Raw genomic sequence first — 62,539 nt, forward strand, 5'->3', positions numbered from 1 at the left:
AACTTTATTAACAGTCCATTGGACTTGTGGCAATTGGGTAATTCAAAGTGCGCAGAGCTCAATCAAAGGCCCACTCAACATTTGCTTGGGACCGTCCAACAAGCTGAAGATTGGATTAATGGCATTAATCAGGTTATTGAGTTATTTTATTTGCATCTAATAAGTACTATTCAGCAACCAAAAAAAAAAAGCATTATGTTGAAATAATGGGATGCAAAAAGAACAAAACAATTGTCAATGATAGTGTCAAACTTCCGCATATAATATGATATCATTTTCTACTTTTGTAGATCCTCCCTCTACTTAATTTCTTTACCAAGAAAAGAAGCTCAGCTAACAGATATTAGGTTTCAAATCAGTGGTGGATTTAGGAATTTTCATTTTAGGGGTCAACGTGTAAAATGTTAAAAAAATTTATATATAAAATAGACCCATCGAAATGAAACGATAATACTCTAATTCATAGTTAATAGATAAAACCATACAAGATACCCATGTTCATTATCAAAGAGAGCTGCATCAACTTCAAAAAAAAGACACACATTGCAATACACTAGAAATATCTCTAAGAATGTGATAATAAACCAAAAAATTAGCGCAATCCTCTTCACCTCCTAAGGAGTCTCGTCCTATTCGACATAAGAACTGGCATACATTAGCGCAATCCTACTCATTTTAGGGCATTTACGTTATTTTTTAGGAATGTCATCGTTTTGATTTTGGGCTTTATCTGCATTTCTTTTGGGTTCTAGCTTCAAACTTTGGACCCTTATTAGTATCTTAGGGGGAGCTTATTCAAGTAAATATTTCTTCAATACATAAGAGTTAGGTTATTCTTGTAAAACTCTTTGTAGATTGAACATCTAAGGCTTTTTATCTAGATTAACCTTAGGTCCCTTCATGCATTTATATCATACATGAAAAATTATTTTGTGTAAAAATATTGGCTAAGTATGAAAAATGGTTTTTCAAATAATCATTTTCTCAAGATAATTTTTGGCGGCTTTTATTCTTTACACATCAAATAAGAAAACTTGATTTTATGGGATTTTAGTATGAAGTATGTATTGACTTAATGAGCCATCATTTTTAGTCTAAATAGTATTTTGCACTAAAACTAGTTTTTCATATTTTGATTTGGTGGGAATTTGATTTTCTAGTATTTTTATTTGAATCCAAATGGGGGGTACTTTCTTATTTACATTGTAAAATTAAGTAAATGGAGTAATATAAAAATAAATGAAAGTAAAAGGACAAAGACATTTACTTAAATGTTGAAAGTGGAAGTAAAGTAATATGCCTGTTGTGCTGTGCCCTTTGGAGCATTCCATCAAGCAATTTATGGACAATTTGAAGGAGTCAACATCTTCGCCTCCAATGGTGGATTCCGGGCTTACAGGGGTCAATTGACCCCTCTTACCCCTTTGTGGATCCGCCCTTATTTCGAATAGAATATTATGAGAGTTGAAAAAAAAAAAAAAACTTTAAGAATATATTGACATTGAGAACACAAACATATATGCTCCTTTAGCTTTCATCTTACTCCAGTTCATAAGGTATTATCTTGTCTTAAAGGATATACTTGAGTTCTGGGGCATATCCTGCTGCAGCTTTCTAATATCATGACTTTTTCTGCCAAAATTATATAACCCTAAGAGCATTTCCACCTTTATGGGCAAGGGCAAGGCAATGGCTGTCACTATTCACGTAAATAGTGACAGCCCTTGCAATTTTGTTTCCACCTTTATGGGCAAGGGCAATGGCAATTACTATTTACTTTAATTTATTTTCTATTTATTTTTTATATTTAAATGATTAATTTTGATAAGATTTTTGGTTGCCATGTGTCACTATTTATTATAAAATTCTCATCTCAAATTTTAGATAAGATTTTTGAATAAAATTTTAGGATAAGATTTTTGGTTGTCACGTGTCCATATTTATTATAAAATTCACATCTCAAATTTCAGATAAAATTTTCGGATAAGATTTTCGTTTGCCACGTGTCCATATTTATTATAAAATTCACATCTCACTCATCATACAATTGAAATACTCCTGGTCCTCATAGTCCGACATAATCGTGTACAAGAACGACTCAATCATTGGCGTAGGCGGCTCCATCATATCAAGACATGGGAGAGTATTTTCCTTCGAAAGACGTAATAGTGTCATTATTTCCGACATAGAACACACTACGGGAACCGACTGTGGGCATTGTTCACTGGAGGAGAGTCATGTGTAATGGTTTTTATTTTTTTTGTTTTGCCTTGAATAATCTATTAAAAAATGAAATTAAAAATGCAAGAAAATATCAAACAAAATGACATTAAATTGAATAAAACAAAAATTAAATTTTTTTTACCTTGTCACCAAGATTTTGACCACTTCGAATGTTTGTCCACAAGCCTCTGGCTTCGATGGAAGAGGCCATTTGTATTTTTACACAAATGAAATTTAGTAGTAGAAAATTTGGTGTGGAAAGTGAAAAATATTGGAAGGAGAAGAATTTGTATGAAGATTTGGGGTGGAAAGTGAATAATATTGGTATGTATTTATGAAAATTTTTCCTTAATTTCTTGATATTTTTTACAAAAAAATTTCAATTTTTTTAGCCAAAAAATGGGTAGTTGTTGGATTGGATGAGATTTTCAGATCGGAGCCTTCAAGAGAAGCCACGTGGCTTGTAGCCGTTGGTTTCTGGCAGCGCTGATGCAATATTGGTGTCAAGCGCTGACGTCAGCTGCCCAAAGGCAATAGGACAAGCTAGATCTCCCCGTGGGCTTGCCCGAGCTCGTGAGTCCCACGCCTTGCCCAAGCTAGATCTTCCGCGCTGGAGCTTCCTTCTGGGCCTAGACCCCCTCTTGCCTAGGCTAAACCCTTGCGGTGGAATAGCTCTAAAAACTCATACATGTTGAGGAGTCAAAACTTCCTAGCTAATAGATTTGTCCTGAAATTAAATGCAACTCTCAAAATAAAGGTTTTAGGGTAATCGTCTGAATTCCCAAGAGTGTGATCTTGGTGATGATAATATAATTTTACGGACAATAAAAATAAAAGAATCAGTATGTTGCTGCAAATAAATAATAGAACTATATATATATATATGTGTGTGTGTATCCATCACATGAGTTTAATTCGTGAATACAGCCTCGAGTTTTTTCTCGAACAAAATCAACTTTTCTTAGGTCGATTTGGCTGGTCCTGAAAGCAATGAAGGTGACATTACCAAGTAGAAGAAAAAGATAGATTGAGAACATGCTCTGAATCTTCCTTCTTATATATTTAGAATGTTTTCCATATTTTCTTTTCAAGATTTTCAATAATGACTGGCTTATATTGTTTCACGTCCTAGCAAGCTAGTAAAACTGCATGTTTGTTAAACCACAGTGACTCATTTGTTGATGTAATTAAGCAAGAACCCGAGTCAACAACGAATTAGAGAATTAATTTCTCATTTATGGTACTGATTAGCACTGAGAAGCTGATTAATTACAGTCACATTCTTTTAAAATCATCTTCATGAGGAAGTCTGTACAGCTAAAGTTTTTTTTACCATGAAAAAGTGGGACGGGATTTATGAATAAAGTTGTACTTTTCAACACACAAACGAAAGCATTGTTCCTTAGGATCCTTAGTGTTATAAAAAATAATAGTTTTCCTCTTTCCGTAAAGCCAAATACAAAATATTTATATTATAAATAACATATAAACAAATTGGAAAGTTTTGAAGGTATAATGAAATTGAAGAAAACAAATAAATAGGTAAGTAAAAGGAAAATAAATAATAAATAAGAAGGTGAGTTTGGTACGGTGAAACACGTCAAAGACGCTGTCCTAAAGCCTTTGTAGCCTCCCTACGTGCAGGTACTGACGGTCTACAAGACTCCAAGATACGACCCCTTATACAAAAACTCAAGATCCGCTATGAGCACATTCACAGACAGATATAGGTATCCAAGTCACATAACCATTGCCCAAAATAATAATAATATAAAGTAGAGAATATATGTAAAAGTAGACAAGGAGAGAATTAGAATGTGTATGTGATATTCTGATAATGTATTGTGTGTTATTGTGTGTTATTGTGTGTATATCAAATGTGAAGGAGGAGTGGCCTTTTATAGGCATCCAAAAACATGCAACCTTCACCAACCATAAAAGTTCACCAACCAAAAAATTAAGGCATTCACCAACCAGAAATAAAACCTAAATATTAAATATTTATAACCCCCACAATAAATAAAATAAAACAGCCAAAATAATTAAATAAATAAAATGGTTAAATTTTTAAAACCTTTTAAAATTCCAACAATCCCCCACAAGGTTTTCAAAATTTTACCATGACAAAAAAACAGTGAAAAATATATAATATATATATGGGCAATATAATAATATGTAATAGGTGTAGGTGCCTTCCGGGCTTGAACCTTCACTTAGTGATGATAGTCTCCATTTGAGGAACCTGAGTGTACACAGTATTGAACTCGGCACCTTTGATCAAACTTCAACATATCCCACACATAGTATTAGTTGAGACTTGGATGCGGGGTAGCGCTATTTATGGCCATGCGCTAATCTTGATTCTCATGAGAGTTACTAGAGAATAGCCCAATTCTCATAGTCGCGGCCTCACGACGTCTCTCACTTAGGTGAGTTCTCCAAGAGTACATGTGACCTGCACCCTGTGGGAGTTTGCCCGCCTCGAAACTCATTCAGGGATAAATCCCTTCCTAACGTCACATAAAATAGCACTTTTGCCTTAGGGATGAGCAGAAGAATATCTCAAGGATATCTCCATAGTTTTATGAGTGCTATATGAGTCACGCAATATGGATTGTTTCTACCACATTGAACTTCCTTCATGGGATCTCCAATCACAGAAGTTGGGTTACCTCCCTAGGTGACTCCCTTATGGGCTTAAGCACATCCCCCTCGACATTTTGCATTAATAGCCTCCTCCACGAGGCATGCATATCAAAACTAGCCTTCACAAGGCATATATAATGTAGGTCATGTCTTTGTTCTCCATTTTAGCGTGCTTTAAACCTGCATGTTATTAAAATATTTCCTACACAATCTTGCACACAAATAATTAATGGATTTCACCTCAGTATAATTGGAAATTAAATACGCATTGGTATACAGTTAAGTATAATGGAAATACATCATACATTAAATCTTCTGATCAAGAGTACCTCTCAAGTCCATGAAACTTTGAGTACCCCTGCTACCACTTATGAACAACAATATAACAATTAATTCATTAAATAAATTTAACTATAAACACTGAGTATTTCAGGATACCCTTACTCCCTTTTGTGCACTCCAAATGGTTGAAATCATGATCACATATCCAAGTTGAAATTGTATCTTGTCGATTCTCAATATGAACCTATAAGACAATAAGAAGTCTCTACCAAAATTTTATGCCAAAATCATCATTAGTTGCAAATATTTTTGTATCAAATTGAAGATAAATTAGTCTCATAATAAACTTGCATAATGAAACAAATTTCATACAGACACAGTATGTTTGCCAATAAAATATAAAAAGTATTATGTCACTAAATGAATCTTTCCCATGAGAGCATAAAGAAATTGAAAATACACAAAAATATGGGAAAGAGAGAAGGAAATGAATCTAATATTTTCCAGTATAAAAGCAAAAATTGCTTAATGTTACTAACAAATTAAATTACATTACTAAAGTTCCCATTTAGGAAAATTCAACTTCCACAAATTGGTCCACACGTTTTAAAATAAAAATATTAATAATTATCGAAACACAAATAACATAAGCATTGAGCGTTAATTAAAATAGAATAAATCTGAATAAAGGAGATATGAAAACTTATATAATAAATGTACAAAATAACTTCAGTTTTAAAGAGGTAATCAAATCACTCAAAAACTGGAATATTAAATTTTAAAAAATAAGTATTGATATTAATTTTGTATTTGAAATACCCACAAAAATTCCAACAAATACCCACATAGTTAAGGAAAAACTCAACCCCCACAAATTAGGGAATTCTCAAAATATATGAAGATTGTACCAAAATTTATTTAATTTTAAATTCATAAGATATGTACTCACAATCATCTTGATAGTCATTGTAAATACAACAAAACCATCCAAAGCCTCAAAAGAAAAAAATGCCTCAAAAATTTAGGGTTTGAAAGCCTTACACCAAAACTCAAAATTAATGCCACTTATAGTGATATAATTTATTATTTCATTTCAGTTTTCTCAAGAGGATTCCACAATGTACACTTCATGGCAATTAACTCAATGTGGCAGCTGTCAAGACTTTATAATCAAAAGAACATTAGTTCACTCAATATATTTGTATCAAGATTAACTCAAGTAACTAATATGAAGGATTGCACAATCGAAATATATAGGCGTTGGAAACTTTAAAAAGAATCCAAGGCATTAAAACAAAGATGTAATTAAATTGCATAAATGATTAGAACATTAAAGGCAATAATCACCTAACAATATCAACAATTTTACTGCCAAAATAAAAGCTCTAAATGTCATGAAATTGACATTAAAGTTTTGAAACTAAAGCTGCATAAATTAAAAAAAGAAATAAAATCTCGTAATTGAATGTGAAATGCAAAAGCTTCCAAAAGAAGTTAAGAGCAATTAACTAATTCTGGAATCAAAAGGAGCTAACGTCCAAGGTGTTAAAGTGATACATTTATCTTGCAAAAAAAAACTGTAAGTTTTTCTCCCAAATTCAAAGCAATGACAGCCATCAAAATAAAGAATAATTAGGCTCAATAAAACTTGCAATAATATCACATAAACTCTCTGCACGTTTTCCCAAAAATTAATAGATATAAATGAAAATAAGAATTAATATAAAAATTGAATACACAGATAGGCCAAATCTAAAACTGACGCAATATTAGATTTTGAATTCAGAATTAAACTAAAAAAAACTGTTTGCACCTTTTTTCTTTCAAGAATTTGAAACCAAAGTAAGTAGTATACTACACAGATTTGCAAGGATGCAACAATTGAATATTCAAATCAAATTTATCTTCATAAAAGAAAACTTAATTGTCTGTTGACCAATAATGCTTTATTCCTTCATAATGCATTAAACCACATAAAGATAGTGTATAAAAACCCAACATTAAAACAGTAATTTCAAACACTAAACTTTAGTGCTAAGAATATATTATAATTGCTTCTCACGTTGGTATGAAGGACTTCCAAAAGTAAGAACAATAAAATGATATTAAGTCCAACAAAAAAAATAAGGGACCGTTATATAAAAGAAGATTGATGGCAACCAAAATGAATGAAGGCAATGTAAAAAGGCCCAACACAATAAAATCAAATATATATACTTGTTCTAAATATATATATATATATTTGCTTTGAAATTTCAATTAAAAGGAAAAATAGACCAAAGATTTTGAAACACTTCAACGTTTCGGTTTTAAACACTTCAACCATTCAATATTGGATGTTTCAACGTAAATTGATTAATGAGTAATAATAAAGTAATCCGTAATGAAACAATAGAAGCTATTTAAAACAAACAGTAGCTTAGAAAAACATAGCTCACTTCAATATATATATTTTCCATTATTTCAATGGTCATTAATTAGCTTTTGAATGCTATTAACAATTTTAAGATTCTGAAATATATTTTAAAAACAATTGTGCTGTAGAAAACGGACACACCACATAAAATAATAATACGTTGAGCTATAATAATAATACCACATAAATTAGTCGGTAGGTTTTATTTTCAAACACTAGCAGTAATTTCCCAAACGTTAGCAACAAATTATAAACATATAAATGTACCAACAATATTTAAAGCAGTTGAAATTGTATAGACAATATGAAAGCTTCAAACTATATATACCCAAAATAAATCGTAATTTTCATTTTGAAAATCCAATACAAATGCAAAAGCTTCAGTCAAAGAGTTAAAAGATATTAAAGCTAGGAATACGGGAAGAAAACAACTTTAACTTACAAAGGCTTTAGATTGTTATAAAAAATAATAGTTTTCCTCTTTCCGTAAAGCCAAATACAAAATATTTATATTATAAATAACATATAAACAAATTGGAAAGTTTTGAAGGTATAATAAAATTGAAGAAAACAAATAAATAGGTAAGTAAAAGGAAAATAAATAATAAGTAAGAAGGTGAGTTTGGTACGGTGAAGCACGTCAAAGACGCTGTCCTAAAGCCTTTGTAGCCTCCCTATGTGCAGGTACTAACGGTCTACAAGACTCCAAGATACGACCCCTTGTACACAAACTCAAGATCCGCTATGAGCACATTCACAGACAGATATAGGTATCCAAGTCACATAACCATTGCCCAAAATAATAATAATATAAAGTAGAGAATATATGTAAAAGTAGACAAGGAGAGAATTAGAATGTGTATGTGATATTCTGATAATGTATTGTGTGTTATTGTGTGTATTGTGTGTATATGTGTGTTTCTGTGTGTTTCTCAAATGTGAAGGAGGAGTGGCCTTTTATAGGCATCCAAAAACATGTAACCTTCACCAACCATAAAAGTCCACCAACCATAAAATTAAGGCATTCACCAACCAGAAATAAAACCTAAATATTAAATATTTATAACCCCCATAATAAATAAAATAAAACAGCCAAAATAATTAAATAAATAAAATGGTTAAATTTTTAAAACCTTTTAAAATTCCAACAATATCTTCATCAAAATATTTTCTGCTGGCAGATCAAGGCAAGAGCTGGATAGAAATATATAAATTTAAAAAAGAAAAAAGAAAAAGAGCCATCAGTTAATCACCAATCCATGCAAAATCATTTAAAAAGGGAAAAATTGAGAATTCATTCAGCTAAGATTTCATAGAATTTGAAAAAGTCATTTTGTGTGCTCTTATATTTTAAAGTTTGATTTCAAGAACTAATCCAACTTCAACTTTCACCATCATTACAGTGGCGGTTTTTGTCATATGTGATCCCTGAACTTTTTTGAAGTCCTCAATTCCTATGGTTTTTCATCTTTTGGTCTACACATCAATTTGGTCCTTCTAGTCAAATTCTGACAAAACTTACCAACTTAAAAGAGTATTTCATCAAAATATAAGTCATCTTAGTTCTCAAACTCACATTTTTTTTTTTTATCAACAAGACCATCTTCTCTCTATTTAGGATTTTACGTTTGAATTACATATAATTTGGAGAGCAAATAGCCTTGTTGAGCAAAATAAGTAACATTTACCTTTTCTTTTCATTAGTGAACATGTTATATTTGACGAAAATAACACTTTAAAGTGTGTCACGTGCCATTAGGTGACCAATTTTAGCGAATATGCGACCAATTTTAATGAATATTTTGACGGAATGTAACTATATGGATCAAATTAATGAGTGGAACAAAAAATTACGGACCCATTGATTGATTTAGAAGTTTAAAGACTCACATATAAAAACTTATGAAAAGTTCAGAGATCACTTGGGATAAAACCCTTTTATAAAGACCCATATAAAAAATTATGAAAAGTTCAGAGATCACTTGGGATAAAACCCCTTTATGCATGCATCTTGCATTCGAACAACTAACTCTTAAGGACAAAATTCAGACTTCAATAACCAGGAAATGGAGATTATTTCAGGATAATGTGGTATATAAATCACAGTAATGTCACTTCTTTTTCATTGAATTATAAAGAAAAAAAAGAACACACAAACAAAAGAAAAATGGAAACAATACAGATCAATAGCATAATTCAGGCACTCTTCACAGTAGATCAAAGCATCTTCATAGCGTCTGTCACCATCATCACACGTTTGACAAACAGTCATCTGCAACAACTCAGAGTTAACGTTAGCATGTTTCTCCCCTGTTTGTAGATTAGTAGTGTTTGTGCAAATAATCTCACGGGAGAATATTCGCTTCTGGATCCTTCAACCTTCGATCTTCCTTCTCTCTCTTCCTCGATTCCTGTAAAAAAGATTGGAGTAAATAGACCACACCCGGGGGTGTTGGCCAAAGGCCCTCCGATGCCTAAGTTAGTTCGAGTGTTTGTAGGAAAACAATAGCTAAGCAAAGGGTACGGAGTTATATGTAGGGTGTAAACTGGGTGGCTAGAGCCGTGTGGAGAAAATATGGAGAGTGGAGAAGGAGAGAGAGCTTTGAATGATGAATGAGGTTGTCTATTTATAGGAGCCTCGGGGCTAGGGTTTCGTAGGGATCAAGTCGGACTTGATAATATCCGAATTGATTATATTATCTCTTAAGAATATAATATCTGAATTAAATGATATTATCTCTTAAGAAGATAATATCTGAATTAAATGATATTATCTTCTCTTTATTAGGATAATATCTTAATTAATGATATTATCTCTTTAAATAAAGATAATATCATATTAATTAAGATATTTATCCCAATTAATTAATTAGCCAGATAAACTGGTTTAATTAATTAATTTAAGAGATAATCTTCTTTTCCACGTGGCGTGCCCTGATTGGAGACGAAAATATATGCTCCCACAAATGCCCCCCAGCTTCTGCGTGGCGCTTGTGTGGCAGGTAGGAGATGAAATTATTTTTTTCGGACTCTCCACCTGTGTTTGGGCTTTCTTCTATGAGTTGGACTCCTTTTGCAGATCGAATTCCCAATTGGTGTAGGCTTCTGACTATTGTTGGAGTTGGATTCCTAGTAGGAATGAGCTTGCGATTCCTTCTTGACCTGGGTTGTCCAACTTGTATAAATACAGGGCTACTCTTCACTTTGTGTCACATCGCAAACTTAACTTCTCTACTTTCTAGCTTGAGAAAGATCTTGGAGAATTTGTACTGCTTGTCGAAGAGAGGAGTTGCTGTGCATCCTAAGATATATTTTCTTTGTCTTCTCTTTTTCGCGGTGAGGACCAGCTGGGTGGGACTAGGCTGGTTGATGTTGTGACTGGCGGCGGTGGCCGCTGGTTGCTGTTGAGCGAGTATCGAAAAAAAGTTGGTGCTATGCCCCCTGCCCAAGGTGTTGAGGGATGGAAGCAGAATGGTCCAGTCTATGTTGATCTACTGGGTGGGTAGGAGGAGTGTTCTGCCGGACCCCCTAAAGAAGGAAGGCTGATGTCAAGTCTTCAATAAATGAAGTTGCGACTTCGCGTGCGAAGGATGTGTCACCATTAAGGAAGAAGCCAAGGATCCCTTCTATTGAGAAGAGTTAGGTAGAAGCTGTTCCCCCGTCGTCAGCTAGGGTTAAACATCTCGTTGGTGCAGATAGCAATCAGATTGGCGATATGCGCAATATTTGGGATGTTCCACTCAAGCTTCCTGCAGACAAGCTTGGAGACCGTGATCTGCTCCGTAAAGTAGTCCGTGCGAGATCTAGTTCACCTGCTGTGAGGCAATGAGATGCAGATATTCTTCTTCGAAGTTCGGTCGTCTACACCAGTTAAAGGATGAAGGTCGAACTGGGAGGTCTTCTCATCTACCCAACCATCATGATCCAGTAGTTGAGTCATGAGCAGTCAAGCATGGAGTAGATTCAGCGTCGTTGGCTCATTTGGAGGTGAGGATGGCGGCGGCCCAGAAGACGAGAGAGTCATCTGTTCGGGTCGAGGGCTCTTCTGCAACGTCAGCGGCTAATCCCAAGGTGGACAAGTCCATCCCTGCAGGGGATGCAGGCATGCCTGATTTGCTCAAGACGAACTTTCTGTCAAGTCCATCCACTTGTGCTGAGCTGGTTGATTAAATCCGTCAGGTTGGCGATCTTGGTCTTTTCTCAATTCTTTCCTTGGAAAAACAAAGGGAAGCAACGTTTCACCTGCTTCAAAAAAGAGGTGGTGGAAGATGTTGCGAATCAAGTAGGTAGAGCTGCTAAGAGCGTGGCTGGTTAGGCGGATGCGAAAGAGACTGCAGATCAAGGATTTCCTGCTGGCGTCTCGGAGTAGATGAAGACTCATTTATTTCTTTTCAGCTTTTGTAGTCTGCTCTCTGTTTAGAATAATTGGTCTTGTTTGACCATCTTCTTTTTGTTGAACTTGGCCGGTTGATCACTTTGCTATGGAAATTTCAGTGGTTGTTTTTTTTTTTTAATAACTTTAATTCGCATAGCGTCTTGTGAAATGCTTGAGTGTTTCTGAGTTGTGTCATGTTTAGCCTACGTCTGGAGACGTGTCAATGAGAGTGGCCAGTTTGGCCTACATCCAGAGACGTGTCGATGAGTGTGACCCGTTTGGCCTACGTCTGGGGATGTGTCGATGATAGTGGCCTGTTTGACCTACATCTGGAGACGTGTCGATGAGTGTGGCCCGTTTGGCCTACGTCTGGAGACGTGTCGATGAGTATAACCCGTTTGGCCTACATCCGGAGACGTGTCAATGAGTGTGGCCCGTTTGGCCTACGTCCAGAGATGTGTCGATGAGTGTGGCCCGTTTGGCCTACGTCTGGAGACGTGTCGATGAGTATAACCCGTTTGGCCTACATCCGGAGACGTGTCAATGAGTGTGGCCCGTTTGGCCTACGTCCAGAGATGTGTCGATGAGTGTGGCCCGTTTGGCCTACGTCTGGAGACGTGTCGATGAGTATAACCCGTTTGGCCTACATCCGGAGACGTGTCAATGAGTGTGGCCCGTTTGGCCTACGTCCAGAGATGTGTCGATGAGTGTGGCCCGTTTGGCCTACGTCTGGAGACGTGTCGATGAGTATAACCCGTTTGGCCTACATCCGGAGACGTGTCAATGAGTGTGGCCCGTTTGGCCTACGTCCAGAGATGTGTCGATGAGTGTGGCCCGTTTGGCCTACGTCTGGAGACGTGTCGATGAGTATAACCCGTTTGGCCTACATCCGGAGACGTGTCAATGAGTGTGGCCCGTTTGGCCTACGTCCAGAGATGTGTCGATGAGTGTGGCCCGTTTGGCCTACGTCTGGAGACGTGTCGATGAGTATAACCCGTTTGGCCTACGTCCGCCTACGTCCGGAGACGTGTCATGAGTGTGACCCGTTTGGCCTATGTCAAGAGACGTGTCGATGAGTGTAGCATGTTTGGCCTACACTCGAAAACGTGTCAATAAGTGTGACCCGTTTAGCCTACGTCCAGAGACGTGTCGTTGAGTGTGGCCCGTTTGGCCAACGTCCGGAGACATGTCGGTGAGTGTGGCCTATTTGGCCTACGCCCGGAGACGTGTTGATTGCTTTTGTGAACACTCCATTGGAAAGATAAGCTTGAACTTGTATTGATGTCTGTGTGACTACATTGCTTTATTAAGCAAAAAAGATGAGTCTGCATGACTAACATCAAAAGTAACTTGTCTTCAATGGAGGTGAGGGAGCTTGGGTGCCTGCTTAGAACCCAGCTGATAGGTGAAAAGTTTCATGGATAGTCCCCTTGGAGTTGATGGGCATTCCATTGCCTTGGAACTTCCTTCCATTGAAAGATGATGAAAGGTTTGTCTTCCATAACTTGGTAGCTAGTGACGGCTTGGAAGACGAAAGTCGCGTGCTTTTCTCTTCTGGCCCCTGGTGGTCAGCCCGGGCTCTTAGAGTGAGCTAGGATCGTGTTGATCCATATGGCTTTTTTCGTGGAGGCTCATTGTTAGTTGCGTCACAATCCTTGATTTGTTGAATGGCCCCCCTTGAGATGAATTCTGTGCAATGGCCGTCTCTGACTAGATCTTCGAGGTACCTTTTCCAGGCGAAGCAGTCGTTTGTATAATGACCATACCCTTCATGGAATGTGCAGTATCTACTGGTATCCTTTTTTGTTAGGTTTCCCTTTAAAGGTGATGGTTTTTTCAACCAAGGCATGTCATTTACTTGAGCTAGGATCTGGTGTATCGGGATAGTGAACTTGGTGTACTGCTCTATTGCTGGAGCACCTTCCTGAGGCTGTGATCTGCGCTTGCCGTTCTCTTTGCTTGCCTGCTTAGCTGCTTGATCAGCCTTCTTCGCGGCAATCTGGTCATCGTCCCATAGTGCGTAGCGCTCTGCTGTAGCAAAGACTTCTATCAATGTTTGGCAGGGAGAGATGGTCAGCTCGCGATACAGCTCACATTCAATTGGCAACCCTCTCTTGAAGGCGGAGGATGCAATTTGGTCATCACATCCTACAATGTTTGCCCTCTCTGCTTTGAACCTCTTGATGTAGTCTCGGAGGGATTCATCGGACTTCTTTTGCACGTTGAACAGATGGTCAGGGTTCTTCTTGATCGTCCGATAAGAAGTGTACTCTTTGGTGAAGACATAAGCAAGCTCCATGAAGCTGCTGATCGATCCGGATGGCAGGGTGTGGAACCAGTCCTGAGCTGCTCCTCTTAAAGTCATTGCAAAGACCTTGCACATTAGCGCATCTTCAGTTTTGTGTAGGATCATAAGGCTCTTGAAAATCTTCAGATGGCTTTCGGGATCGGAATCCCCTTTGAAGCATGTAAAAGAGGGAGTTGAGAATCGTTTCGGAGGAGCAGCCTGCTCAATTTTGACGGTGAAAGGTGAGGAGTTTGCTCGGTCTACCTCAATGCGTAGTGCATCTTCGAAATTTCCGCCAATCTTTAAGTCTCGAAGTCGGTTATTCACAAGCTTCTCAACGTCTTCTGCACGCATGGCTAGTCGGTCACGTTGATGATCTTCGCGATTTAGACGATGTTGATTGACTTCCTCATTGGCTTGCGAGGGTCGACCTTCTCGGTTGTGCTGTCTAGGCGGAGTGTTGGTGGACTGCGCTTGTGAGGGATTTCCAGTAGTTTGGGGACGAGAATTGGTTCTTCGAGAGCGAGTAGCAGAGCGCCTTTCTTCACGGTCCTCATTGTGATGATTGTCGAGTTGACCTCCCTGGGGGCCTATCCTTTCGTGAATGTTTCTCTGCGAGCGAGCAGCAGAGCGTCTTTCTTCTCGATCCTCGTCTCGATGGCCATCAAGTTGACCTCCCTGGGAGCCTAGCCTTTCATGAACGTTTTCCTGCTGGCCCAGGCTAGCGTGGATGTCAGGTCTTGGGCCTATCCTGTCGCGCACGTTGGTCCTTAAATTCAATCTGGAAGGAAAACTTCGTCTGCTCTGAGTGTGGCTTGCGGATGCTTGCGACATGTCCGCGAGCTGATCTCGTTGTTGCGCATTTCCTTGTCCGGTTACTCCTACTCGACCTGCTTGGTTCCCGTCGAACTGCCTATCGGCGCGTTCGTGTATCCTTCTCTCTTCGCCCTGTTGTCCAAGGCCAAGGTTTTGAGCCAAGTTTATTTGGTTGAGGAGTTGCCTCATCAAATTGTTTTGGTCGTCCATTCTCTGAGTTAGCTGGTCAACTCTCAGATTAAGGTCTACTTGACTTCGTGGATCGGGAGGAGAGAAATGTGTGGAGCCCAATTGCACACAGGCTAGGGTTTCATTGGATGTGTACGTGGGAGCATGCATCGAGCGTGGAGGCAATGGAGGGAATGGTTGAAGTTGCTCCAAGATTGGGGCAAAGTCGGCGGTGGTAGTGAGCCCAACTAGATGTGAGGTTCCACCATGCTCAACGGTGGTGCTATGAAGGTGGCTAGGTCCGGCCATGGGGCCTTGAGATGGTACGACGGCGGCGGAGGCCGGTGCGGTGGTCCTCACTGCGAGTCCGGCAGGTGGCACGGTGGTTTCAGTCACACAGGGTGGCTGCTGAGGGTTCATGGCGGCGAGAGGGGGTGGGGCCGCCATGTCGATCGTGGGATCGTGGGAGGAGTAGCTTTGGGCCGTCACGGATTGAGCCATAGCGGCGGTTTTGCTCCTCGTGCGCTTGCTTCCAACCATGGTTGTTTGGAAGGCTTCGGTGGATTGGAAAATAGGAGGAACAGATTCCTTGAGCACGCGTTGAGTATAACTCGTGCTCTCAATGAAAGCACCAAATGTTTGTGCAAATAATCTCACGGGAGAATATTCGCTTCTAGATCCTTCAACCTTTGATCTTCCTTCTCTCTCTTCCTCGATTCCTGTAAAAAAGATTGGAGTAAATAGACCACACCCGGGGGGTGTTGGCCAAAGGCCCTCCGATGCCTAAGTTAGTTTGAGTGTTTGTAGGAAAACAATAGCTAAGCAAAGGGTACGGAGTTGTATGTAGGGTGTAAACCGGGTGGCCGGAGCCGTGTGTGGTGGCTGGAGCCGTGTGGAGAAAATATGGAGAGTGGAGAGGGAGAGAGAGCTTCGGGTATTTTTCTCGGGTATAAGGAGTAGGTTTTCTGAAGTACCTTGAATGATGAATGAAGTCGTCTATTTATAGGAGCCTCAGGGCTAGGGTTTCGTAGGGATCGAGTCGGCTTTGATAATATCCGAATTAAATATATTATCTCTTAAGAAGAGAATATCTGAATTAAATGATATTATCTTCTCTTTATTAGGATAATATCTTAATTAATGATATTATCTCTTTAAATAAAGATAATATCATATTAATTAATATATTTATCCCAATTAATTAAAAATTAGCCGATAAATTTGGTTTAATTAATTAATTTAAAGAATAATCTTCTTTTCCATGTGGCGTGCCACGATTGGAGGCAAAATATATGCTCCCATAAGTAGCACAAAATAACAAAACAAACAATCACACACCACAAACCCAATATATACTCAACTCAATAATTGGATGCATAGAAGCAACCAAAAAAAAGAGACTTAAAAGTTTACCAGTAAAAAAGACTACTAGTGTGGTGGTTTGGAGTAATTGTTCCCCCAAGAAAGGCCCTGGGTTCGAGTCCTAGCATATGTGTAGTGTGTGTGAGTTTAGTATGTTATCGCAATTCTCAATATGAAAGTTCTTAAAAAAAAAAAAAAAGAAGTTATAAAACTAGAATAATCGGAGTATGAGAAGTACCACTGTAATATTGGGATGGAATTATATTTCTCTTTGTGGTGTTTACACTGACAGAATTTCTCCTTAGATAGACTTCACTCTTTCTCTTCTCTCTAACTCTCACTCTATTCTCTTCTCTCATTCGTGTGTGTTTACAAGCAAATATAATGCCTATTTATAGGCAAAGCAAATGGCTTTTAAGGGAGACATAATGATTTCTCCCCAACATCATTATTCCATCTTTTGACTAATACCCTCTAGTTTTATCTCCATCTTTTGACTCATACCCTCTAGCTTTATCTATGTGGGCTTCACTTCTTTATAACCAAAAAAAGGTTTACAATAATGTGAGAACATGAAAAGGAAGAAGATTGGATGAATCAGTAAACAGAAGAGAAGATCCTATTAAATAAGGTACAGAGCAAACACACAGCACATGACATTGACTTATTAGGAACCCAGTCTCAAGTTACACAACCAAATCTATCGCTTTCACAATAAAAAGCAAAATTCTTCTGACCACAAAACTAAAAGGAGGAGACCAATGCAACAAAATGCAACAGGTAAAAGGGTCCCCAGAACACCCACCACTTCACTCTCAAAAACTCTACTTCAAAAAGCAATCTTTCTGACCAAAAAGTCCATAATCACTCCCTCAAACTCTCAACAGGCTTAAAAAAAAATCATCAAGACAGTTACTACTAACATAACGAAGGACCATTCAAGTAAATCAAAACTTTTCAAAAGCAAAGTATGAAATTTAATTGGAAAATGTAGCCAAAATTCAAATTGGTAGTGGGCGAAGAAACATACCATAGTTTGCAAGTAGCTCAAAACTCCAACATGGAAGTTGAAACCCTAAAATTTTCTGTGAAATAAACTGAACTGAGAGAATGTAGAGTGGGAGACAAGGAGGAGCCAAGAACATTAGGATTTTGCAGAGGTCATCTTTCTTTTTGGTCATAAGAGGTCATCTTCTAGTGCTTGCACAATCACTCAAGAAATCCAAATTTGTCAAAAAATCTGGGGTTTTGTCGAATCAAGAGTGGAAAATAGAAATATTATTTTGTGGGAGAGGGAAAATCTAGAACCAAGTACTGGTGAAAACATGTCAAAATAAGGCATACCACACGTCTTATCTAAGTCACATACACTGACAAGCTTGAACATTTCATAGAAAATCTCCCAAGGAGGTCATGTTATGCTTATGGCATGTTCATTTTTATCTCCATAAAACTTCCATTTTGATTTTGATTTTGAAAAACAATACGGTAGGGAGATACGATTTAAAAAGTTCGAATTGAAAAATGCGTTGAAAAGTAATATGAAGTTATAATCAGGTGAAAAAAATTTGGATAGTTGTGGAAAAATGAAAGTGAATTGATGGTCTAATTGTCATGTTCCCCTTGAATTCTAAAAGGACATATTGACACTATATTTTTTGATTGATAGAAACAAGAAGATCTTAGCTGAGAAAAAACAAGCAAATGACCGTTCTTTTTCTCATAATCATTGTAGGACTTATGATTTGGAGCCAAATTACAATTTATGAATGGTTTCATATTTGGGGCTCTTTTCTTTTTTGTTTTTCAATTGTCAATAATATGCAGCAATTTACTTTACCGACTTTAATCTGCAGATCATTAGTGCTGCTAATTTGGTTAATCTTTAAGTGTAAAACCCAGGACATGCTAATGCCACCCAACAAATTTCTTCACACACCCATAGTGCCCCTAGACCAACACTTTTTTAACACAGTCAGGCCTTGGACTCAATTTGGGTATTTCCTGATCAATCAAATGGGTTTCTTTTCCCTCTCCCTCTCTCCCCTGTCTGCAACGCGTTAAACTTCAAGTATCAAGATTGGGTCAAGCATCCACAGAAATTCAGATACAAAGAAGGGAGGAAAATCTTGTTTCCTTTTTCTTTTCCGAGAAAGTTGCTATGTTCCCGTTTGGTTTACAGTAATGCATTCATCTCATCCTTTTCTCATCTGGGTCCTTTTCGTTCTCTTCGTTAACCACATATGCCCTTCAATTTCTGTCCCATTCTCGCCTGCAACAAACAATGTCACGCTCTCAGGTGACGCTTACATCAACAACAATGCCATTAGCCTCACTCACTCACTCACCACCTGCCCCTCTTCTTCTTCTTCTTCTTCTACTACTTCTGGGATTGGAAGAGCCTTTTATGCCTACCCAATTCGGTTTCTTGATTCTAAAACCAATGCCACTGCTTCTTTCTTGTGCCGCTTCTCTTTCTCAATCACACAAAGTTCCCAATTGTGTTCTTGTGGAGATGGCATTGCCTTTGTTATCACCCCTGATGTGGATTCTCTCAGTTCCTCTAGAGGGTACATGGGCCTTCCAGAGCCAACGTCAGCTTCAAAAGAATCATTCTTTGCTGTGGAATTTGATACCAGATTTGACCCTATGGTTGGTGACATCAATGGGAACCATATTGGCATTGATGTAAACACAGTTGTTTCTGTAGCTTCTGTTGACGTTGTTTCAAAAGGAATTGATTTGATAAGTGGGAGAGAGATTACTGCTTGGATTGAGTACAGAGATGCAATCAAGATGATCCGGGTTTGGGTCGGGTATTCGTCAACGAGGCCTCCAACTCCTCTCCTTGTTGCTCAGATTGATCTCTCCAAGCAATTCAAGGAGTTCATGCGTGTTGGGTTTTCTGCTTCTAATGGGCAGGGCTCTTCAATTCACGTTGTTGACAGGTGGAAATTCAAGACTTTTGGGTCTCTTCCACCTGGGATTCCTATGAATGCTGTTGAAGAAGGGGACTGTTTCATGTGCTCTTCACCAGAAGATTCAAGTATCAACAGCGGCCTTGTTGATCTTTCTCATGAAAGAAAAACAAAGATGGTGGAGATGGCTCTTGGGTTGGGAGGTTTAGCTGCATTTCTCTTCTCTATATTTGCATTTCTTTTTGTTATTTGTTTTATGTGTGTGAAGAGGAGAAAGGTCATTGCCAGAAGGAGCAGAGAAGGCCAAACTTGTAGAGTTGAGGCAAAAAGAGTTCCAACAAGTTTGTCACTTGCAGAGATAAGATCAGCTACAAGGGGATTTAACCGAAACAGAGTTGTTGGGGAAGGGGCATCAGCTAAGGTTTATAAAGGGTCTCTGCCATCTGGTGGAGAAGTGGCAGTCAAGAGGTTTGAGAGGGCTGATAAGATTGGTTATCTGCGGAGTCCTTTTACTACTGAGTTTGCAACTATGGTGGGTTGTTTGCGACACAAGAATCTGGTTCAGCTTCATGGATGGTGCTGTGAGGGTAATGAGTTAGTCCTGGTATATGAGCTCATGCCAAATGGAAGCCTTAACAAAATTCTCCACAAAAGCTTCAATTCCTCTGTTGTTCTATCCTGGAAGCAAAGACTTAATATAGTTCTTGGAGTTGCTTCTGCTCTTGCATACCTTCACGAGGAGTGTGAGAGGCAAATAATACATAGAGATGTTAAGACTTGCAACATAATGCTTGATGCAGATTTTAATGCTAAACTTGGGGATTTTGGTCTAGCAGAAGTGTACGAACATAGTTCCATTGCAAGAGACGCAACTATACCAGCTGGGACAATGGGATATCTTGCTCCTGAATATGTTTATTCAGGTGTTCCAACTGTTAAAACTGATGTTTATAGCTTTGGTGTGGTGGTGTTAGAGGTGGCAACAGGGAGAAAGCCGGTGGAGGATGATGGAACAGTGGTTGTTGATTGGGTTTGGGGCATGTGGGAAAATGGGAAACTGATTGAAGCTGCTGATCGGAGATTGATGGGGAAGTTCAATATGGTAGAGATGGAAAGAACGCTGATGACTGGACTTGCTTGTGTGCACCCAAACCATGTGAGGAGGCCAACAATGAAGGAAGCAGCGAGGATTCTTAAAGGTGAAGCGCCACTTCCTGTGTTGCCAGCAAGCAAACCAAGAGTGAACCTTTTGCCTGTTTTTCCTGATGATTCTGAAGAAATCCCAAATTTTTGTGGTCTTCGGCCCAGTCTTGAACTCGAGGATGTACAATATTTGACCCCCAAGAGCCACTTTGGCAAGGATTAGTAGCTCATAATAGATTGAGTAACCTCAGATTTGAGAGAGAATTTCAGTGCAGTTTGTAACAGACTAGCTAGGACCGTCTTGTTGATTGGGGGCCTGAAAATCCTTTAGTTGCAGTAGTTTGTAGATTTTGTAGTCATAATTTGTCCTAACATAGTTCTTAGGTTGGCCAGTTTATTAAAAGAATCATTAGAATGTTTTGATGTCAAATAGAAATGAAATACTCTCTGTTTTCCGTGACAGCTTCCTTCTCTGATTTCTAAAACACCACCAATCAATCCTAAAGCAGCTAAAGAGGATTGACATGTTCTCAAATTCTGTTTTGCAGAGAAAATATTGCTATTTCTGGACTATAACGAGCTTCCGTTGCTTATAAAACTGACTGAAACAAATTAAATCCGCCACAGTATTACATTGCTGATCAGGAACTTGTGGTTGGTTCATTCTTATAAATATCCAGCAGTGCAGACGCTGAGGTTCATTACCATGAGAACCTCTTCCAGTGCTAATGAGAACACAGGACCCAAAGCATCGATGACATCAACATTTGACAATGTCGTTGGTCTCTTCAGAAGTGATCAGAGATTCACACAACAATCAAAATGCAACAGTCTGAGGCGAAGCTTTAATTTTGCCAGTTCTTCCCAAGCCGATAATGCCTACTGTTTTTCCAGAGAATTGAAATGAGATTAAGAAAGGAAAACCATTACAAAAGATACCACATAAGAAGTAAGCAATGAAAGTAAGCTGATTTTGTCTAATATCTTGCTAAAAGAAGTCATAGTTTGTTTCCAATTTGGTCTTATATCTATATAAATAAATTCTTACCATATTGTTCATGAGCACATGAGCAATGTCGTCACGAAGCCACAATCGACTGCATCAACCAGGATCTTTAGACTCTTAACAAACAATTGTGCATGTCATTTTTGTATCAAGTCATGCATCCACATATCTGATAAGGATTCTAAATAGTTCAGAGAGTTTTCACTCTTAGCTGTTGAGAAGCCTTAAATCTATAGAGAAGCATTATCAGATATAGATCCATGACTTGGTACAAGAAATGGTATGTTTCCATTAGTCTTTCCTACTCCACCCATCCCTCATATACCTATGAAGAAAGAGAATGTCACCCCTGAAACTCAAAAACACATGCAGGGGCAGCATGCAGTGCATGGTAATAAACAGAGCAATACAGCAAGCAGCAAACTCTCAATCCTCCATCACAGCGAACCAAGAACACACAGAGAAGCAAGCAAAGAATGAAGCACAGCTGGAGAACACCTCATCACTGTTGTAGAAGAACTAGAGAAAAGGGCCAGTTGCATCATTCACCTACACTTCACAGCATCTCCATATTCCTTGCAACAAACTTATTCTAGATTGCTTCTACTCAAATTTAGTGTATATATATAGCTCTAGACCACTGTACACACCATACAATCAATAATTTTTCTTTGCAATTAGTGTTGTTCGTTTTCTCTCTTCTTTATTAAAATTAATTTACATGTAGCCTCCACTCCTCCTCCCAATGCTTCCTCTCCACCCCCTATATATTCTATATTTTTCTACTCAATGCAGATTATGAAAATTGGATTACACTAGACTGTACCTGCAAAATATATATGGCTCCATGATGCCTTGTTGCTTCAATTATGTTAGGGCTGGGCATTTATACCGAAAACCTGACCAAACCGACTGAACCGGATCAGTTCTGGTGGGTTGGTCTGGTTTTCTAATTGATACCATTGAAATTAGTGAGAAAACTGGCTACATTGGTAAATTTTTCCAACCCGAACTGGACCACTACTATGTAATTGCCTAATAATGCAGAAATTTGGTGCGCTGATGGGAATAAAACCTTGGTCTGTATTGTCCGATGTGGGACTATATCAACTTGTTTTGTGTCTTTTTACATCAATTATTTATGTATTTACAAGTCCCTCACGTGGATGAGTTATCCTTATTTCCTTTTCCCACCAAAACTCACCGGTTTGCATTGCAACCCTTGTTTTGTATGGATGCGTAGATTAAAACAAAAGAATCGGTAAAGATACGGCTCATCAAGGAAGGATTCACTTTTATTTATCAAAGCCACAAAACATACTGACACTTAACTTCAAGGAAACTTCCTTCATGGGATGCTCTCTTTATTTACCTATTCTCTTCTCGCCAAAAGCAAAAGAAAGTACAATTTAGTCTTGCTTGATTCTTTTGCAGCGTGGTTCAATACTGTCGTCAAAGCTACCACTTCCACCACTCGGACCTGCCTCGTCACAACCATATTCTTGCACTGTTCGCTTCAGCATTTTCAGGGTTCAGTTCAGTTTTCTTCTTCCAAATCTTGCTCGTACACCAAGCGAGCCCTGCACTTGTTCACATTATTCAAGCATGTCAGAAATATGTTCAAATTTCTAGATGTGCCGTAATACATTTCGAATGAAAACTGTTCCCAACAGTAGTCACGAGGCAAATAAAATACCAGAATGTGTGGTGACAGAATATGGCCTATCTTCTCAAAAGTCCAACACGGACGGGATGAACATTGAATTCTGAAACAATCAAAGTCATCAAGGAATGTTGAATTTCCCAAGTTTTCCTGATGATCTGCAAAAGCAACACAAAAAGCAATCCCCAGCCAGCTGGTGCATGATTCTGGAGGTAGCTCCACATTTAGTGAATGTCCCTCACTTTGAACATTGAACCACTCTGGAATTTCACTTGTAGGGAATACAATATACTTATCGTACAAATCTGGATACATTCCCTGCATCAAAAGAACCATTACATATTATGCAAGGGGTTTGTAGGTTAAGTGGTTAAAAATATTTCCCTTGCACCTGAGATTCTAGGTTCAATTCCCTTCCCCACCTCCCCCAATATCATTTAGAGCAACTCCAACCATTTGCCCTTAGCCATGGCAAGGGTGGAGCTAGGGCAAGCACTATTCACGTGAATAGTGGTTGCCCTTGTAAATAGTAAATCGTGTCTCCACCCGTTGCCCTTAGCCATGGCAATTACTATTCATTTTTTTGTTTTTTCCTCCTATTTTTTAATGAAAATAATTAATTTGGGTAATATTTTCAGATAAGATTTTCGGATTCCTACGTGTCAAGACTATTCATAATCAGATAAAATTTTCGGATAAGATATTTGGATTCAAATTTCGGATTAATTTCAAAGTTCAAATTTCAGATAAATTTTTGGGTTCAAATTTCGAATGAATTTCAAAATTCAAATTTAAGATAAATTTGGGTTCAAATTTCGGATGAATTTCAAAATTCAAAATTCAGATAAATTTGGGTTCAAATTTCAGATAAATTTGGGTTCAAATTTCGGATGAATTTCAAAATTTGAATTTCATACAAATTAGGGTTCAAATTTCGGATGAATTTCAAATTTCAGATAAGATTTTCATCCAATAAAATCAAGCCATGTGGCATGTCTATCTTGCCAAATTTTTCTATAAAACCAGAGTCTCAGCTCATACCTTTCACACCACATCTTTCTATATTTTCATTTTTGAGAGTTTATAATTCATACTTCATTCATTCTGAATGGAAGAATTTAGAAGATGCTTGGAGAGACAAGAGAGAGAAAGAAGAGAGAGAAACCGTAGAGCAGATGAAGTCAATGAGTTGCAGAGACAAGTCGATGAGCAAGTTCTCATAGCAGTGGCTTTGGAAGAAGAAGAGAACCAAGGTCGCCGCCATAGTTCACAAGCCGGCCGCCGCCGGAATGTGGAAAGACATAGGCATTCTCGGGGTAAGAATCTTTTGGAAGATTATTTTATCCCAACTTCTTTGTACTCTGATGTTGATTTTCGAAGGCGATTTAGAATGCAACCTCATTTGTTCAATAAAGTCATGCATGATATTTGCAATTATGATGCATACTTTGTTCAAAAGTGTGATGCTGCTGGGGTTTTGGGGCTTCTTCCGGAGCAAAAGCTTACAGCTGTTATACGAATGTTGGCGTATGGAGCATCTGCTGATCAGGTGGATGAGATTGCCCGGATGGGGAAGTCCACTACGTTGGAGGCTTTGGTAAGATTTTGTCAAGCTGTTGAAACTCTGTACACTAGGGACTACCTGCGTAGACCTACTCCCAGGGACCTCCAACGGCTTCTACAAAAAGCCGAAGCTCGAGGATTCCCTGGAATGATTGGTAGCATCGACTGCATGCATTGGCAATGGAAGAATTGCCCAACTGCCTGGCAAGGTGATTATGGAAATCGAAAAGGCCAAAAAAGTATCATTCCCACTTCTATAGTTGTCCATCGCTTTTGCTAGGGCATTTCTCCATTTTCCCAACTCTTTATTGAGAATTTTCCACCTATTGGATAATGCCATCTCCGTACGAGTAGACCCCGGCATGAATTTTTTTCCACATATGAAAAAATTTCATTTCATTGCCGGACACGGGACAATGACAAATTTGGAGCCAAGCCTCACGCAAAGAAACATCTTCCATTGTGCTCCAAGCCCCTCCGGTTTCGATAGAAGAAGCCATAAAAATATGAAATCAAAATGCTAGATGAAAAAGAGGAAAATGTTGTGTAAAAAGAGTGAATATTAGTAGAAGTATAATGAAATGTAAGAGTATTGGTGTTGAAAGTGAAGGGTATTGATAGATATTTATAGAAAAAAATTATCATAATTTTTTAGAATTTTTTTTCATATTTTTTTCCCCCAAAAAAGCCTCAGCCGTTGGATTAATTTGGAAAAGCAGATCGGAAGGCTGGGGAAGCGACACGTGGCAGCGTACCGTTGGCGTTGACGTCGCGTTGACGTCAGCGCGCGTTGGTTTTAATTTTTTTACCGTTGCGCTCTCGCTGACGTCAGCGTGACGCGAGGCTGACGTCAGCAACACGCGAGTTGGACCTGGGGCTGGTTTCGCCTTCGGGCTGGCCCGAGTTGGTGGGTCCCACACCACCCCCGGGCTTGGGCTGCACGCTGGAGCGAGATTTTTTTTTTTCCTGCCCTTTGCCTCGAGCTTGCCTCGGGCTGGGCTCGAACGGTGGAATAGCTCTTATGCCATTATTATTTTCACAGAGAGAGAGAGAGTGTGTGTGTGTGTACCTTAGTGGCCAATTTCATTATTGTTGAAATTATTCTAGCACTCCAGCCTTCATCTTCAACCAATCTAAAGCAATTAACGGCACTGAAAGTAAAATCATACAAATTGGCTAATCTGCTGCTCTACTTTCACTAGTAAAAAAAACCCCTTGCGCGACCAAATTTTGCGCGACGAAAAATTATTCGTCGCGCAAAGCCACTTTGCGCGACGAAACTTGAAACTTCGTCTCTTAAAGTCTTGCGCGACCAAATTTTGCGCGACGAAAAATAATTCACTTTGCGCGACAAACTTTTGCGCGACGACAATACATCGTCGCTCAAAGTCTTGCGCGACCAAATTTTGCACGACGAAAAATAATTCGTCGCCCAAAGTCACTTTGCGCGACAAACTTTTGCGCGACGACAATACATCGTCTCTCAAAGTCTTGAGCGACCAAATTTTGCGCGACGAAAAATAATTCGTCGCCCAAAGTCACTTCGCGCGACAAACTTTTGCACGACGACAATACATCGTCGCTCAAAGTCTTGCGTGACCAATTTTGCGCGAAGAAAAAAAATTCGTCGCTCACCCGAAGTGACTTTGGGCGACGAAAAATAATTCGTCACTCAAAGTGACTTTGCGCGACGAAAAGTAAACTTCGTCGCGCAAAGTCCTTATAAAAATAAATAAAATAAAAAAATATTTTTAAAAATTTTTTCCATGACGTAATCCAAACATTTTGTCACCTAAACCAATTTATTTTTTTTTTTTATTTTGTATGCATAACACTTAAGAAATTAAACGGTATATATATTTATTAAGTAACTTTAAATTTATTATTTTAGATCGGATCGGAGTTTTATTAGAAAAATATATTCTTGTTGTTCGGATTGGGTTTTTGTTAGAAAATATATATTTTAAATTGACAATCGAATTATTTCATTGTATTCATATCGGGTCAAGGAGTGTAGTAGTAAAAAATCATCAAAATCGGATTTAAAATAACTGTTAAATCTTGATTTTTCATTATAACCGTCGAAAAGTTTTATCCCCTTACTTGATCTCTGAATGTTTATTTTTTCCGATTTCTGGCTATATGATCTCGAAGTATAAACAAACAAGTTTGATGGTTGGATCGTTGAAACTAGTTTTTTGAATGCATATGCCATCAAAACAATATATTCACTAACAATTAAGAGTTTATTTATACTTTTGTTAAATATAACATAAGATTTTGTGGTATCCACTAGTGTAAATATTTTAAATTGAAGATCAAATTCAGTCATTGTATTAATATAGGGTCAAGGAGTGTAGCTGTAAAAAATCATCAAAATCGGAGTTAAAATAACCATTAAATCTTGATTTTTCATTTATAACCATCGAAAAGTTTTGTCCCGCTACTTGATCAATGAATGTTTATTTTTTCCGATTTTTGGCGTATATGATCTCGAAGTATAAACAAACAAGTTTGACGGTTGGATCGTTGAAACTAGTTTCATAGAATGTGTATGCCATCAAAATAATATATTCACTAACAATTAAGAGTTTATTTATATTTTCGTTAAATATAACATAAGATTTTGTGGTATCCACTAGTGTAAATATTTTAAATTGAAGATTAAATTCAGTCATTGTATTCATATAGGGTCAAGGAGTGTAGCTGTAAAAAAATCATCAAAATCGGAGTTAAAATAACCATTAAATCATGATTTTTCATTTATAACCGTCGAAGAGTTTTGTCCCGTTACTTGATCTATGAATGTTTATTTTTTTCGATTTTTGGCGTATATGATCTCGAAGTATAAAAAAAACAAGTTTGACGGTTGGATCGTTGAAACTAGTTTCGTAGAATGCATATGCCATCAAAACAATATATTCACTAACAATTAAGAGTTTATTTATACTTTTGTTAAATATAACATAAGATTTTGTGGTATCCACTAGTGCAAATGTTTTAAATTGAAGATCAAATTCAGTCATTATATTCATATAGGGTCAAGGAGTGTAGCTGTAAAAAAATCATCAAAATCGGAGTTAAAATAACCGTTAAATCATGATTTTTCATTTATAACTATCGAAAAGTTTTGTCCCGTTACTAGATCTCTGAATGTTTGTTTTTTGTGATTTTTGGGGTATATGATCTTGAAGTATATACAAACAAGTCTTATGGTTAGATCGTTGAAGTGTGTGTGTGTGTGTGTGTGTGTGTGTGTGTGTATATATTTTTATTTATTAAGTAGCTTTAAATTTATTTATTTTGTACATATAACACTTAAGAAATTGAATAGTATATACATTTATTAAGTAGCTTTCACCTTAATTATATTTTAAATCATAAAATAAAATATTTTTATTTTTTATTATTCATAACAATTATTTTTATAAATATTGTGGTACGAACCAATTTTTCGTCTCTCAAAAGTTTGCGCGACCAACAGTTCGTCGTGCAAAACTCAAAAAATTTGGGCGAGTACCAAAAATGGGACACGGGTTTTTAAAATTAAAAAAAAAAAACTTTAGACTTTGCGCGACCAATATTTTTTGTCGCGCAAAAATTTGGGCGGGTACCAAAAATGGGACACGGGAATTTTTTTTATATAATTGTTTTAGACTTTGCGCTACCAATATGTATTTTTCCTCGGGCAAAAATTTTAAGATTTTGGCGGGGACCAAAAATGGGATGCGGGAATTTTTTTTTTTAAAAATAATTTTTTAGACTTTGCGCGACCAATATTACTATATTCGTCGCGCAAAACTTTGCGAGACCAATATGTTTCGTCGCGCAAAACTTTGAGCGACCAATATATATTTTTCGTCGCGCAAAAATTTATGCAGGTACCAAAAATGGGATGCGGGATTTTTTTTATATAATTGTTTTAGACTTTGCGCGACCAATATGTTTTTTTCGTCGCACAAAAATTTAAAAATTTTGGCGGGTACCAAAAATGTGATGCGGGAATTTTTTTTTTTTAAAAATAATTTTTTTAGACTTTGCGCGACCTATATGTATTTTTCGTCGCGCAATAATTTGGGACGCGGGAATTTTTTTATATAATTGTTTTAGACTTTGCGCGACCAATATGTGTTTTTCGTCGCACCAAAATTTAAAAATTTTGGCGGGTACCAAAAATGGGATGCGGGAATTTTTTTTTCAAAAAATAATTTTTAGACTTTGCGCGACCAATATTTCTATATTCGTCGCGCAAAACTTTGCGAGATTAATATGTTTCATCGCGCAAAACTTTGCGAGACCAATATGTTTCGTCGCGCAAAACTTTGCGAGACCAATATGTTTCGTCGCGCAAAACTTTGCGTGACCAGCCGTATCTTCGTCGCGCAAAGTGATACGGTTTTTAAAAACCGAAATAACTCCTCCACCATTTTCTCAATTTCTTTCTCTACTCTTACCTCTCCTCTTTCTTTCCCTCTCCCCAAATCCCACCCTTTCTCTCACACTCACTCCTCTCACTTAATCTCTCATCTCTCTCTTCACTATCTCTCACTCACTCTCTCATCTATCTTTTCACTATCTCTTACTCTCTCATCTCTCTATCACTATCTTATCTAATTCTCTCACACTCACTTCTCCCTCTCATTCTCACTCACTCTCAATCTTGCCAAAAGGTATATTCTCTCCAAATTTTAAATTTTTTTCATTAATATGTGTTTTTGGAGTTAGTTTTGAGTTTGTGTGGGGTTTGGGGTTGAGTAAAGGGGAGAGATTGAAGTTTGGGTTGGATTTGTGGTATAACAATTTTAGGGGAGATTATACATTCTTTTTTTTTGTTGTTGTTGTTATTTGACCATATTTGTTTTTTTTTGTAGGTAATCATTGAGACTTTGATGGCTAAAGTTGAGGATTAGGAAGCTATCAAAACATATTATCCACCACTACCACCACAATATGCTTGTTTTAGGATTTTATTATTGTACTTTGTTAATTCATGTGTACATTTTGAATATTATATATATATATAAATATTTATTGGATAATTTGATCACTATTTTTCATATGTAATTTTATTTTGAATATGTCAATTTAAATTAAAGTAATTAAGAAAAATCTTACAATTAAATTAAATTTAAAAAGTAAAAATTTGAAAAAATTACTATAATTAAATTAATATCAATTTAAATTAAAGTGATTTAAAAAAAAATCATACAATTAAATTATATTTAAAAAGTAAAAATTTTGAATAAATTAATATTAAAGAAATAATAATAAAAAGTAAAAATTAGTTTATTTTAATTAAAAAAATTTAAAACACAAAAAAATATTTAGTCGCGCAAATATTTGCGCGACGTTATTGTTCGTCGCGCAAAACTCTAAAAATGTGGGCGGGTACCAAAAATGGAACGCGGGAATTTTTATTTTTTAAATTTTTTTGAGACTTTGCACGACCAATGTTTTTTGTCGCGCAAAACTTTGCGAGACGAATATTTTTCGTCGCGCAAACCTTTGCACGACCAATATGTTTCGTCGCGCAAAGTTTTGCGGGACCAATATTTTTTCGTCGCGCAAAGTTACTTTGAGCGACCAATATTTTTTCGTCGCGCAAAGTTGGTCGCGCAAAGTCTTTCTTCACGATCTTTGCGCGACGGATTCTGCGCGACGAAGTTTTTGTCGCGTAAAAATTTGTGCGACTACAATGTATTTTGCGCGACGAAATTATCTTCGTCGCGCAAAGTGTAAAATGTAGTAGTGTTTGATGGATATGGCAACCTCTTTAAGCTAGTACAATCATTTACATTTACGTGTAATTCGTTATTTGATGGAAGATCTGGCATGTAGTTGAAGCCTTTTGCACCTCTCCAAATTAAAACACCAAAGCTGAGAAAGGCATCTAATGCTAGCAGGAAGGCTCACAAAATTGTTTCCTCTAAGATATAACTCTCGTAAAGAGGACAAGCAACCGATATCATCGGGGATATCCCCTTCACTTAGATCACAATCACTTAGATCCAATTCCAATAATGAGCATAAAAAATTAAGAGAAGACAACACCAAGCCCCAAGGCTGAGGGCAAGGCTCAGGACTCTTTCTAATTCCAAATAAGCCAGCAAGGCCCGACCAGCGCCTTGGTTTAGCAATTGACCCACGTAAAGATAGTAACTTGAGGTTTTTCATCATAACAAGCGGCTCTTTTAAAACAGTTCCCGCCAAGTCAAGATACTCTAAAGCCTCCATCTCCCCCGGGAGTTTGTCAAGTTTTGAGCATCCGGATATGCAGAGCGTATCAAGAGACTTCAAATTACAAATCGCACTCGGAAGACCCAAGAGACTTTTGCAGTCACATAGATCCAGTACAATGAGGCCAACCAGACATTCAATTGATGAAGGTATTTCCTCAATAACAGTTCCATCTAAAAAAAGCATTGACAATTTTGTCATTTGTCTTGCAAACTGTGGAATCTTTTTCACTTTTGAGCAGCCACGAAAACTAAAATATTCAAGAGAATCCATTTTTACCTCACTTGGGAGATTCTTAATACTTTTACAATTACTGAAGTCCAAAGTTCTAAGCCTTTTGAGGACTGCAATGGATGGGTGGATCTCACCTGTGAAATCTGGGGTACTGGTTAATTTGTCAGTGTAACTAACATCCATATATTTCAGGTTGGGGAAGTCCTGTATAAAATACATAGAAAATGGTAGGATAATAATTATCTTCGAGATGTTAGACTGCTCTGTATTTTTACAGATTGTAAAGTTTTGGGAAGAAGAGAGAGATCACAGAGAGTGTGTGTGAGAGAGAATGTTGCTCATACTGATAACTTCTAGATTGATGCCTTCGTATTACACTCTACATGTATGTAAGTGTGACTGAGAGAAGAATCTAATTCTCTAACAGATTTATAAAAGTTATTCAATCCTAGCCTTTGATTCTATCATCCTATGAGATGATCCCATTTGTCATGATTTGAAGCTTAGATCCTAGACTAGCTAAGAGACCACTTGGACTATGATCCAATGGCTCAAATTACATTAAAACAGAAAAGAAAAGAAAATAAAGCTTATAGACTGAATCATAGGCAGACTATGTAACTTCTGCTCCAAGGCATTCAGCTCAAAGGGTTTATACATCAACACGAGAAACTTCAACTTTATTCAAAAAAATTAAAAAAAGTTTGATAAAGGGATATATTAAATAATCTTACCTTTGTTCCGCCCCAAAGCCGAACAAGTTTTCCATGATGTAGACTAAGCTCAGTAAGTGAATTCAGTTGAAAACTTGGTGGGAGAAACTTGCAAGGATACCAACTCCAATGGATACTTCTTAAGGAATGTGGGAGAAAGTTTGGGCATGATGAAAAGATCAAATTATCAAATTCGATAAACCTTAGTCCATGCATATTAGAGAAGGCTTCACAATTCCAGTTCACCTCTTCTAATTTGAGCAAACGCAAGACTATGGCTTCAATTGCTCCCGTTCCCTAATAATTAAGAACTTAAGAAAAATTAGAGAATTTCAGATTCAAGTCTAATATCGTATTAAAAGAAATAATATTTTATTCCGGACGTAGTATTTCAGATTTCTACATAATTTCTTACCGTATTATTCCTGAACATGAGAAATGTCATTGTGAAGCCACAACCGACTGCGTTCACCAGGCTCTTTAGACTCTTGACCAACAATTTCCCATGCCATTTCTTGCATCCAGTCATGCATCTCCACGATGTCGATTGAAAAAGGATCACAAAATTTCTCAATAGTTAACATAGATTTCTCAACAAGAACATGTATGCCCTTACGACTGGAAATGTTGCGGGTATGGTCCAGTATTTGAATTACTTGCTCCTTGCCCTTCCCCTTATGAAAGCATGCAACATCAAGAAAAATCATTTTCTCCATCTTGTTTAGTCCATCATAACTTATTTTAAGAGGAATAAATATTTTTGAATCTAGGCATTTCTCTATTTGATCTAGAGTGCACTAATCCATACATCTTGACCTTCGTTATACAATGAACATCCTAAAACTTTAAGGGCTAATGGAAGGCCTTTGGCATAATTTAAGAAACGCTTAGACAGTTCCAGAAAACCTTCCTCAGGTTGATCTTTCCTAAAGGCATTCAGACTGAAGAGCTCAAGAGATTCATCATCATCACTCAATCCCTCAACTTTATGATATGTCTATACCATGCTCAACTAGCAAACGTTCATTTCTGGTTGTAATGATGATTCTACTCCCCATACCAAACCAGTCTTTCTTTCCAACCAATATTTGCAGCTGGTCTAATTGATCCACATCATCAAGAATGAGCAGAACCTTTTTGTTGTGTAAGCATTTCTTAGTGAAAAAGGTTCCCCACAATTCATCCCAAACTTGTTTAATCTCTTCCTTCAAGATTGGGAAAAGAAGTTGTTTTTGCAGGTCAACTAGAGTACGATGTTTTGCATAAACCTCTCTAACATTAGCAAGAAAACTGCAGACTTCAAAATGATGGGAAATTCCCTCAAAAACTAGTTTAGCAATGGTTGTCTTCCCAATTCCACCCATTCCTGTTATCCCTATAAAGCGAACATCATCTGCATCAGTTGCTAGTAGTACACCCAGTTGCTCAAGGCCAGAATTCATTCCGACTAACTTATCTGGATAATTTGACAAGGTGAGTGAAGGATGCACTTTCCTCCACACACATTTGACGATGTCCTCAATAAGCTCTCTTTCACACCTACAAGGATGGAGAGTAAAATAACCACCAGGCATATATATAAATAACAAGGTTAGGTAAAGTATATAGCTAGTTAAGGCATGGGAAAGTTGTTCATGGATACTTACTTAAAATTCTTTGAATCCCACCCACAAAGATTGGCCACTTTTGTTAAATCAGCTTTCCACTACTCCACCTTCTTTTTAGTAATTAATTTTTCTTTATGCTCAGTGAAGGCTTCTGCAAAACTCCCGGTTTGATTTCGTACTTGAGAGGGATCCACACCATAAAAGATTGGCAAAATTGTGTCCCTGGCTTCCATGCATTCCACAACTTTTGTAAGCTCATCCAGGCACCAGGTGGAAGAAGCATAATTTGGTGAGAGAACAACGATGGCAAGCTGCGATTCTTCAATCGCGCACAAGAACTCTGGAGAAATACTTGTCCCTCTTTCAAGATCTCGGTTGTCCTTGAAGGTTTTAATTGTCTGCCAGTAGTCCAGTTCGTGGTATAAATGGGATATAAAACCCTTGCGGGTATCTTCACCCCTGAAACTCAAAAACACATTGTGTTTCCAACGAGGAGTTGATTGTTCAGAGGCTCTTTGGGTGCTGCTCAAGGCCATTGGAAAGTGCTTCCTCCGGGAAATCTGCTGCTGCAAAGTGCAAACACCTGATGAGAACAAGCAATTCGCCAAATCTTTAAACTCCAACGGCCAGTTTTATTTTACTTTTTTTGTTGGTAATTTGGTTAGTGAAAAGTTATTAAACAACCGAAGAACGTGCTAGCTAGCTACAAGGAAAAGGGAGTTGGAAAACTCGTCGTAAGCACACAGTTTTTCTTGTTAGTGTCGTTCAAACATGCTACAATGTCTCCCGTCTTGTCTTTTCTTACGTTAACTATTTGGGTGGGAATCCTGAGGAATTCTTACAGAAAGCTTCCTTCTTTGTTTTTAGATATCATATGGTTGGCTTTGTCTAAAAGCATTTTGCCATTTTCTGGTTTCAGCACAATTTACATTCAATCTTGTCCATGTGAAAAGTTAAGGGACAACTTGTAATACATAACTCATGTTGTCAACAAAAATATATCTTGGTTAATTTTCATTATTTTACGTTGTTTTCAATTTTGCCGTTACAGTTACGAATACTCTCATTGCACTACCAAGTCAAGAAGCATTACCATCACTACTCTTATTGATCTCTCCCAGCAATTCAAGGAGTTCATGCATGTTAGTTGTTCTGCTTCTAATGGACAGGGCTCTTCAGTTCACATTGTTGATAGATGGAGATTCAAGACATTGTTGACAGAAGGGGACTGTTTCATGTGCTCTTCATCAGAAGATCTTGCATCCAATTATGCCATTGCAATTTTTTTAGCTTCATGCTGTCACTGTCTGCATATAAAGTAAAATACTGAGTTTCTTTTGCCTCTCCTTCTCTGTTATTCTCTCTTCCCTCATGAACTAACCACCTCTCCTTTCCTTTCCTGATTTTATGTTTACATTAAACAATAGCAGACATGAAATCTTCATGGCTGCTGCAAAATCCAACATCAGCTCTAATTGTAAAAGATCGATCAATGGATTCCATGTCTCCACTTATCAAACTTTTAACTTACCAAAGTTCCCTCCTCATTTTAATACATCAAGTTCACTGTCGAGAATTGAAGTAGCAAACTAATCTAATTTCTAAGCTTCTGCTTACGCCTAAACTACATACAAATTTTCTTATTGAGTTCGTCATTAGCCTCGCTGTTCTCTTTCACACATATGACAGAAGAAAAGAAATGAGTCTATATGTAGCACATAAATATAGGGCCAGCATAACTTATGCTTTACATAAACAAAATGGCACACCAAAGCAATTGCCTTTAACCACTCAGTTTAACTCTCTAGGAAGGAAAAACCAATTAGCCTACAACCCAGTCCTCATGAGAGCTAAATAAGCAATTAGCCTCCAACCCACAAGCATTATGGCCAAAGCAACCGCTGCACCTATTTGTCCACTAAGCCCAACATGTTTTATACTTGGGAAATCTCTAACCAAGCAAACCCCACTATCACATAGGTAAGTGTCATTTTCATTGTATTGAGACCCCAGCAAGAGCTTGTATGAGTAGTTAATGATGGAAATGTATTTGATCCAAGCAATGAAAGCAGGAACATGTTGAACAAAAAAACCTCCAGCTAGCTGAAATGACACCATGAGGACTGATGCAAGTACTGCGGCCTTTTTTTGGTCCATTATCAGAGCCCCAAGAGCAAGCCCCATGCCTTGAGCCACTAACACACTGAGTAGCAGAACAAGCAAGGTGTGGAAAAAGTGTCCTGCTGTGGGTTTGAGCCCTGCCATCCAATATGTTATGGTGACAAATAGGGTTGGAAGGGCAAGCTCCATGGGGAGATCAGCAACAATCCTTGATATGAAATACGAGGAGAGCATGTATGTGCCTGAAGATCTTTCCTTTTCAAGCATCTTGCGCTCTTGGGGGAAGGTGAAAATTGCTTGGAGCAGAGGGAAAAACCCCCAAAATTCAGACATAAAGAAGAGAAGCCCAGTCTGCATACATAACCAAAAAAGATTCTCAAAGTTGTTAAAATGGGTTACGTTTGAGAAGCTAGGAGGCTTCGCAAATTGTTATCTAGAAAAAAAATTTCTTCTGCATACTGAAACTTAGGCATTCCATCAAGTGATACTTTATGTCATGCTTAGCGTAATCCCAATAGCCTATATCTTCAACTATAGTGCCAAACCCAGAAAAGGGAAACAAATCATACCCTCTGAATGATATATGTGACAAGTGAAGTATCAATCAGTAATTAGTCATAATAATTTATAATATGTCCCTTTTAATATATACTAGTCTAATGATATTAGCACTAATTATATTAGACTTTTGATTGAATCTGTCCCATGAAAATGCATATTGAAATTCCCCATGTAACCAAAAAAGAAAAGAAAATGCATATTGAAAATGCTAGAAAAAGGGAGAGCAAGAAAGTGTATGTTACCCGATCCTGCAAGTGGGAAATATTTGACTGCCACCATAGTAGCCCAGCAAGAAGAGCCACCGCTACAACCTGGTTAATCTGGCTACCAGAGAAGGACTCGTGCCTCCTCTCTTTCAGTCCTCTCCTAAGCAACACAGAGAATTGCTGCCACCAAGTAGTGGGCCATTTCGCAAAGTTCTTGTCTTCTGATCCATCTTGAAAATGGCTGGAGTTAGTTTCTTGAAGTTGCTCCCCTTGAAGTTGAGCTTTCAAATTATATAAACGGTTGTGCTTATAGGCCAAGGTTAGGCTCTGCTTCACCTTGCTCTTGTTTTCATGCGATCCATCAGGTGCCAGACCTACACTACATATAAAATGCAACAAAAATTACTCGCACAAACAATTTTACAAACATCTAATATACACTTGTAGACATACTTGCATGCATCATGACACACTTGTAGGGTAATGAAAAAGTAAAACTAACATCTAATATACACTTCACACTAAAATCCTATATATAGCTAACATGGCACAATAATGAACTATAGCAACAACAAAAAATCCTAAACTATATGTAACACCCCGACCCCAAATTTCCCCAAATTTAACCCTTATTTAATTATTTAATTATTTAAGGGTATTTTAGTCATATTTTTAACCGGAGAGAGTTTGGGACCGTGACTTGTATTTTTGGATAGGTCGCGCTGAGGCGAGTTCATAGACACGTAGTGGGCTCGAATCGGAGTTGTAACGAGAGAGTTATGGTCAAAAGAAATCCAGTGGCACAATCGTAAATATTTCGAAATGGGATTTTTTATAAAAATCAGATTTTTCCCTCTCTCTCTCTCTCTCCCCTGCGCAGAAACAGCCCCTCCCTCGGGTTACTGTTCACAGCGGCGGTTTTTGGGCCGCCGCAGTCGCATCCGGCCACCACTCGGGGTGGCACCGGTCCCAAAAGAACCGTGCCGTCTTCCTCTTCCCATCCCGACCGGTCTCAGCCCCTGCACCGACCGGAGCTCGCCGGAATCAGGCGAAAACCGATCGGTTTTCACCCAATTTTCAGACCCTCCGTTCTCCTTCGTTTCTCAGCCAAATCGTTCGAGTAAGGTATGGATTCTCACCTATTTTTCGTGCTCTAGCTGATGGTTGGATAGGATTTCGTTAATTTTGAGCTTAGGATAGCTGATCTTCGATTTGAAATTCTGCCGATTTTGGGAGCTTGTTTTCGGCCACTTCCGGTCACTTTTTGAGGTAGGCCCGAGAACAAAAGTGACTCCAAATAGGGTGTTATACCTAGGGTAGAAGTCTCGGCCCGAGATGTTGAGATTTTTCGGCGAAGCTTTATCGCTTTGGACACCCACACGCTGCCCGCGCGTGTGGCAGCGCGTGGGCACTGTAGCAGAGGGGCATTATTGTCCCAATGCGATCTCCTGGTTGTCACGAGCGCGTAGGATTTCGCGGATCTCAATTCGGACGTCGTTTGACTATCGAACGGATATCGCCTATCGGGCGTTATCCGGGTTCGATAGGTTGGGACCGTTGGATGGTCCCAAATTTAATATATGTTAATTTGGGTAATTCTAGGATCGTGTAGGAATTCACGGATCGTGAATCGGAGCCCCGGATGTTCCGATTCAATAATTTAAAGTTTATATTTTATATTAACCGTTAGATCGTACGATCGTGAGTGATCCGACCGTCCGATCTGAACCAAACTTGCAGGACGAGTGTCCTATACGTTATAGAACCCATAGGAACTTCCGGATCGGAGTTTGGAGGTCGTGGTCCCCGTGGGCCCGTTTGACCAGGGTTAGGGTAGTTTGACCCTTGATTGACCGTGAGTCTTCCGGAGTAATCTCACCTTTCTAGGGGGATTATCGGGTGCTAGACTCTTGTGAAGGGTTACGCAATATTAGAATTAATATTTATTATTATAATTATAATAAGTTGGTACAAGAGTACAAAAGAGTCTAGAATGTCAGTTCGGAGTGCTATACGCACTACCTTAGGTACCTCCCCGGATTTTGGGATTTACTATAAGCACCACCAAGTGAAAGTTAGGTCCCACGTGGCGTAGGTTATCCGGCGTGTGGACAGACCCCATACGTGGCGCTGGTTGTACCGGCGTATGGGGAGATATTGTAGTATTGTGTTGAGGTCGCACGTGGCGTAGGTTATCCGGCGTGTCGACAGACCCCATACGTGGCGTTGGTTGTACCGGCGTATGGGGAGTTATGTGATATGATGTTGAGGTCCCGCGTAGCGTAGGTTATCCGGCGTTGGGACAGGCCCCATACGTGGCGTTGGTTGTACCGGCGTATGGGGAGTTATGTGATATGACGTGTAGGTCTCACGTGGCGTAGGTTATCCGGCGTTGAGACAGACCCCATACGTGGCGTTGGTTGTACCGGCGTATGGGGAGATATGTGATAGTATGGCATGGTCGCACGTGGCGTAGGTTATCCGGCGTGTTGACAGACCCCATACGTGGCGTTGGTTGTACCGGCGTATGGGGAGATTATGTGAAATACGGAGAAATGAAATGAGGTATCGCCTAAGTGTGGAATTAGGTTTTATGGAGAGAACTACGTGTGGCTTGATCCCTCGAGGAGGGTACGTAGGCAGCCTAAGGTCATTAGGTGCAGCCGCAGACTAAATGTTAGTCATAAATGGGTATTTGAATTGCTGGGTAGTTAGTTAAGAATTATTGGAAGGCCGAAGGCTATTTATGTAAATTGCATGAATTTATATTGTGCATGCTGCCAGTTGGGGATATTAAATGTGTTTTTATGCAGGTATAAATTTTGGGAAATGTCCAATTTATAGGGGAGACTCTGCCGAAATTTCGGCAGAAAGTCTCGGTCTTTAGTAAGTGGGCCCGGCATCGGGGTGATGTCAGGAATTCCAAAGGATTCGTCTCGGATTTGGGGAAAATTCGGGGCGGGTCCTTTCAGTTGGTATCAGAGCTCTAGGTTCAATTTTCTGTGGACCCTGCACATTGTGTGCATCCTTAAGTTGTGGGGATCAAAATGGGTTCCATCTCGGAATGGCACCTTGCGACGTTGAGTCCGCATGGGTGGAAGGATAGGGGGTCGATCAACCTGCTTATAGGGATCCTCCATTGCCTGAACATGTTGCTAATTTTCGACTGTGTGCCTAGCGCACGGAGTCGAAGATTCTGAGAGCACAACCTTTCTCTAGAACGAGCAACTCCCCGACATTGGATCAAGGGATCCAAGGTCTGAGAGGTGGCGTTAGTATAATCGAAATCACAAGTGTGGGAGAGATTATGATAGCCTTAATTCTCTTTCAGAAAGAGGCTCGTGTGTGGTAGGAATACGGTGGTCAAATCCAAGGGGAAGACCCAAATGGATTGAGTAATCCTACCCATGGAGATGGAGAGTGCTTGGGGGTCTCCTCTCTTGTGAGCACGTCTGAGTAGTGATCTTTCATCAGAATCAGAAATGGATCGTGGTCGAGAGAGATCGATGATGATTACAATTCGGTAAAAGTGATCCTTTCTGGCCTTTCTTTCAAAGCATCGTGTTGGCAATGCTGCCAATCGGTTCTGAAGAAAGAAGGAAAATATCAACAAGTCAAAGAACGCGGTTTCTCTTTTAGTGGGAGAGCTAAAAGAGAATCAAATCACAAATGGAAGCGTTTAGCTTTTAGGGAAAAGCAAGGAAACCCGAGTAGTAGATGCGGGCCCAATGCTCATAACCCTTTGAGTGACAGGTAGGAAATTTCGGGGACGAAATTTTTATAAGGGGGGTAGTCTGTAACACCCCGACCCCAAATTTCCCCAAATTTAACCCTTATTTAATTATTTAATTATTTAAGGGTATTTTAGTCATATTTTTAACCGGAGAGAGTTTGGGACCGTGACTTGTATTTTTGGATAGGTCGCGCTGAGACGAGTTCATAGACACGTAGTGGGCTCGAATCGGAGTTGTAACGAGAGAGATATGGTCAAAAGAAACCCAGTGGCACAACCGTAAATATTTCAAAATGGATTTTTTTATAAAAATCAGATTTTTCCCTCTCTCTCTCTCTCCCCTGCGCAGAAACAGCCCCCCCTCGAGTTACTGTTCACAGCGGCGGTTTTTGGGCCGCCGCCGCCGCATCCGGCCACCACTGGGGTGGCACCGGTCCCAAAAGAACCGTGCCATCTTCCTCTTCCCATCCCGACCAATCTCAGCCACCGGAACCTACCTGTGCTCGCCGGAAATGCAAAAATCCGACCGGTTTTCACCCATTTTCAGACCCTCGTTCTCTCTCATTTCTTCTCCAAATTTGACGAGTAAGGTATGGTTTTCCACCTATTTTCCATGCTCTAGCTGATGGTTGGATAGGATTTCGTTAATTTTGAGCCTAGGATAGCTGATCTTCGATTTGAAATTCTGCCGATTTTGGGAGTTTGTTTTCGGCCATTTTCGGCCACTTTTTGGGGTAGGCCCAAGAACAAAAGTGGCTCCAAATAGGGTGTTATACCTAGGGTAGGAGTTTGGAGCCCGAGGTTGAGATTTTTCGGCGAAGCTTTATCGCTTTGGACACCCGCTGCCCGCGCGTGTGGCAGCGCGTGGGCACTGTGGCAGTGGGGCATTATTGAGCGATCCTCCTGGTTGTCACGAGCGCGTAGGATTTCGCGGATCTCAATTCGGACGTCGTTTGACTATCGAACGGATATCGCCTATTGGGCGTTATCCGGGTTCGATAGGTTGGGACCGTCGGATGGTCCCAAATTTAATATATGTTAATTTGGGTAATTCTAGGATCGTGTAGGAATTCACGGATCGTGAATCGGAGCCCCGGATGTTCCGATTCAATAATTTAAAGTTTATATTTTATATTAACCGTTAGATCGTACGATCGTGAGTGATCCGACCGTCCGATCTGAACCAAACTTGCAGGACGAGTGTCCTATACGTTATAGAACCCATAGGAACTTCCGGATCGGAGTTTGGAGGTCGTGGTCCCCGTGGGCCCGTTTGACCAGGGTTAGGGTAGTTTGACCCTTGATTGACCGTGAGTCTTCCGGAGTAATCTCACCTTTCTAGGGGGATTATCGGGTGCTAGACTCTTGTGAAGGGTTACGCAATATTAGAATATTTTTTATTATAATTATAATAAGTTGGTACAAGAGTACAAAAGAGTCTAGAATGTCAGTTCGGAGTGCTATACGCACTACCTTAGGTACCTCCCCGGATTTTGGGATTTACTATAAGCACCACCAAGTGAAAGTTAGGTCCCACGTGGCGTAGGTTATCCGGCGTGTGGACAGACCCCATACGTGGCGTTGGTTGTACCGGCGTATGGGGAGATATTGTGATATTGTGTTGAGGTCGCACGTGGCGTAGGTTATCCGGCGTGTCGACAGGCCCCATACGTGGCGTTGGTTGTACCGGCGTATGGGGAGATTTGTGATATGATGTTGAGGTCCCGCGTGGCGTAGGTTATCCGGCGTTGGGACAGGCCCCATACGTGGCGTTGGTTGTACCGGCGTATGGGGAGTTATGTGATATGACGTGTAGGTCTCACGTGGCGTAGGTTATCCGGCGTTGAGACAGACCCCATACGTGGCGTTGGTTGTACCGGCGTATGGGGAGATATGTGATAGTATGGCATGGTCGCACGTGGCGTAGGTTATCCGGCGTGTTGACAGACCCCATACGTGGCGTTGGTTGTACCGGCGTATGGGGAGATTATGTGGAATACAGAGAAATGAAATGAGGTATCGCCTAAGTGTGGAATTAGGTTTTATGGGAGAACTACGTGTGGCTTGATCCCTCAAGGAGGGTACGTAGGCAGCCTAAGGTCATTAGGTGCAGCCGCAGACTAAATGTTAGTCATAAATGGGTATTTGAATTGCTGGGTAGTTAGTTAAGAATTATTGGAAGGCCGAAGGCTATTTATGTAAATTGCATGAATTTATATTGTGCATGCTGCCAGTTGGGGATATTAAATGTGTTTTTATGCAGGTATAAATTTTGGGAAATGTCCAATTTATAGGGGAGACTCTGCCGAAATTTCGGCAGAAAGTCTCGGTCTTTAGTAAGTGGGCCCGGCATCGGGGTGATGTCAGGAATTCCAAAGGATTCGTCTCGGATTAGGGGAAAATTCGGGGCGGGTCCTTTCACTATAGCCAAAAAAATCACACAAAATTACAATATGGATGATAATTAATGCATTTTTCATGAATTCTGAATAAGAATAAATTCCTCAAGCATATCTGACAATGCTACAAACATTTCCAAGACAATTTTGGGGTTTCTAATCCCCAAGCATAAGAATAAATTCTCAGGTTCTAGCCTCGTGAAAAAGGTCATTATCTTGCAGAGCATAGGTCTCAGGTTTGAGCTCCCATGACATCATGGTTGTGTGTACGCATGAAACCCCCATTCCTTTTTGTTTAGACTATCACATGCACTAAAATTAAAATAAAAAAAGAGGTAAATTCTCAGTGGTCTGAAATTGGATTTCCTAAAAATTTATTCAAAGCCATTTTGGGAGTTCGAACAGTAATTAACTATGGCCCAAAGTCAAGGAAGTCGTTGAACGAAGAGATGGGCCTAAGTTACATGCAAATACTGAACCCACGACCCATAACCCATGCTTGCGTAAATCTCAGGATTTTGACATCTGAAATAAAAAATGAAGCTACTAATTATTAAAAAAGAAACATACCATTGGCAAGGTCCAATAGAAAATCCGCAGGATTCATAGCTACCAATGGTATATAGCCAATGCCCGAAAAATAGTCCATGACCTCCGATACTTTTCCGAAATATAAACAATTCCCTTCCGATAACAACACCACCTTATGAAACATGTAGAAAATCCTACTTGAAGGTTGATGTATGGTCATCACAATTGTTCTTCCTCCACTTGCCAAATCCCACAATGCTGACACAATCTGCTGCGCCGTCGTCGAATCGAGTCCCGACGTGGGCTCATCCAAGAAGAGCAAGCTAGGGTTTATGAGTAATTCTTGGCCTATGCTAACCCTTCTTCTCTCCCCACCCGAAACACCCCTCAAGAACTCACCCCCAACAACGCTGTTCTTGCACTTGGTTAACTCCAGTTGTATAATCACGGCCTCAGCTTGCATAGTCTTCTTGGCTTTCGATAGCGTGTTGGGCAAGCGAAGAAGGGCTGTGTAGAATAGGGTTTCGGTGACCGTCAAGTGGGGGTAGAGAAAGTCGTCTTGGGTTACAAAGCCCGTGTTTCTTTTCATTGCGTTTGAGAATGATTTTTTGTTGTAGGTTATGGCGCCACTGAGTCGACCGCCTAGCCGGCCTCCGAGTGCGGTTATGAGAGTCGTTTTGCCACTCCCGGAGGGACCGAGCATGGCGAGGATTTCCCCCGGTTGAACGAGGCCTGAGACACCGTTTAAGATCACTTTCTCTTCGTTATTGGTACTATTATTCTGTTTGATCTTGTAAACCACGTCTTCAAACTGCGTAAATGTCATTTAGTAAAAAATAAATAAAAAAGAGGGGGGGAGGAGGGGAGAGAGATAAGACACCATTTTCTACATATATATATACCTTCAATGTGACGGGTCGAATGGCTTCCTTGAAGATAGCTGGAGCTTCAGTAGCAGTTTGAATCTCTATATCCAACATTTCTTTCTCCATGCTTGCGTGATGCTGAGGTCCCTCTCTCCCTCTCTCCATTAAGCTAAAACCCTCCCTTTCCTAGTGGCAGCCAAGAAAAACGAAACAAACCCTCTACGCCGCCCAGCCAGCCAGCCACATCTTAGGCTGTGTGACATCTAGAGAGCCAGCCAGACGCATATGTTCCAATGTAAGATGATAAAATTGTATAAAAATTTCTTTTTCTCTGCTAGGAAAGTTTAAAAGCCAACAATCATTAAAAACTATAGCTACTCACTCATATCATTAAAAAGAGGATGCTTCTGTTTGTGCTATTAATAAGTTTCCTTTATTTATGTAGTTACTATTTGTGCATGCATGATTACGACTTTCAACTGAATTTTTTCATCTTTGGTTTCGATTTACTAATCCAACAACAATCTTTGGTTTCGATTCTCTCATCTATCTTTGGTTCTTACATGTATTTTTTATGTCAAATTCGCTTGTATAGTTGAGTTTATTAGGTAAATTTCGCCCAACCAGCTTTCAAATTCTGGATATGCCACTATTCTCCCTCACAATAAAAAAAACCAGCCTCTTTTTTGGAGTCGCATCACTGAAAGAGAATTTCAAATTTAATAGCTGATCTCTCTCTCTCTCTCTCTCTCTCTCCCTCACAATGAAAACCACTCTCGCTTTTGGAGTTACAGTTAAATCCAATTTAATAGTTGTTCAATCATAATATAGTTTATAAATATTCTCACCTTGTCCTCTTTGGTTTTGCAATTAGAAAGAAAAGGATATGCGGTATTACTAAGTAATATCCTGTCAACATTTTGAAATAAAGTTAACCATTGTTGGACTCCTGCTAAACAAGAAAATAAGGAACCACTGAAAGCATTTCTGTAGGGGGTCCTAACTCCATACACAAATAATGATAATTGAATGATAACAATTCCGTTGATAAAAGCAAGACTATTACACTTATTTTGACAGCTAATTCGTAGCCGATGTCGGCCAGAATGACTCACGCAAGCAGCAGCGCAAGCAAGTACCTACAAGTCATTTCACTACTTCTGTAGTCATTCTGCAACCTTACCTAGAAACTGGCCTCATAATAAAATACTCAAGCTTTTGTGTTTGCAAGGAAACCAACACAAATTCTAGACGCCACCAGCCTTATATTACTACCACCAACAGACAGCATAGGGCGGACTTTCTTCTTCTTTTTGTTTCTTATTGGTCTAAGCAATTTGTGATCACCCACCAAGTTTATTTCTTGTATTATTTAATAAGAAGTCATACCTTGCTCTCTGCATATCTAAGCTCCTAATGACAGTTTGGTTACTAGCGCATTCTTTGGTTGTTCTACCTGTAAACATGTTAACCCAAAACATTTATTATCTATTAACTACAATAAAGATAGCGTACAGAGAGTGTAAGTATGAAAAAGCAAAAGAGAGTGTAAGTGGAGAAAAGGAGAGTGGGAAAATCAGCTCCCTAATTAAATTAAGAATTTGGTCATTTGGTCATTTTTGGGTTTTTTCCTCCAAATATCATGTATGAAGGTTTCATTAATTAATGCCTTAATTAAACCCAATCAGCTTATACCGTCGATCCTTCAACCAACAGCCAACATTTTTTTTGACTGTTTTCAATGCTAAAAATAGAGATCCAAAGGTCCAAAATCAAATCTAATTGTAAAAATATTTAAATCATTATTCTAAATCATATTCAACCCAAAAAACTCATCCCACTCAGAAATTATTGCAAGTAAGAGAAATAGAATTATTGCCATATATTGTAAAAAGGCTTCTAGCTCAATTGTTAATATATGTTATGTATCCTAAGGTTTTTATTATTATTTTTTTAATAGTTTCTCACTTAAATTTCTTTTGATTAAAAGGAAGAAAAAATTATTACAAAGAGACTTTTATAGGGCGATCATACCACGACATCATGCTAATGTGATATGACCATCTACTGAAAGAGCACTTTTATATTGCAAAAAGAGCTTCTAACTCAAGTGATTAATAGCAGTTACTGATGAAATCAAAGTGCTCCTTTCCTTTATATGTTCGGAAGCCTCGCTCGTAGGTTAGCTAAGTTTGCTTTATCTATTTTGGGCTGTATTGATTGAGGATCTTGATTTTATCTAACAGGGCCTCTTGAAAATTATATAGCTTGTGGGATCAAGCTTCTTGCTGCCCTTGCTGTTATCAGTTTATTTCTTATTATGATCCTATTACTTTCATTATTTCCTGTAAATAAGTACATATCACATTAACAAAAAAGTAAATTCCTTCTCACCAATCGTGAGTGAGAAACATTATCCTTTCTGTACGTATAAATATATAACTAGCATTGCACGTATGTATTATTAGGTTAAGAAAAGCTAATGTGCAACCTGAAATTCTATTGATCCAGCATGTTGAGGCCACCAACCTAAATCCAACTTTTTCTTTCAATAATCACTATTTTTTTTAATCTGATTAATATAATAATGTTTTGTGGACTAATATTTTTCTAAATTAATTGCTCTTAACCACTCCAAAACATTGCTGTTTCGATGGATAATTTTTTTTTTTTTTTACTCGAGGCACAAAAATATGGATGTTCTAGAAATGATAAGTGGGCAAGTTTAAGGGGTTTTACTTCTGAAGTTTAAGGGGTCAACTAGCTAGCTAGGACAGTTCTTTTATCACATTGTTCAAGTTAAAAAGATTAAGGAAAGAGTCTTGATTTCACACTATATATAATATTGGAAAGGAATTGCTCAGCTTGATGAGGAAAGTAGAGTGAAATAAAAAAAATTCCAATTCAAGGCACATATTGACAGCTAAACCTCGGAATAAAATCATTGCGTAAATACACTAAAGAAGAACACAACACCAATATTCTATCCATTTTTATAAATTACTACTGCATTTAAAATATGGAAGACACCAAAATGGTTAACAAGTTAAACAATCACTTCAAATTTAAAAGATAGATAACAAATAGTGGCATACTCTTTGTTTGAACTGAAATGTACAAGGAAAATCAAGATAATAATTTACAGGATCAGAGTTCTGGCACGTTAGCTTCACCTCTGGGGTTCATGAACTGGATGACAACATCATCCGTAAATATGTTAACTTCCTTGATTGCAGGAATAGAGTTCACCCCCTATTCTCTTAATGGTGCTCTGAACCCTTTTGTCATCTGTGGTAGTTGTCTTGTGAACAGTCTTCTCCTTTCTGAAGTTGGGAACAGAAATTAATAAACAAAATCACGTACAAACAAGATGAAGATCACACGACAAACATGTGCTAATTACAAACAACTGCAGGAATGTGCAAAATTTATGACTGAAAACTGGTCATAAAATGACTTCAAGGGCAGTCTTAAGTCCAAAATGACCATTCCCCGACAATGCTATGTACATCAGAAATAGCATTTTCTCCGCAGCAGAGAGCACTAGATGGCTTATTTGAGGTAAACTCCAACAATTCTCAGTTTTAACTACTTGAATTACTTTCTTATTTTTTGCCTACTCAATTGTTTAACAATCCTATCTAAAGAGAAGAAGAACACACCATTAGATAATATCGAATACAGAAGAGCAGAAGAACCCATCACACTCTCCACCAGAGTAGACTCTTTACTGGAAAAACAATTACACTAAGTCTATTGGAGACAACCTTTCTGTTATGGGCTCTTTAAGCTAGGGAATCATCTGGTTTAACGAGGAACTTTAGACTAGCTAATGCACCAAATGCAGCATACAGTAAATGATTATTGTACTTAAGTTCGCAGTTCGCCACATAAAGATTGCACGTTATACAAATTGATATTAAAAACACTCTGTCCCCCCCGGAAAGAGCAGTTAACTCTAAAAATTAAGGTATTTCTCATCTTCAAACAAAAAAAATTACAAGAATAAGATAAAATAAACATGGTAAAACAACAAAAGACAACAATCCACTCAACATGCCATCAGGCTAACTGCTTCACATAATGAACTCAAATTGCAAATCAATAATTTGATGAAGTAAACCACTTGATCAGGTGCTCAATATAATGCATATCAGACATGAAACTGGCACACATATAAATTATCAACTGCACATATATTTAACTCAAAACCAGTAAGGCTAAAACTTGATACTTCAGCCTCTGTGAATCAACTTGGTAGAGAAAAGGAGTTTCAAGCTGAAATTTCACCCACCTCCTCATGCTACCCTTTCCACCAGTGTGAACTGCACCGGCCATCTTCATAAGTTTCTCCCAATTCATCTGCATAAAAAGTGGGTATTGTAAGATGAAGGGACGAGTTTCAATTGAAATATATATTAAACAATTCAAGGGCCAAAACACTGCATCTCAAGTTACATTATTGTTATTCTCTGTATTAACTAATAAAACCTACAACATGACCCATAAATTTGTTTTACGTCTCAATATTTTTAATTTTTTTTTTTTTCAAAACCAATTTTACAATATCTCAAATAAAGAACTAATCAAGTCTATTTTCTGCTATCTTGTTTCTTCAATCTCATACTATGCTTGATTTATATGTTCCATTGAGAATTAGAGTAGCAAATAAATCTTATTTCTAAACTGTATGCCTAAAACATATACATTTTTATTCTTGTATTGGCCATTAGCCTAGCTATATGAAGGCTTAGTCCATTTTCAGACAAAACTATTTCAAAAGATTATATTCTAAGAGCAATTTTTGTGCAACTTCATTGTTATGGAACCCATAGTTAAAGTAAATCTCAAATTTGGAGATAACCTGACCAACAAACTGTATACAATATGTGGACTTGAACCTACAGCAGAAACCATCTAAGCACAACTGTTAGAATACAGAGACTATTATCTTGTATTTTAACTCTTAGATGAGAAAATGTGATCTGAAGAAAAATGAGAGAGAGAGCTTAGGGAAGAAGAAGAGCTAGCAGAATACTAGCTCAGCTCCCACGCAAAACATACGTATATTGCATCTGACAAAACCGTTAGGAATTAGAACATTCCTATTACATCATTTACATCTCAGCCATTCATTCACTACCCTATGAGATAGAGACACATGGCATGCACAGTTACATCCTAACTGCACAGTTGGACTGTTATCCAACGGCTACATTTTTCAAACTGAAATAATAAACTATCTCAGCAGCAGCACTTATAAACCAACAACAACAAGTTACTCCTCAGTTACCAAACATGTTGATTTACAGTGTGCATTTTCATGGCATACAGAAGCTTACTTGTCTGTTTTCAGTACATTATCCGGAGTTATCTGTTTATAGAATAGCACTAGGTGACTAGGTTCATTTCATTCTGAAAACAATAAAATCTGACAGAGCAGTTTAAATGGAGGAACAGAAAATTACTGCACATCCTGCAAACTATACAAACAAGATGTAACAAGAGAATTACTCTCTCTCTTCCTACCTAATACAAGAACTATGAACAGAGATAGAATGACGCAGTCAAATTTAGAACTTTGAGAATGCCACCAATTGCTTGTTTTTCCTCATCATTAATTGAACAACTTATTTACGAACAACTTAAGAAGATTCACAACCCAAAAATATCATAGTATATCCTGGATTTATGTATTTGGAAATGGAAAAGTTTTTTCTGCTCTCCTCCTACCTCATTGAATGATTGAACCAAGCACAAAATAATTTAGACTTTCTTGAATCTTTTGCTGATTGGTTCATCGTCGTCAGAGCTATCACTTCCTGGTTCATTGTCATCAGAGCTACCAAATAAACAGTCAAGGCCCCACCCAATGCCAATGCCAATGCCATCCCTTGAAGTTGATGATTTAGCAAAGCTTAGACGTTTGAGTTTTTTTATAACAAGCGGCAGCTCTCTCACTGCACTTCCGTCTAAATAAAGTTCCTCTAAAGACTCCATGTCCACTGGCAGTTTGTCAAGTTTGAGCAACCCCAGAGGATTTTAAGAGACTTCAGATTGCATATCACACTCGGTAGACCCAAGAGACTTTTGCAACAATTTATATGCAATTCACCAAGGCCAACTAGATGTTCAATTGATGAAGGTATTTGCTCAATTAGACGCAAGCCTAATTTAACCACACACACACACACACACACACACACACACACAAAATTAAACAGAGCCTAATCAATTCAACTCAATTCCCAAAAAAGAAAAAAAGAAAAAAAAACAGAGCCTAATTTAACTGAAAGAATCATCAACATCAACCCCCAATTCAATAAGCCTAATTTAACAGAAAAAACTCTAAATTTAATTTAGAAGAACAAACCCTAAATTCAAAGGAAGAGGATGCTTACCGTTAACTGATATGAGATTTCACAGATGTGTACCAAATTCCGTACTTTGGTAGGTATTCTGTATCCGTATTATACGTCAATAATAGATTTCAAAAACATTATAAAATGTTTATTTGGATGTAGAGATTTCAGTTCTAGAAATTCAGATAACATTGTAATACTTATATGCATCCAAAAAAATACATATCGGAGTCTGTAGGGGTCTTTTTCTTCCGGCAGCTGCAAATGGGCTGGGCCGTTGTAAAAGGGAAATTGCTGAAATTGCCCCCTATGTCTGAGTTCGAAAATCAAGCCCCAAAAGCGCTTCAAAAGGGCAGTAGAGCCTTAGGAAGCGTTCTGGTTACCTTCACCAACTAAAACAACAGCAACTTACAGATGATTTCTTGATGCTTACAGATAAATTTTCTAGCTTGGCATGAGAGGCTTGTGGCATGAAAGCAAAATCATCATGAGTTTAGCACCAAAGAGGATGAAAGAATTGATAATTCGTATGTATTGATAATAAAATAGAATGAGGTAAAAAACCTTTATACAAATACAATAGCTAATTAGGGTGCTGAAAACTAGCCTAAATGAATTATTCCTTAATGTACACGTCTACATAAAAAGAAGGAAATAAACTAAATATCTGTACAGATCAATGATAAATATTCAGAATCAATCTCGTTGATTTAGTTGGGATTTTACGCTCCTCAACACTCCCCTTCAAGTTTGAATGTATGTTGATGATTCCTAACTTGCTGAGTAAAATCGCAAATTGTGGAAGACTCACGGCCTTTGTGAATATGTCTGCTAGTTGTTGTAAGGTGGAAATATGAGCCGTTTTGATCATTCCACTTTGAACCTTTTCTCTCACCAGATGGCAATCAATTTCAATGTGTTTAGTCCATTCATGAAATACTGGATTCGAAGCAATGTGGAGCGCTGCTTGGTTGTCACAATATAACTTGACTGCACGTGAATGCTTGATGCCTAAATCTTGCAAAATATATCGTAACCAAGTAATTTCACAACAAGCGGCAGCCATGGAACGATATTTAGCTTCCGCACTAGATCGGGATATTGTGATTTGCTTCTTGGTCTTCCAAGAAACCAAAGAATTGCCAAGAAATACACAATACCCGGTAGTAGAACGTCGAGTATCACGACATCGAGCCCAATCCGCATCACAAAAGGCATTTAATTGAATTGGATTGTTGGCAGAAAGAAAAATACGTACCTTGCCCTGGTGCATGTTTGACATAGCGCAAAACTCGATAAGCTGCCTCTAGGTGTGGTGTTTGTGGCTTATCCATGAACTGGCTTAGCGTGTGAACGGCATACACCAAGTCAGGCCGGTAATTGTCAAATAGATCAGCCTCCCCACAAGTCTTCGATACGAAGACGGATCATCAATGTAGTCGCCATCATGTTTGCTAAGGGACAAATTCTGCTCCATGGGTGAATCGGTTGGTTTTGCACCAAGCTGTCCTGCATCCTCTAGTATTTCAAATCAAGGTCTAAAATATCGATGATATCGGAAATATCGGTAGTCCAAAAATATGAAAATTTTGATGGAAATATCGGGATATTATCGATATCGATAAAAATTGAATAAAAACCACGGAAATTGTAAGAAAAACTTGGAAATTTTCATTGAAACTTTGGAGAATGTTTATTTAGTCAATTATCTATGAGTTTATCACAAAAAATTAGAAGGAAATGCATTGCATGATGGATTTAACTAATTTTAAGTTGATTATACAGCAAGCGGGCAAACACTATGAGTGTAAAAAATATGTAATAATTAATGAAAAAAGATTAAATACACCGTAATCATTTATATATAATGATTTACTATAATATTTTACACTTTATACATTGCATGGTAAGATACATGAGTGACTTAGTACCACATAGAGTTCCTACGAGGTTTAAAATTTTCACTATCTTCATCATCTCTATGTGTAGAATAAGTGTATTGTGAAGAGTAGTCATCAAATGATAAATCCCCAAAATAGTTTTGCATGTAATTGTTAACATACCACCCATATAAATATAAATATTTTAGCATATTATCACAAAAACATAAGTGATATGGTGTTTAAGGTGTTGGAGGAGTAAAATGGGAGGGGTTCATATCCCCTTTGTGCTTTTTTCTCCCCTTTTTCCCTTTTTTTTTAAAAACTTTTTTTTTTCCTTCACATCGATATTTTCGATATTTTCGATATTTTAGCGATATTACACCGATATTTTGACAAAATATTGCTGAAATGTGAGCGAAATTATCGACATCGATATTTTCCGATATTATCGTCGATATTGTCGATATTTATACGATATGTACATGGATATGTTCCGAAATATCCGTGATTCGGAAAAACCGAAATATCCTCGATATTTCCTCGATATTTTCGATATTTCAGACTATGTTTCAAATGCATACTTGCGTTGTGAAAGGGCTATGCCTTTGCTAGAATGAGTAATCTCGATGCCAAGAAAATATTTCAGTTGACCAAGGTCTTTCAATTTGAATTGTTGCAGCAAGTATGACTTGGTTGTTTCAATGTCTTGTAAACTATTCCCTGTCAAAATGATATCATCCACATAGATGAGTAAGGCAGTGAATGTGTTACCTCGGGTTCGAACGAACAATGAATAATCTGCCTTCGATTGATGATAGCCCGCTTGCTTAAAGTCTGTGGAAAGTTTAATAAACCATTGACGTGAAGCTTGCTTGAGTCCATACAAGGATTTATGAAGCTTGCATACACAAGTCTCCCCTTTTCGTCCGAATCCAGGAGGTAGATGCATATAAACATCTTCATCAAGATCACCATTGAGGAAAGCATTATTGACATCAAGCTGATGAAGATGCCAACGAGGCGTGGAAGCAACGGCGAGAAGGAGGCGGACAGTGACAAGCTTTGCAACAGGGGCAAAAGTTTCCCGGTAGTCCAAACCTTCAACCTGACTATAGCCTTTTGCCACCAAACGTGCTTTATACCGATCAAGAGAACCATCAAGATGAAGTTTGACCTTGTAAGACCCACTTACAACCAATGGGTTTCTTGCCGGGGGCAAAGATTGAAGAGTCCATGTGCCATTAGCCTTGAGGGCAGCCAATTCTTGGGTCATGGCATGACGCCATTGAGGGTCATGAGCTGCCTGAACATAAGAGGTGGGTTCTTTGACCACTGAAAGAGAAGCACTAAAAACACGATGGTGTGGGGACAAGCGATTATATGTAAGGACATGAGAGAGAGGATATTTGGTACCTTGGGGTTCAATTGACGCCGAGTTAGATGATGGGAGAGACCGGGCATGTAAGTTTATGTTGACATGATACTGCTGAAGATAATTGCCCTTGGTGGTACGCCTGGGCAGTGGTGGAGACACCGGTGCAAAAGGAGATGGAGATGCTGGAAGTGCAAGATCAGGTGCTAGAAGGGTATAGGCAGGTGCTGGAAGCGCGCAAGGTCAGGTGCTGGAAGCTCAGGGGCAGGCACTGGAAGTGTTTCCAGCGCAAGGTCAGGCGCTGGAAACTGTGAACTAGGAGGATGAAGTCCAGGAGTTGGGGCATCATCAAAATGGGTGGGATGAGAAGTTGGGAAGATAAGAGAAGAGTTGGTAGCAGAAGATGGAAAAGGGAAAGTATTTTCATGAAAGATGACATCCCGAGAAATAAAAATTTTACCCGTATTGAGATCATAAACCCGATAGCCCTTTGTGCCATATGGGTAACCAAGAAAAATGCAACGTGTGACCCAAGCATCAAATTTGGTTGGACGTAGATGATGAGTAGAGGTAAAGCACAAACAACCAAAAACCCTTAAGTGGTCATAGACTGGGGGTTTTCGAAAAAGGATTTCGTAAGGAGTTTTTCCTTTAAGAACTTGTGTCGGAGTGCAGTTGATAAGATATGTGGCAGTGAGTATGGCATCCCCCCAAAATTTCTTAGGAAGTTTGGCTTGGAAGAGTAAAGCTCGGGCAACATTGAGAAGATGTCGGTGTTTTCTTTCAGCTACTCCATTTGCTGTGGAGTGGAGACACAACTAATGTGATGTAAAAATGTTAAAATGGTCTGTCAGAAGAAGAAAATGGAGAAGAATGGTGAATAGTGCACGAGATTGCTGGGTTTTTGCAGGCAAGAGAGGAAGCTTGCTCTCTAGGTGTGGCTTGTCTTTGGTTGGGTAGAAGAGGCCCTTTTTATAGCAGCTGGAAGCCATCTTTTTCCAAGAAACCCTAATGGTTTCTATCTAATTTGGCCAAGCTTTTTCCTTTCTTTCTCCTCCCCTTCTTTGACTTATCTTATTCTAGCAAAATCTTCTCTGTCTATTTGCACAAAATCAGGAATTTTGGGAGCTCAAAGACCCTTTCCCGCAGCTGTTTCAGTGGGAAACTTCCATTCGCAGCCATCTTCTTCCTTTCTTTCCTTCATTTTTCCATGGCCAAGTCTGATGGGGGAAGGAAATGGGGTATTATGCTGGTTCGAAGGGTACTTCTCTTCCTGGCCGCTTGCACGTTAGTATCCTTTGGTTCTTCGGGTGTTTTGTGCTTGGAACTTATTCTTTCCCATGTGCTAGAGCCTTCTAGCAACTCTGTATATGTGGACATCTTGCTCCTTGCGTGGCTTCTGTTTTTTCGGCAAGGAGCTGATGCTTTGACTTCTTCTCTTTTCTAATTGTATGGGCCTTCTAAGATAATGGGTTGGTTTGTCAAAATAAGTGGGCTAACCTCAACAAGTGTTGACCTATTTTTGTTGAGGTGTTGGGCTAATTTGGTTAAGCTAATAGGCTATTTCCTCCTTTGTGCTCACCCACATGTTTGGGCCTAAGAAATGGGCTTGAGTCTCGAGGCTCCCAAGCAACCCGAGACTTCCATTTCTCAGCCCATCAATGGGCCTCATGTTGATTTATTACCATCCATACCACAACCCACTCAAGCAAGCCCCAGGCATTTGAGTGGCTTGGGCCCACTTAGGCTTGTAGTGTGGTTGGGTGTGAAATAATGATTTCCGTTTGGCATGGCATGTCGCTTGACATGTTTTTCAATTATGATGCTTGACGGGATAACTAGCATGAGCTTGTAAAGTCGGTGCCTTTTATAGGCCCATTTCAATTCTTAGTGTGTCGGATGATATATATATTTATTTGGCGTGGCATGTGGTCATGGCTTGTGCAAGCGTGTATGACAAACTTTCGCGCACCCAAATCAGGTTTCTTATCGGTTAGGTATCGCATTGGGCCAGGAATATATTTGGGCCAAACCGTGGATTTTTTGGGCCTCAACAGAGTCCAACCACACTATCTATAAAACAGCATTTTTTATTATTATTAATGTTTCACCTTTCAAGCTCTCTACTTATTAATGATTAGTAATACATTTTTTTTTATAACTTTAATTCACTAATGAAAGAAAGAAAACTCTAATTAATTATTAAGAACGAATCAATACAACAAACAAACAATCAATAATGAAACATTGATGTACATTGTAAATTTAAGTTCCTAAACCAAATTCTCTAATCATCATCATAGCAAACCAAAGTAAACTCTGCAGACTGGCCTCCTACCTGCCTTTGGGATTAAGTGCGCTTGCACTACGTAGTGGTCTTGAGTTCGAAGGTTGGTACCACATTCTCTACAAAACCCAAAAAGCAGTCCACTTTAATTATTTCCTCTAATATACACACAGCTTCCTTCTCTGTTTCCAAAAATGATGATTGGCATTGTCTCAAGTATTGCCTCATGGTTGCTACTAATATCTTACTGTTTTCGCTGATTGAGAACTTGTGGTTGGTTCATTCTCATANAATTTCAAACCTTGTGAATAACACTAGTTTTCCTCATCAGAGCTACCACTTCCACTATCAATTATCAATTGGCCCTGCCTCGTCATCGTATCCATATACTGCTGGCATCGGGATTTTCAGTATTCGGCTGAATTCTTCCAAACCTCTCTTGTACACCATACGGGCTCCACATTTCTTTATAATCGAGCTTGTTTTCAGTTTTTTGCCCAAATATTCCTTTGACAAATAAAACCCTTCAAATGATAATTGATAACTGCTTGAGGCATTTCTGAGACGGCGATAATTGCGAGGCAAATAGAAAACCAAAAGGTGTTGTGACCTAAGATCCCCGACTGCAAAATTAACTACATACCGTTCCCATGGACAGAGAATTTGGAACAAAATGTAGCCTAGACGTTTCAAATGTTCAGAATCTTCAAAAACAACACATAAAGCAATCCCAACCACAGTACGAAAATTCGATAATTTCGCCGATATTTCGGCGAAATTATCGTTTTTTTGGGGGAGCGAAATTTCAGCACAATTCCAAGTACATATCGTCAATTTATCGATATTTTCTTCGATAATTTCGCCGATATTTCGGGGAAGATATTTTCGTTTAATTCGCAGCTTTAAATGGTCATAATATCGCGATATTATCGATAATATCGCGACTTGAACTTTTAAAAATTAAACAACTTAAACTCCGCGCATGCTGGGGTTCGAACCCCTCTCACTCCAAATTTTTGCAGCCACTTAACCACCACACTGCTGATGACTTTGTGATTATAAACTATGAAATCTAGTATATATATAATACTTGCGAGACTTTCAAAAATCCTGAACTTTCAAAAATTAAACAACTTAAACTCCGCGCGTGCTGGGGTTCGAACCCCTCTCAACTCCAAATTTTTGCAGCCACTTAACCACCACGGTGCTGATGACTTTGTGATTATGAACTATGGAATCTAGTATATATAATACTTGCGAGACTTTCAAAAAATAAACAATTTAAACTCACTCACGCTCTCGCACAAAATGGGGTTCGAACCCCTCTCCACTCCGGAATTTGCAGCCACTTCACCACCACGCTGCCCATAACTTTGTAATTATAAACTATGGAATCTAGTATATATAATACCTGCGAGCTGCTTTTCAAGTTTCAACTTTTCATAGGAACTCTATGTAGTACTAAGTCACTTATGTATCTTATCATGCAATGTATAAAATGTAAAATATTTTAGTAAATCATTATATATAAATGATTGTGGTGTGTTTAATTTTTTTCATTAATTACTATATATTTTCTACACTCACGGTGTTTGTCAGCTTGTTATATAAACAACTTAAATTAGTTAAATCAATCATGTAATGCATTTCCTTCTAATTTTTTATGATAAACTAATAGATAATTGACTAAATAAGCATCCTCCAAAGTTTCAATAAAAATTTCCAAGTTTTTCTTACAATTTTCGTGATTTTTATTCAATTTTTATCGATATCGATAATATCCCGATATTTCCATCGAAATTTCCGTGTTTTTCGATTACCGATATTTCCGATATCACCGATATTTTAGACCTTGATCCCAACCCAGTCACTACATGTTTGTGGTGGTAGGGGCGGCTCCACAATTATTGAATCTCCCACACTTTGATTATGGAACCAATCTGGAATTTCACTTCCAGGCCATATAATACGGTCATGAGGTACCTGTACGAAAAGAATTACAATTATATTTACTTACTATAGAGAAAGAAAACCACGAATATATATATATATATATAAAATATATATTCATTCAGCGAGAGAATCTCATTATCATTGCAAATATTCTATTATTAATCCAGCCTTCTTCTTCAACCAATCTGAAGCAATTAAAACAACTAAACATAAAATCGTACACATTGGCTCCTTCGCTCAACTTTGATGGATCTGACAACCTTTTTAAGGAAGTACAGTCGTTCACATCCACGAATACGTATTTACTTGACGGAAGATCTGGCAATTGCTCAAGCCTTTTGCACCTCCACAATCGAAGAGACCGAAGCTCAGAAAGGAATCTAATGCTTGAAGGAAGACTAACGAAATTGTTTCCACTAAGATCCAACTCTTCTAAAGAAGACAAGCAGCCGATATCATATGGAATGGCTCCTTCACCAATATTACAATCAATCAGATATAATCTCGTCAAAGACCCTAAACGATTTAGAGAAGACAACACCAAACCCCAACGCTCAGGGTCAGGATTTAGAGAAGCAACTGATCCACTAAGGTCTAAAATTTTGAGATTTTTCATAGCAACAAGCGGCCCTCTCATGCCACTTCCACTTAATTCAAGCGACTCTAAACACTCCATCTCCCCTGGGAGTTTGTCAACTTTTGAGCATCCGTTCCCAATGAGTTGTCTAAGAGACTTCAAATTGCATATCGCATTCGGTAGACTCAAGAGACTAGATAAATCTCTTTCAAGTTCTGCATATGTTCCCCAAATTCTGGAATCTTTTTCAGTTTTGAGCAACCCCAAAGAGAAAAGTGTTCAAGAGAATCCATTTCCAACTCACTTGGGAGACTCTTGATACTTTCACATTCAGTAAGTCTTAAAACCTTCAGCTTTTTGTGAACTGCAATAGATGAGTGAACCTTGCCTAACTTCTTACAACCTTCCAGATTCAATTCCTCAAGATTTGGCATGCGTGTGAAATCTGGGATACTGGTCAATTTATCAGAGTAACTAAGATCCATATATTTCAATTTCGGAAAATCCTGGCAGTACATAAACGTTGTAGAATTATAAGTTTCAAAAAACCTTGCAAGTTAAAACAAGGTACAATATAATTATAATTAAAAAAAATTACAAAATGCCGTATTTCAAGAATCTTACCTTTGCTCCATCCCAAAGCCGGACAAGTTTGCTACCCCTCATTTCTAGTTTAGAAAGTACATGTGGTTCAAACCTTGATGGGAGCGATTTGGAAGGATACCAACTCCACTGGATAATTCTTAAGGAATTTGGAAGAATTTTAGGGCCTGAAGAAAACACCACATTATCAAAGTGAAGGAGCCTTAACCCGTGCATCTCATTGAAGGCTTCAGTACAATTCCAGGGCACTGCTTCTAATTTGGGCAGACGTAGGACTATGGCTTCAATTGCTCTCGTTCCCTAATATATATAATTAAGAAAAAGGAAAAAGTTAATTCATCTCATCTCATTAAAGATCTCTAAATAACTTCTCATTTGAAAAATGGCATATATTTTGGTCCAAGTATATATAGTATTTCTAAATAACTTCTTACCGAACTGTTCGTGAATACATGAGAAATGTCATTGCGAAGCCACAAACGGCTGCGTTGACAAGGATCTCCTTGAGACTGTAGATGAACAATTTCCCATGCCATTTCTTGTATCAAATCATGCATCTGAACACTTTTATGATCGTGGAATTTCTCAATAATTAAGAGAGATTTCTCAATGAGAATATCTATCCTAATACGACTTGAAATATTATAGATACTGTCCAGTATTTCAATTACTTGCTCTTCATCCTTCCCTGTATGGAAACATGCAACATCGAGAAAAATTTTCTTGTCTATCTCTTCTTGTCCATCATAACTTACTCTGAGTGAGTGAAAAATTGTTGGATTACAAATTTTCCGTAGATTATCAAACACACTTTTCCATTTATCTTGATCTCTCGCATACAAAAAAGATCCCAATGTTGTCAGAGCTAATGGAAGACCTTTGGCATAATGTACGAAACACCTAGAGAGTTCCAGAAAACCTTCTTCAGGCTGATTTTTCTTAAAGGCATTTTGACTAAAGAGCTCAAGAGCTTCATCATCCTTTAATACCTCGACCTTATATCGTATCGCTATACCATGCTCAACTAGTAGACGCTCATCCCTAGTTGTGATGATAATTCTACTCCCCACACCAAACCAATCTTTCTTTCCAGCCAGTGTTTTAAGTTGGTTTAATTGGTGCACGTCATCAAGGATGAGAAGAACCTTTTTATTGCATAAATGTTTCTTAGTGAAAAAGGTTCCGGCTCCTTCATCCCAAACACATTGGGCAACATTTTCTTTCAAGATTGGGGAAAGAATCTGTCTTTGTAGATTAACTAGATCACCTTGTTTTCCAGAAACCTCTCTCACATTAGATAGAAACCAGCTAAGTTCAAAATGATGGGAAATTCTCTGGGAAACTAGCTTAGCAAGGGTTGTTTTGCCTACCCCACCCATCCCCCATATCCCTATAAAGCGAACATCATTATCTTTGGGAGCTAAATGCAAATGTAGTTGCTCAAGTGCAGAATCAATTCCGACTAACTTGTCTAGAGAACCTGACAACATGAACGTTGGATGCACTTTCCTAAACACACAGTTGACAATGCGTTTAATAAGCTCTGCTTCCGACCTACAAGGAAAAAAATAAAAATAACCATTAATTCATAAATATAATATCCAAGGTTGTTGATTAAGGCAAGAACTGAAACGTAACATCCAAGTAGAGCTCTTGTTAAGAAATAAGCAATCCATGCATGCTTACGGATAATTCTTTGAATCCCACCCAGAGATATTGGCTATTTTTGTTAAAGCAGCTCTCCACCGTTTCACCATCTCTACATCTCCACTAAACTCTTCATGCTTTGAATCCCACCCGAAGAGATTGGCTACTTTTCTTAAAGTAGCTCTCCACCAATTCACCACCCTAAACTTTTCTTCATGCTTAGTGAAGGCTTCCGCAAAACTCCCCCTTTGATTTCGTACATCGGAAGGATCCACGTGATAAAAGATTGGTAGAATTCTCTGTCTGTCTTGCATGCATTCAAGAATCTTGGAAAGTTCATCCAAGCACCAGGTGGAAGAAGCGTAATTTGGGGAGAGAACAATGATGGCAAGATGTGATTGTTCGATTGCGGTCAACAACTCCGGAGAAATAGTTGCTCCTATTTCAAGGTCTCGGTCGTCCTTGAAAGTTTTAATTGCTTGCCAGTACTGCAGTTCATGGTATAAATGGGCTAGAAAACCGCTGCGAGTGTCTTCACCCCTGAAACTCAAAAAGACATCATGCTTCCAATGGGGAGGAGGAGCCCATTCAGCTGAAGTACGAGATGTAGAGGCTCTTTGGGTGCTCAAGGCCATTGGAAAAATACAGTTCCTGGAAATCTGGTTCGGCAAACACTCAGGAAATACATAAAATGAAAATGGTAGCTTTCATTTTTCATTTGGGTAATTGAAAAAGTATTAAGCAAACGAGAAGGGAAGAGAGCAAATACCCAGCAAAACAAACTAGAGATTAATGAAATGGAAACGCAGCAACTCGGATAACAGCTCAGCGGAACAGCACCACAATCACTTGCCAGAGAATTGGCAGCAAAACAAACCAATCCAACCAAAAACAAGATGCGAAGTCAACTGTCACCAGAAAATGGAAAAAAACATACAATGATCACCCGAGAGTTAAAGGAACGGATGAAAAGAGGAGGGATCTGATGGTTCTTGGAAGTCTGGTTCTGCTATGGCTGGAGTTGGAGTTATTATTCGGAAGATTGCTGGTTCTTGTATTGGGGGTCTTGCTGCTCAGGTGCGTGCCCAATCTCCACTTATGGCTCAAGTTTTGGCCCTGAAACATGGTCTTTTGAGAGCTAAAGAGTTGAATTTGGTTATTGTTGTGGTGGAATCTGATTCTCAAGTGGCTATTAATTCTGTTCTGGGGGATGTTTCTTCCTCTAATTGGGAGTTGTATCCTATCCTTAAGGATATTAGGTTTCTTAAAGCCTCTTTCACAAATCTGAATTGGGCATGGGTGCCCCGTGAAGCGAACCGGTCTGCGGATGCCGTTGCCTCGCTTGCCAGGAAGGGGATGTGCTTGGAGTCGTGGCTTGTGCGTCCTCCATCCTCTCTAGTTCATATTTTATCTCGGGATGGTCTTCCTTGCCCTCCGCCTGGTGCTTAATCTTTTGTTGTGTGGTTTTTCGTTTGTTTTGTTCTTTTGGCTTGTTTTTAGTTCTTTAGTTTGGTGTGTTTGTTCTGTTTGTTTGGTTGGGTTTGGCTTCCCTTTGGGCCTTTGCCGGTTGGTTTTTTTGATATCTTTGTTGACCCAAAAAAAAAAGAAAAAAAGAGGAGGGATGGGACATGTCACATGCGTAGGAAAGGAAATAATGGAAGAGAGAGAGAGAGAGAGAGAGAGAGAGAAATAACACGGTTTCTTTTTTAGTTATTTTTTGGTGTCGGTGTGGTGGGTCTTTTCTTATGTGTCAATTGTAGAATCGGTTGGTCTTCTCTC

At 38.6% G+C, this 62,539-nt stretch overlaps 3 protein-coding genes, 1 long non-coding RNA gene and 1 pseudogene across 4 annotated transcripts; 1 reads left to right on the forward strand and 4 right to left on the reverse strand.

Annotated features, from left to right (window-relative positions):
- The first annotated feature begins 18,759 nt into the window (after positions 1-18,759).
- LOC117636927 (L-type lectin-domain containing receptor kinase S.6) lies at positions 18,760-21,021 on the forward strand. The gene has a single exon (XM_034371656.1). The coding sequence runs from the start codon at positions 18,760-18,762 to the stop codon at positions 20,857-20,859; it is 2,100 nt and encodes a 699-aa protein (XP_034227547.1). The 3' UTR covers positions 20,860-21,021.
- Positions 21,022-23,179: 2,158 nt separating this feature from the next.
- On the reverse strand, positions 23,180-34,195 carry LOC117636928 (annotated as a pseudogene).
- A 1,291-nt stretch (positions 34,196-35,486) lies between these two features.
- LOC117636930 (ABC transporter G family member 9-like) lies at positions 35,487-44,202 on the reverse strand. Its single transcript, XM_034371657.1, has 4 exons — positions 44,113-44,202; positions 43,250-44,021; positions 36,584-36,921; positions 35,487-36,131 (listed from the first exon to the last, which is right to left on the reverse strand). Exons 1-4 carry the CDS (start codon positions 44,200-44,202, stop codon positions 35,487-35,489), a joined length of 1,845 nt encoding a protein of 614 aa, XP_034227548.1.
- Positions 44,203-47,111: 2,909 nt separating this feature from the next.
- LOC117637143 lies at positions 47,112-49,882 on the reverse strand. The gene is made up of 3 exons (XR_004587158.1): positions 49,810-49,882; positions 48,371-48,438; positions 47,112-47,399 (listed from the first exon to the last, which is right to left on the reverse strand). It is a non-coding gene; the product is annotated as an uncharacterized LOC117637143 (long non-coding RNA).
- A 7,978-nt stretch (positions 49,883-57,860) lies between these two features.
- On the reverse strand, positions 57,861-61,736 carry LOC117636931 (TMV resistance protein N-like). The gene is made up of 8 exons (XM_034371658.1): positions 61,530-61,736; positions 60,961-61,419; positions 60,800-60,888; positions 59,548-60,667; positions 59,135-59,413; positions 58,815-59,016; positions 58,053-58,725; positions 57,861-57,965 (listed from the first exon to the last, which is right to left on the reverse strand). Coding segments are annotated over exons 2-8 (2,799 nt in total). The 5' UTR covers positions 61,396-61,419; positions 61,530-61,736; the 3' UTR covers positions 57,861-57,964.
- Between the last annotated feature and the right edge of the window lie 803 nt (positions 61,737-62,539).

The sequence above is a fragment of the Prunus dulcis genome, chromosome 8, assembly GCF_902201215.1.
Source record: "Prunus dulcis chromosome 8, ALMONDv2, whole genome shotgun sequence".
NCBI lineage: Eukaryota > Viridiplantae > Streptophyta > Magnoliopsida > Rosales > Rosaceae > Prunus > Prunus dulcis.

Coding starts and splice junctions, on each gene's coding strand:
- LOC117636927 (XM_034371656.1), top strand. CDS start 18,760: ATGCATTCATCTCATCCTTTTCTCATCTGGGTCCTTTTCGTTCTCTTC.
- LOC117636930 (XM_034371657.1), bottom strand. CDS start 44,202: ATGGAGAAAGAAATGTTGGATATAGAGATTCAAACTGCTACTGAAGCT. Junction 36,922..43,249: donor TCTATTGGACCTTGCCAATG/GTATGTTTCTTT, acceptor TATGTAGTGTAG/GTCTGGCACCTGATGGATCG. Junction 36,132..36,583: donor TTTCCCACTTGCAGGATCGG/GTAACATACACT, acceptor TTATGTATGCAG/ACTGGGCTTCTCTTCTTTAT.
- LOC117636931 (XM_034371658.1), bottom strand. CDS start 61,395: ATGGCCTTGAGCACCCAAAGAGCCTCTACATCTCGTACTTCAGCTGAA. Junction 60,668..60,799: donor TGGGATTCAAAGAATTATCC/GTAAGCATGCAT, acceptor TTTTCCTTGTAG/GTCGGAAGCAGAGCTTATTA. Junction 58,726..58,814: donor AAGTATCAAGAGTCTCCCAA/GTGAGTTGGAAA, acceptor GAACATATGCAG/AACTTGAAAGAGATTTATCT.